Genomic DNA, 60,948 nt, shown 5'->3' on the forward strand with positions numbered 1-60,948 from the left:
CTAAACATGAACATTTTAGCATTTAGAATTTAGCATCATTGTTAACATACTAGCATTTCTGTGTCTATGTACTTTTTTATCCTTAAAAGGGAATCATTTATTTTCAGTGCTTATATCAGTTTATAAATGCAGAATAAATGTATCAGTATTACCAACACCAAGAAAGCTATAGATTTTCAGCAAAAACTGCTTGTTAATTAAGCCAGCTTTAATATTCTATTTAAATATTTAAGAAATATCAGCAAATCCCCTCAGTTTTATACCCAGAATGTAGTTTTATGTTGACCGATATATATTGTTCAGTAAGGGCACTGTGAAGAGCTGTTCCACGTGATCGGCCGGGGCCCCCTGTTTTTTTCTATTCATGGAACTGAATTCTGTGCTGAAAAAGAAAGTAACAACAGGCTTTATATGCAGAAAAGGTCTGTAAAGATGCCTCTGCTGCACAGTCCCAGTGGGGTATAAAGGATTAAATCCTACAGCCAGACACAGGCCTGTCAAAACAAAACAAAACCAGCTTTCAGAGCTTTAGACAGCCAATCAGGAGTCACTTCAGAGGATGATGTCAGTGAGCTTGAGGCGTGGTTTACCCTGCAGTGACTGTTGCCTTCGGTGTAACAGTTTGTCTGGAGGCAACTGTGTTTTCAGAATTGTAGCTTTGTATTTCTTTAAGATTGTGATTGCCGTAGTACACAAGAATTAAATTGTTTTTTGTGTTGATAGTCATACTTTGAGGCATGTTACAGGTTATGACTGTCCCACTGTCAGCAGTTGAATGTCATTGAGCTATATCTTCAGATATCCGACAGAAATAAGACAGCTGAGATAACAGAAAGACATGCTAAAGCCTGCATATTTTTCTTTCTTCTTTGTTTCTTCAGGTCACAGAACTGAATGAAGCGCTATCCAACGAGGAGAGGAACCTGCTCTCCGTGGCCTACAAGAACGTGGTTGGAGCGAGGCGTTCGTCCTGGCGTGTCATCTCCAGCATTGAGCAGAAGACGTCGGCCGACGGTAACGAGAAGAAGATCGAGATGGTGCGGGCCTACCGGGAAAAGATCGAGAAGGAGCTGGAGGCCGTCTGCCAGGACGTGCTCAACCTCCTCGACAACTTCCTGATCAAGAACTGCAACGAAACGCAGCACGAGAGCAAAGTCTTCTACCTGAAGATGAAGGGCGACTACTACCGCTACCTTGCCGAGGTGGCTACGGGGGAGAAGAGAGCCGCAGTAGTGGAGTCCTCTGAGAAGTCCTACAGCGAGGCCCACGAGATCAGCAAGGAGCACATGCAGCCCACCCATCCCATCCGCCTGGGCCTGGCTCTCAACTACTCCGTCTTCTACTACGAGATCCAGAACGCCCCAGAGCAGGCGTGCCACCTGGCCAAGACCGCCTTCGATGACGCCATCGCTGAGCTGGACACCCTGAACGAGGACTCCTACAAAGACTCCACTCTGATCATGCAGCTGCTACGAGACAACTTGACGCTGTGGACGAGCGACCAGCAGGACGACGAGGGAGGAGAGGGCAACAATTAAAGAGTCCGAAACCTCATTCTGCCAAAACAACACAACACGCGCGCTCACAAATGATGACAAAATAATAATACTAGTTAAAAAAGTTCTTAGAAATAAAAAAAAGGGGAGGGGGGGCGGGGTGGTGGAACATCGGCGACCAATTTAGCCGATGGTACTAACGTGGCTGCTGTTCTTTATTTTTCAACAAATTAAAAGTGAAAAAAAAATGGAGGAGAGAGGGAAGACAATTTTAGTTTGAAAAATAACCTACGATTTAAAAAAATAAATAAAAGAATGAAACCCCCTCCTTGGTAGCCTCTGCAGCATTTGCCAAAATACCACTTTAGAAGCAGGAGGTACGTCATTCATCACAGTGCGACTATTGGGTAATGATGCCTTCACACCGGCAGAGACTGGTCTTATCGCGCAAATGAAGCTGAGCGGTCTTATTGTATTTGGTGAGGGGAGGAGCATTCAGAGATTGAGTTCCGATGCTTGAGCAACCATAAAATTAGAGTGACCTTGAATGTCATGGCCTTGCTCAGCGAGAGAGAAAGACGAGGGAGAGAGGGAGTGAGTGAGAGAGCAGACAGAGAGGGAGACAGGTTACAGAGATGAAGGCGAACTTCATCGCCGAACTGCAAACGTACCGGCATCTTTAGTTACACCACACTATGATGGTTGGGTGAAAAGCAGGTTGTCTCTGTTATTGAAGATAACATAAAATGTTTTTGTTTGCTTTGTGTCAGGTATGTGTCCAGCTCGGTCAAACAGTCATACTGTAACTAAAAATACAAATTCATAAAGTAAACTTAGTGCAGCTTGTCCCTCTCATGTGCTGATGTGCTTTATTAAATAAATTAACTGTTTTTGGACACCTAATTCTTATTGTCAGTATTGTCGTTACTATAACAACTTCTATTGGCTCCTTGTTGGAAACTATTAGAGTCACAGAAATCCAGATAGCAGAATAAAAGGAATGGAAATATTTAGGAAAATGTGGTGACTGAACATGATCACAAGTTCACCCTTATTCTCCAGTTATGCTATCTTCATAACAATCAGTAGGATCTCTGAAACGGCACCTGGAACCTCAGACTTGATTAGTGAACTAAGCATAATTTGTGGACAGAGCACATGCAATGTTAAGTGGAAGCTCTAAACGCAGATTTGAGGTTTGTGGATTTACTTTGTCTTCAGTTTCTTCTTGGTCAAGAAATGCACTTGCCTATTATACTGTTTCTTCAGTGTAAGATGATAACTGCTCCAATATTCTCCATAATACAATATTGTGCATGCTGGTGATGTATTTATACAGTAGCTTCAATTTATTAACTTATACTGTAGATGTTATGTATTCATATGAACATGGAATTACTAGACCTTAATCGGATTATTTTCTATTTATTTCTTTTCATTGCGATTGTTAGCTAGACTTTATTTGAATCTGTGTTTTCTTTACTCCATTTGCTGAAGTACGCTATACCAAAACAGTGATTGTTAACAATAAATTGATCTGTTACGGACATCGCTATGGTCACATGCAATTCTTGGTCAAGGGTGAAGAAAAGTGGAGAAAACATATTGGCTTGTGATATTTGACATTGGTAATGAGTGTGTCAACAGTGGACACAAGGGAAGTTCTGCAGCATCCCATTGCTGTACAGTTTCAGCTGGTATCTCGTCTGAATCCATTGACTAATCAAACAATGTTCATTAAAATAGATCAAATGAAATAGTGACGCACTGTAACAATATCTTCTCTACATGTCAAACAACTAAAGTAAGTGACATACAGTCTCTTAGGACCTTGAGGGTGAGGTTTTCAGCAGCACAGTGCTTCTCTATGATGTGCAGTCCTGCATTCACATGTATACCCGGAGTGGAAGTACAGAAGTGTTATCCGCAAAATGTACTCCAAGTAGGCTGTACATCATGCAAATTGGCCCCATCTTGTGCAACAACTCAACACATATTTCTATGCAAAGATATACTGTAGTGGTGTGATGGCGTCTCGAGCAGATCATTGCACTCTCCCTCTGTGTGTTGTAACCTGAGTTCCTCTGTTTTTTCAGAACACGTTAGTGCACATGGTTGTGAAAAAACGTTGGTGTGTAATGTAAGGCCTGGGCTGAGGCAATCCCAGCCCACTCTTACTGCTCCTTTAATATATGCTATTAGTAGATTAATATTAGTGATGCAGTAACGTGCTGTAAGCAGGATTTTAATGGAGCTGGTTAAACACTGAAGGTAGAATGATTTCAGTGGACGCAAAAGTCACCACTAGAAGATCCAACATGAGCATTTTAGCATGTTATAGAGGGAGAGCACAACTTCACCTTCCAAACTGGATGGAGAAGGGAAAGACGTTTCAGGTTAAAACCCCTGAAACACTCGTAGAACAACTTTACACGTTGGCCTTCATCAGGGTCACCATGAAACACATTACAGACAACATTTAAATAGGGTAGGTATAAAACAATCATTTACACCCACATACATATCAGCCAATGGTACACCTACAGAGGTGGTTGGGTTTATTGTTTCGCGGCTTCTGGCCAATCATAGTCCCAGACTGGCAGTGTCTAATGAGAGACTTGGGCGACACCATATTGCTTCATAAACTGGGGAAGTGCCCTGTTTAAATGTTGTTTGTTATGTGTTTCTTGAGCTAAAATGTCTTACAAAAAAGTTGTTGTCATCTTCAGCTTTAAGCATCTTAGCTAAACTAATTTTTTTTAACTGTGCCTAGGTACAGATTTGCTAACCACAACCATCCCCCATAGTGACATGTACCTAAATATGATTGCATTGTTCATTTTTTTGTCCAATAGCCTTCCTGTGATAAAAAAGGAGTAAGAGTAAAATAACCTATTTCTAAAATTACACAAAAAAGTACAACTACACAAAAAACAACTTTGTGACAGTAAGAGTACATGACATTGCTAATGTCAGCATGCTTACACACTCACAATGATAATGCTGAACATGGTGATGTGCTGCAGGTAGAATGTTACCAAGTTCACCACTGACTTTTGTGTGTTTGAAAAGTCACATTTCATCCTGAGGGGGACATTAATGTCCGTATCAGATTGTAATCCAGCCAATAATCAAGACATTTCAGTTAAAACCACAAATGTCAAGCTCCTGGTGCTACATGGAAATTCAGGGGATCACCAAAGTCAGTGTCCTCTGGGGACCATAGATATCGCTTAAAAAGTGGCAATCCAACAAATCTTTATAGGATGTTATTTGAGAGATTGGTGTGCCTGGAACCATGTTGCGAGCATGGCTTATGAAGACAAGCAGTGGCAGTTACCTGTGGCACCATTAAGGAATATGCAACCTGGGCAGTTGAAGTCCAAATGCAGATCAGCTCTGAGAATGAATGGGATAGGGTCCTCATTATCTCACCATGGAGATGTTAATGTCAAACTGAAACAAATGGCTTTATCCGAGCAACGTAATAAATTAATGAGTCAGTCTATCAGACTTTTGCATAATTTATAAAACACTGACAGGACAAGCGCAGACCATCGAACTGGGCCGAGGGCAGGTGGAGCATTGTACTGTTCTACACATTTTCAGCCCCATTTTCACCTTAAGAATAGACATTTTCATGCAGGTAAGTCAACTGAAATAACAAAGCAAACTCATACATTTCATTAAACCAGGAGAGACTGTGCTGAACTGCTGGATATCGTCAATCAAGAGCTACAATTGGACTAATGAACATCTTCAATCACTGAGGGAGAACTAATTATGGAACAGCTGGTGAGAACTAATTGGCTGAAAAGAGATCAACCGCCCCCTTTCCCCACCCCCTTGCAAGGTTCTGTCATCAGCCAATCCTGAGCTGTTGCTGAGGAGAAAAAAGCTGAGGTGCCGAGATCTTCAGTCCACACATTCACTGCAGAGATCCAACCTTTATTTCATCTTTTAGGATGCAAAATGATACGTCAGTGGCTCAATTAGACACAGCATTAGAATTTGCATTTAAGATCATTGCAGTTTTGTTTTCATATGTGACCAAATGCTTTTACAGCTCTTAAATGTTCTCTGCGGTCGTTAAGAGAACTGCAGTCAGCATCCTGCACATTTGCATGCTCGTACTCCAAAGGTGCGAACGAGTATCGACCCTACACACTGAGACTGTACATGAATAACTGGCATCATGTTGAAAGAATGCTGTAAAATCAATTACAAATTATATATTTAGAAAAATGCTAGATGGCTGTTTGCAAATCACTTTATTAGCCAACAGAGCAACTGACGGATGGCCACTGATGGCAGATGCCACACTGACAAGCTGCAGCCAGCTGGCAGACCTTAGTTTACGGTGAGCTAACATTAGCGAGGAAGCGAGCTAAGGTTAACCAGCTAGCTGCAACTCAGCTGCATGGATCATTTGTTTCTTCGTAACATTAGCTGATCAAGTAACTTGCAAATGGCAAGTCAACCAGCCCAGCCCTGGATAAATGAATGGATGCTAACCACCAAAGGGAGTATTTTGCTTTGTCACCTAGCTAGCGATTCGTCTGCATTAGCAAGCACGCTCATATTAGCAGTGGGGTTTTTTACATTCCTACTTTGCCACAGTCTACCACTGAAGTTACATCATCTTATCTCTGTTGGACTGCAAGTGCAGAGTTTTGCTGATGATATCATATATTTTTCACAGGAGACAGTTCAAGATGTCATAGCAGGAAAAGTACAGGTGTAAATAATACATTTAATGGTGGCTGCTTGCATTTCTGGTACTTGCATGATGACTAACTCTGCATGAGAGACATAGTTCATGATCTTAGTGCTTTTGCTACTATGACAAGTCAAAATGTCTCTGTCTGCCTTTTCCCTGGAGTGAACAAATCATGCTGCCCTCATTATGTGTTGCCTGCAGAGTCTACTATATTAAACTGAATTTGTTCATTTACATATTTGTGGATTTTTCTCCTTAATGATCTGTCTACACTATATACTTCAAGATCCCTTGAGAACCTCTTTGCAAAAGCTGTCCCTCTTCAGCCTGTCAGCCTGAGTGCAGAGAGGATGTAGAGATCTGAGAGGAGTCCAATCAGCTAACAGCGCTCAGCACAAGGCACTTCCCTGGTTTAAGGACTGGCTGGGTAATGATTGCTGGGGATTGGCATGAATAATTTAGGATTGCATTAAACTGGAAGGAAATGGTGACTCATGGAAGAGGAAAAGTTGAAATGCTAAATGGTTTAGAGAGTGCTGCCTTCATATGCAGTGTCTGCCTGGCTTCCACGAATGGCAGCTTCCAGTGAGCTCACTGTGTAGCAGATCGTAGTACTGAATACATGCAGCACTGCATACAGCACAGTATAAATGTATATTTATTTAATATGAAGTTCAGCTAATAGACATCTGTTTCTGCAGATGTTTAAAACTCCCACTCACCATTTGAGTTTATTAAAAAGTAAAATAGAAGTGTCTTAGATCAAACTAATGATAGCTGATGAGCAGGCTATTAGTCACTGCAGGTCTGGGACCATGTGTGTGTGTGTGTGTGTGTGGGGGGGGGGGGGACTATTGGCACTGTGCAACTATACAACTTGCTGGAGCTGAGTGCTCTATAAATAGATCTCCCCTGCAGCTTTGGAGTCAAGAGTAGAGTTAGTGTGTGCATTAGTGGGCTGGCATGAAACATGAATGACTGGAGGTTGACAGGGAGGAAGAAAAAGAAGTGATGAACATCACCAGCCATTCAGAGCGTCACCAGTGGTGTTGCTGCATCTTCCATTTAATCCTGCAGTGACTGATGCTTAACTTGAGGGCATTGAGAAAAAAACACATGCAGCATTATCTTCATGCATGCAGCACATAGTCTAATACAGTAGTGCATTGATTCCAACAGGGCTCAGCTCATACATGGCTTGGTGATGTAATTTACAGTGGTTGCCCCTGGCCCAGTTCTTCTTCTTACATCCTGACCATGTGTGTGTTTCTACCTTTATGTATCTAACACATCCTAAATGTGTGAAACTCCACCATGCAGGACACATTCATTTACCCTTTTCTTAAGTGTCTCACCCTTGATAACACAAAGAACTTACCTTATGGCATGTTTTTTTCTGGTGAAATAACAAAGTCCAGGCACAATGTTTTGGAATGACCACGCTTCAGATCAGCAAAAGAAACCAAATCTGTTTCTTGAGGGTCTGATAAAATCACATGAATATCTAATGAAAGGGTGACATTAGAGCTGATTCTGTGCGTGTGCCATTTTGAGTTATGTAACTCTTCTCATCATGGCAGTGACAAAAACCAGAGGTCCTGTGGAGTGTCACTCATGCTTCAGTGTGAACTAGCAGATACTGCACCGGTCACCCTATTTTCCTAAAGCCAGTACAAACAAGTCTCTCGGTGGTCAGGAGGGACCAGTCAGTGGTCTGTTGGTCATTACAGTTTTTTGTTTTTTTTCTATAAATTTGCTAAAATCTAAAAATCTGTTTTTGCTTTCTCATTATGATGTAGCCTATTGTGTGTAGAGTGATGAGGAATAAGATGAATTTTATTCCTTGAATTGAATCTATAATGCAACAAAGTTTGGAAAAAGTGACAGGGTTCACATACCTTTTCACAGCACATTTTATATATGTATATGTTTATATGTATGTTTGTATATATTGCATTATATTGCATATATATTATATATATATCATATATATGTATATGTTTGTATGGTGTGTATATATGTATATATATACTATATATATATATATATATATATACATATATACACACACACACACACACACATATATATAGAAATATATACAGTATATATGTGTTTATATATATACGTATAAATACTGTGTATATATACACATATATGTGTGTGTGTGTATTTATATATATATATATATATATATATATATATATATATATATATACCATACATACACAGTAATAGCTGACATTAAACTATGGATGTCAGCATCATTGTGGCACTAAGGGAAAAGTTGTTGGGATCACCAAAGTCAGTAGGATTCACCCTCCATACATATCTGTACAAGATATCAATCCATCCAACAGTTGTTAAGATATTTAAGTCTGGACCAAAGTAGTAGACCAGCAGACCAACATATAAGAGAGCCACGCCACAAATTTTCCTAAAAAATTCAGTGGATGACTTATAAAATAATGAATGGTTGTACTCAGAGTATCATACACACACTGCACCAGGCTCTATAGCATAATCATTCCTCCTGTAACATCCGTGCCTGGTGCAATTGTTTTTAAATGACCTTGCTCAGTCAAGAGTAAAGAGCAAATCTCCATCAATTATGTATCTATATGGGCATGAATAATTCATCAGAGACAATCTGTATGATGGAATTTTGGGCGTTATGACACGTTCAGGTGCAGATACACAGTAGAAATGGCCCTATATCTTTGTACATATGACACCCATCTCGTATATCAACTGACTTATCAGTTTTTCTCAGCTTCATAAAGTACAGACCCGACCCAGTAATCCACATGGGTGGGTGGGGTGGGGGTGTAAGTGTCAGGGTGACCGTATTGTACATCCCTTGTGCTCTGAATGAGTTCTGTCTGCTGAATTTGATCTAATATCATGAAACAAATGCATATTAGGATATTAACTCCTTCCTAGTGTTCATTTCATACTTACTGGTTTGACTGGGGTGCTGTATTTAAAAGACACAGTATTTTAGACACTATTGTTACAATTTTTATGGATGATCATCAAATGAATTATTTAGCATACAACACCATTAAAAGGCTTAGCATTTCCACTTAGTTATTATCTTCCTATTTCCATACTCCGAGCAAATACACCTCACAGAAGCTGCTTCAGGACGCCACTGCCATGATGTCACGGCACCGGCGGACAAATAAACAGTTCAAAAAAGAAGACTCAATGTGTTGTTTGTTCTTTATTCTGTGTTTGCATGACTGAATACTTTGTAGATACAACCAGTCTTTTTCCAGTCCAGTCCCACAGTGTGTTCACTAACAGGCCACTCTGCACTGAGTGGTGCTCTCCTGGGACCTCGGTTATTTGATTTACAAGGCTACAACTACTACAGTCTGCTTTTACTGTTGTCTTGAGTGTGTCTGTAGAGGTTGCATGAAGCAGATTTACTCATTAGAAATGTGTGTGTGTGTAAGTGAGGCAGAGAGAGAAAGAAAGCTGTGAGTGGGGCTAAGCTGAGATTTCCTACATTCAAATGAAGAGTGTAATTACGGCAGAAAGAGCAGGCATATGGTACTACTGCAGACGTGTTTACACAGTGCACTCAGTTGGGGTTGGCTCATTACCAGAGGCGGAGGGGGGGGGGGGGGGGGGGAGAAGAGCCAGGGCAATCCCTCGCTTTCCTCTCTGGCGTGTGAACAAGCCTGCTTTAGGAAGAGCGATAAGCTGGTTCTTCACCTTTCTGTGAATCAGTTTGTTGACAAAAAATGTGTATTTGAATATGTGCCTTTCTACTTCTTCACCATGCCACCTTTGTTGTCCACGTTGACAGGAATGGTGGTCTCTGAGGACTCAATGGCCGGTCTGATCAGAGGAGCCTCTACAGTCAGAACCCCCTCAGGAGACAGGGAGGAGGCCACCTTCTCAACGTTAGCTGTAGAGGGGAGGCTGGAGGGAGCAATAGAACACAATTAGGTTATACGTCTAAGAAACACCTCCAGTAAATCTAGAGAGATCCCCCCAGAAAAAAGCATGAATGCCACTGCTTAAACCCGGACTGACAGAAACATTAATGCCTAAGTCACCCCAGGTAAAATTAGATCCAGGACCAGCTCAAGTCTCCTCAGTGCGTGTTGTGGCCCCTGGATGGCAGCAGAGTCCTATGAAGCTAAAGGCTGAGGCTGCTGCTACTGTTTTTCAGAGCATGAAATTCAGCTATCAGCAGCATCCAGCCCGACAGGCTGGACCCAACCAAGACTAAAGAGACCCTCAGCAGCAAAACCACAATCCCACAAGACCTAAATTCAGACTGAGAAATTCATTTCCTCCATAACCATTGCTGCAAAGCCACCTTCGAACAGCCAAAACAAGCCCGTTTGCATAATAAAGCTGTTAGTTTTGAAGGGCGTGGTTGACATATTCCTTTCATCCACCTGACTCCAAACGTGTAAAAAGTGTATTCTATCAAAATTATAAAACAATTTGTTTAAATTTTAAATTCTACAAGCTTATTCTTTGATAATGAATTTCAGAGCATTGAGCTACTTACGTATATTTCCTGGTGAAGCATCTGGACACAAAGCCGTGCTCGTCCTTCCTCTCCTCATGCTTGCCTGAGGACACAGACGACATACTTTTACCTAAATTTGGCATTAAACTGAAACACACATTCACTTTAAGGAGTTAAATAAATGGTCGTGGTGCACCAATTCTGCATCTTGTAGGCCTATGTATTTTGTAAATCTCAAGACTTTGACACAACACCAGTATTTGCTTTCTTATCTCGAGTTAGAGTTTGATACCACTCTCTACATGCATGCTACAGGATATGAAGCTAGCAGCCGTTAGCTTAGCACTACCAAGGGTAACAAAATCTGTCTACCAGCACCTTTGAAAGTCTGAGCATTGACACGATACATCTTGTTTAAAGTGTTAAAACCTTATTTATTCATTAGAGGTGCAGGTGGGCAGATTTTGTTAGCTCTGGACAGTAGCTGTTTTGACTGCTTTCCAGTCATTATGCTAAGATAAACTAGCTCCTGGCTCTAGCTTTATAAATGTTATTATTTTGTGTCTTATTGGAGTAATGCCAAGCAACCTCACAGTGACTCCAGGAAGTCAGGGCTGGCCAAGAAACAGTCAGCCACTTCCAGTCTTTGTGCTGTGTCAAGCTAACGGTTTCCTGGTGCTAGCTTCATCTTTGCTGCACAGTGGTAGCCTACTACTCTTCTCCTCTAACTCTTGCTAAGAAAGTGAGTGTATTTCCCGAAATATCATGACACATTTATTCATCAAGCACGTAACTGTGTCTATTAGAGATGCACACAAACAGTACAATGCCTGTGCTATGTTGTTTGTGAGGGCTTTGTGGTGGTATTTTTATCTTTTGCAGCTCGTCCCCATGTAGCGACAGCTGTCATAGAAGATCCTCACCGGTCTTCATCAGGTTCCATCACTGACACCAAGATGTCTAGCAGTCATGTTAAATCATTGCCCTTTATTCTGGTTCTAAATCCAGTAATGTGTTTGTTATGACAACGGGTTGATAATGGTACCCGTCCTCAGGGAACTATCCCCTTTTCAACAGGGCAACACTGACAGCGTGATAGTTGCTGTGCCAAGTCTGCACTTTTTCAATCAGGGTCATTAGTCCTAAGTATGCATGAGAGAGGGGGCTGTAGCATGAAGAGGTTGCTCTTTGACTGTGGTGTCAAAACTCTACACTCCTGTCGATGGTATCATCTTTAAACATATCCTTTGTATCTGGTGACATATGAGAAACATGAGGTGGCAAATTCCACTTGGACTAGACCCCGTGCTTTGTTTATCTGTTCCTGCCTGAGCCCTGTCACCCAGCAGTGAGGTATTAGGCGATAGTCCGGCCCAGGACCCCGGACCTGGACAAGATCCAGCAGTCCTTTTAAAGTAACAGACACACTGGGTGAGTCACGGCTAAATCGCCTACTCTAAGAGTGTGATTCTTTGTGAAATGAGGCTGAGACCGACTCAGAGAAAAGGGAGCTCAAGGCCTCAGAGGGCTAAGCTGTTATATGATGGTCCGTTCTACACACACTTCTTTAGGTTTGCACATTTTGCTTTGGTCCTTCATAAGTGTGGAAGCACAGTAAAAACATTTTACGGCAAGAAGTGGAAGCAGATATTTAATAAAACATCTTCTGCACTGGGTTCACTCTGAGCTGCTATAAAAGTTGACTCCCACATGTTGAATTGTGTGTTGTTTTGCATTTAGCAGGCGTGCAGCCAAAAGCCCCCGCCCTTCACTGTGCTAGAATTCAGTAAAATGCCTCAGTATATTATGTAACTATACAGCAATATACAGTATCCTCTTGTTTGACCTAGCAATAAGGTTTCCTGCCTTTTTATCTTGTGTCTTTTTTCTTTTTTTACAGTACTGTAGTAATTTCTCTTATACAGGGAAAAGACAAACCTACATACAACAAATGAGACATTCTGTCATCTACCAGCAAGTGCATCGGTCTTATAAGCACAGATGTTATTTTACTGTTGGTCAAATCAAAGACTGGCTCTTCCTGACAAGAAATTACCTTCAGCACCTCAGGTTTTCTATGAGGTTATGAAAACACCAGGCTCCTTGAATCTGCATGCACTAGTGGGGAACAGTACAGTACAAACAGGGGATCAGTGAAGGAGAAGTTAGTGCTCACCAGTGATCTCCACCACACCATCCTTGGTCTTCACCACCAGCTCTTCAGGAGAGAAGTGGTTGACATCCAGAGACACCTTCCAGCTGTCTTGGGTCTGCTTGATCTCTGATATGCCGCTGCTCAACTGGCGGGTCAGGGCACGAGCCTGCTGGGGCATCATGGGGGCTGAGTACATCATGGGGTTGTGAGGCATCATGGGGGCCATGGCGCCCATGTCCGAGGCCATCATGGAGGGCCGCATGTACCCCGGCCAGTGGGTGCTGGGGAATGTGGTGAAGTCCTCTGGCAGGGCCGGCATGCCGAAGGTCTGGTCGAAGATGCGGCTCTGGTGCCAGTCACGGAATGGGTCCCAGCTTGGGGTGCGGAGCATGGTGAAAGGAATATGTCTCTCGGCCATGGCTGCTGTGTTTTCGGAGGATTGTTGCTGTAATGAAGAGCTGGCTGCAGATGAAGAGCCCTTTGGCCTCTAATAATGTTTTCCCAACGTGCTGTCTGCCTCTCAGCTGAGAGCTTTTATACACACTGACACCACCCCTGTCAACAGAGCCTGACTCAAGCCCCCCGAGCTCACACCCCCAATGCCTTTATGGAAAGTACTAGAATATCTATTTGTGGCAGACGTAGCACTGGAATGGAATCCAACAGGGAGGCCCTCCCCAGTAACAGCTGCCCAGTGCACTGTTCAACCTGTCATGTGTAATCCTCCCTCCTCCCTCTTTGGGATTCAAAAGGGCCTGCTGAACATACAGACTACCAGACTCAGCTAAGACAAACATGCTATTTGTAACATGGCTCTGTATAGGCCATGATATACAGTACAGTACAGACAGTACCATGCTATTATCAGCCTCATATTGAATCAACAGAATCCATTTGTGACATGGATGAGAATGAATATGGCAGGCAGGCAGGCGGGCGCACACACACACACACACACACACACACACACACACACACACACACACACACTTTGGAAAAAGAAAAGTTGTGGTGTGATATTACTTTTTGCAAAGCTTTTATTTTCAATTTCTAGAGTCATCCTATTATGAAATTAAGGAGGATGCAATGCAGGGACTGAGGGGACAAACTATTAGGTCTACACACACATAATCCATAATATTCAGCTCACATTCAGCTTCACAATTGCCTGTTATCAAATGTCGCTGACATTTTTTGCAACCATTCGTGTTATTAATGTCATGAGAGGGAAATGAATAAGCTGTGGTTTCTCAAAGCTGCTGACAGCCTGTTATTGCTACTGAATGGCTTCACTGTATGTCACAGATGTGTCCCTACCAGTGTCGTACTGGCACTCTCATGAGATGTTCTGCTTTTGGAAACGGCTCCTGCATTGCACCCTGTCACCCTGCATTTATAGGATCCAGCTATGATGTTAGTCAGAGGGTTCAGTCATCCAGACTTGCAGTATACAACGGTAGAATGCATCTAATGAAGACGTGATAAGGCACTTAATAAAAGGCACTAAGTCTTTTTTTTGTGAAGCATTGATGCTTCACACACACATCTTCACAGTATCAAGATGAGTGTCAGCAATTCAGTATCTGATCAAATGTCTCCCTTTCTGTTCCTAAGCCTTGATAATGGGTAGAAAAAGGTTTTTGCAGAACATGATGTCACAGTGAAGTTGACTTTTGACCTTTTGGACATAAAATGTGATCACTTCATCATTTTTATCCTATTTGACATCCATGGGAAATGTTGTCTTGATTGGTGTAAGAGTTCTTGAGTTATGGCCAAAAACTCAGTTCATCCCTGTGTCACGGACCAGACAGATGAGGACCACAAGTGCGTCACGTTTTAAGAGTTTTATTGAGGGTTCCAGAGAGGGAAAGGGAGTGCGATGTCGTGAGCCTGTGTGTGTGTGTTCCCCAGAGACGTCTCGTGCAGGTGGTGGTGGAGCGTCCAAGCTGGCCTGCAGAGGAGCTGGAATTCCGGGGCAGAAGATCATACAGGTCCAGAGGAGAAGTCAGGTCGGGTTTTCCGGGGCAGACGATCAGGCAGGTTCAGGGGCGAAGACAGGTCGGGTTTACCAGGGCAGAAGATCAGGCAGGTTCAGGGGCGAAGACAGGTCGGGTTTACCAGGGCAGAAGATCAGGCAGGTTCAGGGGCGAAGACAGGTCGGGTTTACCAGGGAAGAAGAGCAGGCAGGTTCAGGGGCGAAGGCAGGTCGGGTTTTCCGGGGCAGAAGATCAGGTAGGTTTACAGGCAGGTCCGGGTTGTACAGGAGTCAGGGAGTAAAGCCAGTGAAGCACGATACAGAAGCAACTTCGCAGACGGTCTGACAAGGCCGAGCTGAAAAGCAGGACTCTTTATGCTGGAGGTGGTGAGTGGGAAATGCACTGCAGCTGGCAGGTAAACGGGAGCAGAGCAGAGACAGGTGAAGCTGATGAGTACAATTAGTGAGTTGCCAGGCAGAGAGAGAGAGCTCATGACAGAACCCCCCCCCCTAAGGGACGGCCCCAGAAGTCCCCAAGAAGCATCACCAAGCCGGGCGGGCGGAAGGGGGAGCCGGAGGAGGGTCAGAATTCCTCTGATTGGTCAGAATCCAGGTCAGGTGCCGGGTCCGGCCCAGCGTCAGGTAGGTAACATGTTGGGGGCCCCTTGGGCGGCCACGCCGGACAGAGGGTTGGTCAGGATGCTGACGATGGAACTCGGAGATAAGAGTCCGATCCACAATCCGTCTGGCAGGCACCCAGGTCCTCTCCTCTGGGCCGTAACCTGCCCAGTCCACCAGGTACTGAATTCCTCTGCCCCATCGCCTGGAGCGAAGCAGTCGCCGGACGGAGTAGACCAGACCTCCATCTACGAGACGCGGAGGAGGAGGAGGGGACAGCAGTTGCACTGATGATCCTCTGGATGGGGAATGGACCAAGGAACCGTGGAGCCAGCTTTCGTGACTCAACTCTGAGTGGCAGGTCCTTGGCCGACAACCACACCTTCTGGCCCACCTGGTAGGTCGGTGCCGGAGTCCTCCGACGGTTGGCCCCGATGGCGTAGCTGGTGGCAGATCTGAGGAGTGTGGCGCGGGCCTCAGACCAGGTACGGCGACATTGTCGAGCATAGGCCAGGGCTGATGGACAGGTGACCTCCCCCTCCTGGCTGGCGAAGAGAGGAGGTTGGTAGCCATATACACACTGGAAGGGTGACATGCCAGTTGCAGAGCAGGTGAGAGAGTTGTGTGCATACTCCACCCATGTCAGTTGTTTTGCCCAGGCCTGGGGGTTGGAAGATGCCACGCAACGGAGTGCCTTCTCTAGCTCCTGGTTTACTCACTCCGACTGGCCATTGGACTGGGGGTGAAATCCAGAGGATAAACTGACTGTGGCCCCCAGCAGATGGCAGAACTCCTTCCAGAAGGTGGAAGCGAACTGTGGGCCCCGGTCCGAGACGACATCCCCTGGCAACCCGTGTATCCGGACCTGGGCGGTCTCCTTGGCAGATGGCAGCTTCCGAAGGGGGACGAAGTGTGCCATCTTGCTAAAACGATCCACTATGGTGAGGATGACAGTCATGCCGTCAGATGGGGGTAGGCCAGTAACGAAGTCCAGAGAGACATGCGACCAAGGTCGTGAGGGCACAGGTAGTGGCTGGAGTAGGCCAGCTGGGGGCTGGTTGGAAGACTTGTTCTGGTTACAGGTGGGACAGGCACGAACAAACTCTCGAACGTCCTTCTTTAGAGACGGCCACCAGAACCGCTGGGTGAGTAGATGGCAGGTCCGAGTGGATCCAGGGTGGCAAGCAAGACGGGAGTTGTGTCCCCACTGTAGGACCTGGGATCTCAACTCTTCGGGGACAAAGAGACGGTCTGCAGGACATGAACTGGGTCCAGGGTGGTTGCGGAGAGCCTCCTGTACTTGCTGTTCAACCTCCCAGGTTAGGGCAGCAACAACACAGGGACCAGGCAGGATGGGCACGGGTTCCTCGGTGTGCATATCGTCTCTCTGAAACTGACGGGACAGGGAGTCAGGCTTGGTATTGCGTGACCCAGGACGGTAAGACAGTGTAAAGTCGAAGCGGGTGAAGAACAGAGCCCAGCGGGACCGTCTGGGGTTCAGCCGTTTGGTGGAGCGGATGTACTCAAGGTTCTTATGGTCGGTCCAGACCAGGAATGGAACTCCTCCAGAGCGAGCTTGACCGCCAGCAGCTCCCGGTTGCCGATGTCGTAATTTTGTTCAGATGGCGAAAGTCGACGAGAGAAGAATGCACAGGGGTGGAGTTTGCCATCCTTTGCCACTCGTTGAGAGAGCACAGCGCCAACGGCGACATCAGAGGCATCCACCTCTACAATGAACTGCCGATCTGGGTCAGGCATCTGAAGGATGGGGGCAGAAGTGAAGCGTGACTTTAGGATACTGAAGGCGCCGTCGGCTGCCGAGGTCCAGAAGAATGACACTTTGGGACTAGTCAGGGCGGTGAGAGGGGAGGCAACGGTGCTGTAGTTTCGGATGAACTTGCGGTAGAAATTGGCAAACCCGAGGAACTGCTGAAGCTTCTTCCTGTTTTCTGGTAAAGGCCATGAAGTCACAGCAGAGACCTTGGCTGGATCCATTTGGATGCTCCCCTCTGCCACAATGTATCCCAGGAAGGCCACAGACCGAGCATGGAATTCACACTTCTCTGCCTTGACATATAGGGAGTTCTCCAGGAGGCGATTGAGGACTAGCTGGACATGGCGGGTGTGTTCGGACAGGGTACGGGAGAAGATCAAGATGTCGTCCAGGTACACAAAGACGAACTTGTTCAGCATGTCCCGTAAGACATCATTGACCAGAGTCTGGAACACTGCTGGGGCGTTGGAGAGACCGAATGGCATCACCAGGTACTCGTAATGGCCAGTGGGGGTGTTAAATGCCGTCTTCCACTCATCTCCCTCCCTTATCCGCACGAGGTGGTAAGCATTCCTCAGGTCAAGCTTGGTGAAGACCGTGGCTCCCTGGAGCAACTCGAAGGCAGAGGTGAGCAGGGGAAGAGGATACCGGTTCTTGATGGTGATGTCGTTTAAGCCCCGGTAGTCGATGCAGGGACGGAGGGACCCATCTTTCTTCCCCACAAAGAAGAAGCCAGCACCAGCAGGGGAAGAAGACGGACGGATGATTCCGGCTGCCAGGGAGTTGTTGATGTAGTCCTCCATGGCTCTTCTTTCGGGGGCAGAAAGAGAGTAGAGGCCACCTTTGGGTGGAGCGGTTCCTGGACGGAGGTCTATGGCACAGTGGTAGGGCCGATGTGGGGGCAGAGAAGTGGCCTTGGCCTTGTTGAATACCTCCCGGAGTCCGTGATAGCATGTGGGGACGTTAGAGAGGTCAGGGACAGAATCGGTGGGTACCGTACAGGAGGGTAGCATAGCAGAGCGCAAACAGGTCCGGTGGCAGTCCTTTCCCCACTCAGTGATTGTCCCAGTCGTCCAGTCAAGGTGGGGGTTATGCTGGCGAAGCCATGGGTAACCCAGGATGAGGGGTTGGCCTGGGGAGCGGAGCAGGTGAAAACGGATAGTTTCATGGTGGTTACCTGAGAGCAACATTGAGATGGGGGCAGTGACACTGGTGACTGTGCCAAGGAGATGGCCATCCAGAGCTCGGGCTGGGACAGGACAGGGCAGATGTTGACTCTCCAGCCCCAACTGATGGGCCAGCTCGATGTCCATGAGCCTCGGCACCGGAGTCCACCAGGGCTGCTAAAGTATGGGTGGTTTCGGAGAGGACAAGTCGAACTCGAAACAGGGGCTTACGGCTGGTGGAGGGTTGGGTGATCATCGAGCTCAACCGGATCCCTCCTACATCCGATGAGCTCCGGCTTTTACTGGACAGGTGGCGACACGATGACAATTGGCCCCACAGTACAGGCAGAGGTTGGACGAGAGGCGACGCTGGCGCTCTGCAGGGGTGAGAGAGGCACGGCCAATCTCCATGGGTTCTGGCGGGTCGAGCTGGCTCTGGGGAGTGACTGAAGAGGGTGGCCGAGCAGCCGAATTACTCAGAGTGCGGACAGACGGCTGGGTGGAGCGTCCCTTCTCCCGTCGACATGTCTGGATCCGACGGTCGATACGAACGGCAAGGGCGATGGCCTCATCGAGTGTTGAGGGTTGGTCATGCGAGACGAGTTCATCCTTCACATAATCCGCCAGGCTGTGAAGGAAGGCATCCACTAGTGCGGCCCCGTTCCATGAGCTGCGCCTTGCCAGGGTTCGGAAATCAATGGAGTAGTCCGCCACAGACCGGTTCCCTTGGCGGATGGTCATCAGTTCCCTGGACGCCTCCGCTGTTGATGAGCCCAGGTCGAACACCATTAACATCTCCTCGACGAAGGCATCGAAGGAAGCACAAGCTGGGGTCTGCCGGTCAAACTCAGCGGTTCCCCACAGTCGAGCCCGGCCCGTCAGGTGTGTAATGACGTACCCCACTTTGGCCCCCTCTGTGGCGAAGGTCCTGGGCTGTAGCGAAAACTGGACCCGGCAGCTGGTTAAGAATGCCCGTACATGAGCCGGGGTGCCATCGAAACGTTCTGGGTTGCCGATCCTTGGCTCAGGCGCACAGGGAGCTGGAGCGTTGGGGTCTGGAACAATTGAATGCTGAAGAGGTGCTGGGGCAGAGAGGAGAGAAGGCGCAGACAGAGCAGGTGCACCTGCAGGTGTAGCTGGGGAGGGGTCATGAGCAGATGGAGAGGTCAGGTTTGTGAGCATTTGCAGGACCTGGGCTAGCTGTTGTTGCTGCTGTTGGATACGCTGCATCAACGATGAGATGTCTCCAGCCATCCGTTGCATCGCTCCCTCTGCATGTTCGAGGCGCTGCATGGCAGTCGGTGGTTCAGAGTCGGTGGGTTCCATGCTGGGTGTGTCGTGCGCTGGGTCCATGCTGGTCAGACCGTACTGTCACGGACCAGACAGATGAGGACCACAAGTGCGTCACGTTTTAAGAGTTTTATTGAGGGTTCCAGAGAGGGAAAGGGAGTGCGATGTCGTGAGCCTGTGTGTGTGTGTTCCCCAGAGACGTCTCGTGCAGGTGGTGGTGGAGCGTCCAAGCTGGCCTGCAGAGGAGCTGGAATTCCGGGGCAGAAGATCATATAGGTCCAGAGGAGAAGGCAGGTCGGGTTTTCCGGGGCAGACGATCAGGCAGGTTCAGGGGCGAAGACAGGTCGGGTTTACCAGGGCAGAAGATCAGGCAGGTTCAGGGGCGAAGACAGGTCGGGTTTACCAGGGAAGAAGAGCAGGCAGGTTCAGGGGCGAAGGCAGGTCGGGTTTTCCGGGGCAGAAGATCAGGCAGGTTTACAGGCAGGTCCGGGTTGTACAGGAGTCAGGGAGTAAAGCCAGTGAAGCACGATACAGAAGCAACTTCGCAGACGGTCTGACAAGGCCGAGCTGAAAAGCAGGACTCTTTATGCTGGAGGTGGTGAGTGGGAAATGCACTGCAGCTGGCAGGTAAACGGGAGCAGAGCAGAGACAGGTGAAGCTGATGAGTACAATTAGTGAGTTGCCAGGCAGAGAGAGAGAGCTCATGACACCCTGAGTCCCAGAGGACATTTGTGCCAATTTTAAAGACATGCTCAAGGTGTTGCTTGGATTCATTCGTTCACAGAATGAGATGGACACGATGTCCCAGCGACCTTGACCTTTGACTTCCAAAATAAAATCAGTTCACTCTCAAGTCAAAGAGGACGTTTGTGCAAAGACATTGTGTGAAGACATTCCCTCAAAGGGGTCCTGGATTATCACTTTCATAAGACTGGAGAGGCCAGATGGATGGACAACTCAAACACATGCCCCGTTAGCACATTTTAGCTTTTATCAGTTTCACTGCTCCAGTTTTCTGTTACATATCTGATACAATGTGATCTGATCTATGTGGGGACCCCAAGTCTGCAACCCAATGGAGAGAGCAGTGCCCCAACATGTGCTACATCTGCTGGTAGTCTTTTTGTTTTTTATTTGATTCGATTTGAAAACCCTCATGTTTCTCTGTTCACGACTTTAAGTAGTAGGCTAATAGTACTTATTTTGCCATGCGGTTATTATTTATTTTAGTGTACATTTGAAAGAAATACTAGGGCAAATTACCTAAAAAATACAACCTGGTTGTTACATAAAGGGCGGCTGATATTAGCATTTATGTAGCTCTATGAAACCATGTGGAGATCAGAATCTAATATAACACAACTCCTGAGTGATTTGCCTAATCTCATTGTGCCTTTAGAACATATACATGGATAGAAATGTAGCTAATGGTATGGTTGTTGGTAATGCTTTGCAGTTGCAGCACTGTTAGCCCCTCACTGTGAGCGAGGAGTTAAATTAACGGTAAAAGTAGAGGCCTATTTGCATTTATATAGAACTATGCTGTGGCAGAAAAGGAAATTACACTTCTCACCTCTAGGGACCTTAAAGGAAGAGAGGTATCTCATGCATGGGGACTCTTTTGTCCTCCTCTGACTCCTCTGCTTCCCTTCTGTTGTTGGCCAGGAAGTCTAAACGTTGTGTAACAGTATTAATCTTCCTAATACTTTCCCTTTATATCACAGCAATTAGACATACAGATCTATGGACAGCACAGTGTCTGTAGTAAGCAACCGTGGCACTGTCTGCTGCACTCATGTTAGTCGGTCACATTTTACAGTATATCACAGCAGAAGTGAATGCAGTTGATATCTGCACAGACCCTATAGATCCCTTCACCCCCTCAGTCCTGACTCCTAGTTTGACTGGAGGTTGCAATAGTTGGGCAGAGCTGGAGAACATTCTAGCCCATTTTTGTGAGGTTTCAAGCTGTAAATCATGAGTTTCAAGTACTGGCAACAGTGCCATCTGTGGACAAATATACGCACGTCTGCATTATCATTATATCACTGCACCTGGAGTTGGAAAGAAAAAGGACGACACAAGGGTATAATTATTTCCCCATTTGTTTCTGTTTATTGTCAGATATTATAACTTGTACACTACAAAGAATAACTTGTAGAACCAAAGGGGCAATGCTATACTTGGAATAAATCAACAGGTTTGCAGAGTATCATAGTTGGGTTAAGTCTGGTTACACTGGGAATGCAACACTGTGTGAGGGACATGAGGCGGGACGAATGATAAGGAAGACTTAGGGTGATCCCTGATTGTATCGCCAGTTAATTTACCCTATTACTGAAGCTGCAGACAGAGGAGGCATTACAGAGCCTGCTGGTGTCTCTGCTGTGCCAGGTTACATCCCAAACATCCTCCTGAAGCTGGTAACCAGGGGACATTGGACAGAAACATGTTGCTCCCCATTATATGCGGGATTAGAATATGTGGTGGCAGGAAACATACACTAGAGAATAATAGTTGCCTCTTCCCACAGTGGGATGTTTGGTTGTGTTTGAGGCTGATCCTTAGCTCCTCAATGAAGCAGAGCCACAATGGCTTGCATTAAAATGAACCATTACAATAGGCCGGGGGTATCATGATGTAAGTCGTGGGAGTAACCGTGGGCAAAGACTCCATTCCACTGGCTACAATCAGAGCATTTTAAACACACAGCAATGATTATCCACCCTGCTCACTAAGCTGATAGCGACAGCAAGCCTCCGCCACAATAACAGACCGATTCTGTGGAAAACATGGACATATACAGTACATATTCAAATGGGAATACATTTGCAGCAATCTCATCTTCAAAGCATGATCCAACCGCTTTACATCTTGTGGCAAAAAAATAAACAATAAATAACCCAATAGATAAATACATAAATAAATAAATACAGTAGAATCATAAATAGCTGTGGTCAACACAAATGTGTGCATGGAGACTTTTTGCAGACAGTTTTCCTGTACAGTACCACACAGCAACCTAGATGCAGGCTACAGTAGTGTACACAAAAATAATTACCTCGCTGGTCATTGCAGAGGAGGTATACACACACACACGCACACATGCGCACACACACTCACACTCTCACATAAAGTCTGGATTAGAAGAATCAACATAATAATTTGAACAGGGAAGAATAAAAGTAGATAATAAATAAATAAATACCCCCTCCCCTCCCCTCCCTCCCCATTCACCTCTGTATGCAGGTGTCTGACATACTGTATAGGCCAGTGTGGAGTAAAGATGCACCCTGGCACCTTTCGTGTCGGCCAGGTACTCTCCTTCCAGCAGCGAGTCTCTCCTGATGCATCATGCTAATCAAACCTCCTTAAACTACATGGAATATACAGTGCATAGTTTACAAAGCCAGAACTTAAGAGAGTTTACATCTATAAAGACAAACCTATACAATACAATTTTTATCATAAAAGAGTCCCTTTGCCTTTTTGCTCCCTATTTCATCCGCTGACTTCTCTTTTGTTCTAACCTCTGTTGATCGCTGTGCTTCGATGAAATGGAAGTCTTTGGTGGGATGAGGACATGTTGACGAGGGAAAACAAAGTCGGATTTTCTGAAATGTACAGTAAGCCGTTGTTGTGTCCTCTTTTTGTCTTCTAACTCAACTCCTATTGTTAGGATATATATATATTTATATAGTTTATATACTTTTTAATGAATTCATTTTTGGTTGTGTTGTGGAAGAAGAGAAAGAAAAGTGCTAACATACAGAGAGATTTGTTCTTTGGGCTCTACCAAATTCATTTTTGACATGTTTTGACATTTAATACCTTGTTTATGTGAAGACGTGAACAGTGGCAGCCAATTTCATAGTGATGTGCTATATCAAAATGCATTTCTCCTCTTCGATCCAGGTTCTGTCTTAGAGAGAGATGATGGTCTAGGGTCGAGGAGTTTGTGCCCTGAACTGGACAGCAGTGCGGGGCGGGCACTGTGGAGGGCTTGTTAAAGATACATCATGACTGAAGCAGAGCACAGTAAATTTAACAGCACTTCTCCTCTGTTTGTTTCTGTTTCCCTTCTGTGCTGTGAGTTGCGCTCAGAAGCCGGGGCTGTCGTAGCTGCTGCGGCTGTAGTAACTGTGGTGGCTGCGGGAGCGGCTCTTGCTGCGACTCCAGCTCCGGCTCTGGCTGCGGCTCCGACTCCAGCTCCGGCTCCTGCTGTGGCTCCGATTGTGGCTCCGGCTGTGGCTTCTGCTGCGGCTGTAACTGCTGCTGTGGCTGCGGCTACGGCTGCGGCTGGACCGCGACGGGCTGCTGTCGTAGCTGGACGACGAAGGACTGGGCCGGTAGTACGGGATCGGCCGCTTCCTAGCACTGGGGAGAGGAAAGGGTGGAGGATGGAGTGTTAACGGTTACGCGAGACAAGTTGGACGAGTTAGTGTAGTAGTCAGGCTTTTGTCTGACACTGATGTTAAACGTGATGTATAAAGACAAGATTAAGTTTGGTTTTAGTGGTAGACTTATGATCAGTACAGGATCTGAAAGAGAGCAGTTATATGGGTTAAGAAAAAAGTCCAAGCTGTTCAAACACACACGCGCACACACACAGCAGAGAAATGCGTGTCGTTAGTTTGAGCTTAAGCTTAGATTGTGTTGCATGTTAATAGGCACCCTGGAAGTGCCTCCTGTAAGGTAATAAGCTGTTAGTTCCCAAAAGAACCCATCTTCTCAGTGGAGGCCAACACCCAGAGAAATCGACAGTGCAGGGAGAGATAAACGCTATCAAGGTATCCCTGCTGCTACAAGGTGTGTTTCACCTTGTCATTTCAGCGGCATGCAGATAACTCAGCCTCAGCTATTGTCTCCTATATCTGTCAAGGGAATCCACAACCTGTGCAACCGGATGATATCCACCTAAAGAGACCTTGATAGCACTTAAATCTCTGTATCCCTCAGTTACAACATTAGTGCATAACCCCAAAGGGGTGCAGCTTTAGAGTTGGTGTGAGTTTCCGAGATGAAAGAGCAGAAAGAGGACAGAGAAAAAACAGGAGGAGGTCAGGTTTACTCAGGGGAGCACTGATGGTTTGCTGTTCAGCCGAGCTTCGGGAGTCAGACTAGTCGGATCCCGCTGCACAGCAACTGTTACCAGGGTAACTAGCCTGTAGCAGCATAGTTCAGCAGCATCCCGTTGTCTGGGCGGCAGGACCTTTAGGACGGGATTGATAGATGACGCATTTCACCATGTCTGTGTTAGGGTAGAAGGGGCACAACACAGCCTTTTTTTTTACACCACAGAAACACTTTTCACAGGGATGTGGGAGCTTTCCCTTTATGTTCTAACAAATGACTGCAAACTACATGTCAAGTGCAACAAACCCAAAGAAGTTTCTATGCGAAAAGATCAAATGATAAATGAGACTTTATCAAAGGATTTCTGTTAAAAGAATTGAAGACTCCAGTCTGAGATATATTAACTGTAATTCACACATATTTTCATTAGTAGAGGATACAAATCTGCTTTCAGTTAGGAGGAGTCTCGCAAATCAACCAATTCATTGATTCATCTTTAATGGGACAATAAATGATACCAGACAAACAAATCAGTGCATCAAAACAATAAAGAGATCGAATAAGCTAAATAAATCCAAACAGATTTCTCTTAGCCTTTACGATCATACTTCATTTCTGCATCGATTTTATGTCCTTGTTGCGCACACACAGTTGCCAGTTTATTAGGTACAGCTGAAAAAAAAGCAGTCTAATAAATGAGTCCCACATGAATGCCCACCTCCATGAAGGTTCCAATATTCCAGTTTTGTTGAAACTATTTTAGAGGTATTGATTCAACTGTATGGCCATTTTGGAGGATGTTGTTTGTGGTGCTGTTGAATTGTATTGCATCATGCAGAGGGGTGGCTCTGTTATTTTAGCCTACCCTTATTGATATAAATGGATAAAAACACCTGCAAGTAAAACACAATACAGTTGAAGAGCAGCACAAACTACCTCCTGGAGGCTGCAGGCACTATTCAGGGCTGAAAAAGCACTTTCTCTGCATGTTTTCAGGGTAAAAAACCCTCGGGGGCATTTTTGTGTGTGTATTTTCTCTCTTCACAAAGGATGTAATGGATCCAGATGTGCTTCTTAAAATTGCGAGTCTCATTCGTGAGTTAGAGTGGGAACAAATACCCTAATTTTATTTCTTTTGCTTGTCATTGTTGTACTTTGCAGCTGTAGCAGAGCCGTGTTTGTTCCAGCATGACTGCAGTGCAGTAATGGGAAATGTTTTAACTGCAGAGTTTAACGTACCTCCGGCAAAAGTGTGCCACGTTAAAGTGCTGTTAATTCCAGACGTGTGAAAGCTGAAAATTTGATTCATCACAAACAAACCATCTCATAGGAGCCGTATTACTGCTGGAAGAGAGCCCACACATGAAATACACTGTGTATAGTTGTAAATACACGTATGATCTGATGAAAATCTTAAATAACATCCTCTGATGCTTGACAACTGTGTTACCTGGTGATCCTGCGAGCCTCCATGAAGCTGGGTGAATCTCTTCTCCTTTTGCGAATGGGCGAGTAGCTGCGTGAGCGGCGGCGAGCTCGGCTGTCGGTGTCGGAGCGGTTTGGGCTGTCCTTCTCTCTGCACGACACACAGAACACCATCAGAACGGCAACCACAGAGCTCAGCACATCACAGTCAGACTAGGGGCTGAAAGAACAGTGAGACAGAGAACGAGCTTTCACCTGGAGTTGTTCTGTCTGTTGTGTGGGGACTTGGCCTTGCTTTGGCCTCTGTCTCTGGATGCGGAGCGTGAGGACGAGCGCCCACTGCTCCAGGAGCTGCTGCGCTGCCGGAGGTTGGGATTGTTTCGAGACTCCTCTTTCTTTCTGCCAGACGTGTGTGTGTGACGTCCTGGGGATCCCGAGGGGCTCCGGTGGTGTGCCTGACCCCGGCTGGAGCGGTGGTGACGCTTGGAAGAGTGTCCACCTTTTGTCCTGAGGTAATGGGAAATATAATACAGCAAACGTGAAATAATCCAAGGGCAAAGCTGCAGTGGAAAGATGTAGTGCATGAAGTCCTACAGTGAGAGACAAATGGAAGTCTTTGTGCTTACTTCCTCTGGTGACGAGAGTTCCTCCCTCTGTGAGCGTGGGTGTGCTGGGAGTGGGTCGAGTCGCTGCTGTGAGCGGGGGAGTGGGAGGTCTTATTCTGGCCTCTCTGGCTCCCTCTCCTCCCTGACGTCTGGGTCACGGAGCTCCCTACAGCTGTGTTCCTACCATCCACACTCCCAGCCTCTCCTGCTGCGCACATCTGCCCAGTTTGGCTCCTGCTGGGGGCGCTGTGGAGCCTGTGCTCTCTCAGCAGAGTGGACTGGATGCTGGCAGAGCTTGAGGTCAGCAGACGGAGCTTCTGTAGAAAAAATGATGACCAACAAAGGAAAAAAAAAGAAAAAAAGAAAAAGACAAAAGAAGCATTAGAGTGTTTTCAGGTTGGTGATTGAGTGCTACGGTGTACTTGCCAAAAGAAGGTAAACATCTAAAAGAAAAAGATCTAGGTTTTCTCCATATGGCTTATAGATAGTCCTCTATGGTGCAGCGCATGCAATACTTGGCATGCAAAACCATAATGAGTTGAAGAAATCATAATCGCAAAAACAAACAAAAAAACTAGGAGGAAGAGGAAGAGAGGGGAAAAAAACTGTGAACCAAATAAGTTTAAGAGCAAAGGCAGAAAGTACAGAGCTACAGATTTTGTAGAGTAGAAAAAGAGGACTTCTTCAGTTTGTTTTAGTAATGGTTTAAAAAAATGAAACAAAACAGAAAGAGAAGACAACTTGACGGAACATCACAGAAATGGAAGGAACAAAATAAAGATCACAATTATTGAATCAATCGAATCAGAAAACAAATCGTCTGCTACTCAATTTTCTCTTTCTGGATTTTTTTTTCCTGTAGACAATTGCTGAGATGTGAACAGCGACCCATTTTCTTTGTTTTTTTTAATGGTTACTCTTGTTTAACTCCCTTCTGGTTAACATCCACTTACCAATAAAGTGGTATTCCCTCCTTTAGTAGGTAAGGTATGAAGAAAAGGGAAAAGTGGGGCAACATAAGTGCATCATTAGATTCACAAAATGCAAGAGAAAAAGACACAAAACCCTTCCCTGCCAGTGACTCATGAGACAATGCATGGAAATCAATGGAAAAGAACTCAAAAGCAAAGAGGAAACCCAGAGTGTGCAGGGAATCCCTCACACAGAGAGTAAATCCTCTGGGCACAGTCACCTTCCTAAACATCAGAGAGGCTGGAGAGAGTTAAAGGTATTTGCGTTACCAATGTTCTCTCCATGTAGTATCTACCAAAGGGCAGGTGTTATTTCACGGCCTGACAGGTTACTACCTTAGCTTCTACTGGGTTCAATCAGTGTTTGTGCTCATTTGCTCCGTGATACGGGGCACTGACAGTTACCATAATAGCAAACTTTTCTGCTCATGTAGTTCCAGGGAGTTGCTTCACAACAACAGTGCATGTTAGGTTAGGTGTTAGGTTCTGAGATTGTCTTGGGTTCAACCATATTTTATGGTAAGCCATATTTTATGGTTATCTTTTGGGGTAATTGACTAAAGTAAGAACCCCAGAAAAGCATTTGGTCAGTGAAAGGTTAGTAAAATGGCATCAATCTGACAAAAACATTAAGATGTGATGGAATCCTTTCGGAAACGCTATTTTGACAGTCATGAATTAACTCAATTACCGTGAAACTAGCGGCCTTCGAAATGACCCCTGTGTTAAAGTTTTAGGTGCGGCAATGTTGTGTTTTTTTTTTCTTATTGTCAATAAATCCGACGAAAAGACCAAAATCAACAATGAATTGATTGCTTTATTTATATCTTTTTCCTCTGAGTCATAGAGCTCTAATGTTGTCCAAAAGTGATAACAGACACATCAGCGCGCACTGACGCGTGTCCCTGTGTATCTACTGAACATATGGAGGTTCAAACATTAATCCTCAAGGGGGCATTATGGGGATAATGAGAGCGTTTCCATGACCACAGTAGTACAGAAACATCTCCACATCGTCTGTGGAGAAATGAATAGGTGGCGTAGTGTCAGAAATAAGCTAGTGCAAACAGACATGTACATATAGAGCCCCATCAAACTGAAGTGAACCCCAACAGGAGGGATCAGCTTTCTCTTGTTGTTTCATGCTACAGCGCTCCAGACTTGCAGCTTTCTGTACGTAATGGCTCAAAGAGTCTGCATTAGCGAACTTACATGAACTATAATTTTGACCTTATCCTCCCTTCTTTTAAATAGGACTTCTTCCGAAAGCACTGACAGACTAACACATTGTTGGTTTAGGTCTTTTCAGGGGATTTGTACATAGGAAGGAAAACATGTAATGAGTAATGCAAGCCTGTCCTATTAACTGCATATGGTACAGGCTGAGATAACATATATTCCAAACCTCTATTTTAAGTACTTAAGAAAAAGAGGACTTTGATAAGTGAATCAATGGAAGTTGGGGACTGAAACCTGTGATCCACAGTTATACACGGCTCATTGTAAGCAGGTCATATAAAGAGGGTAAAGGCGTTTTGTATGAAACCAAATACAGCTGGCTCTTGCGCATGCATTACAATGTGCTGCCTGAATTGCTTCCTAATCTAGGATACGACTAAAGCACTGACCGGTCCCTGCAGGAATAGGAGCCGTTCTCCGCTAGAGAGAAGACGACTAACCGGTATAATAAGAAAACAAACAACCACTGGTGCTTATGACAGTTGTAAGAAAACAGTCGTGGAAATCAACATGGTGGAAATCATAAGACGAATGTACTAATTCACCAACAAACAGAGAGATGCTGGACAAACAGGAATGCATTCTACCAAAACAGAAAGAAAAGAAAACTGGAGGAAGAAATGGACCTGGAAGATAGAGCGGGACACTGGACTTCAGAATGAAGTTAAGGAGGAAAGAGAAAAACCAGAGCTCTACGTAATCCAATCTTTTTAAGAGTCAAATCATAATTGATAAGTAAAATCAATTTGGTTAAAGACCATTGGCAAATAACAGAAAGAGAGAGAGAAAGAGAGAGAGAGAAACATTGACGTCACTCAGGCTAGGGTGCTTGTCACATTCTCATCTGCATAAAGATCACGTGCGTAGGCAAAGCATTACCTACCTTCCATTTCAATCAGTGACACGTATGCAATATCAACAAAAAAAAGGAAAGAAAGAAAAAAGAAAAAAGGAGAAAGGAATGTTCTCCGCAGCGAAATGGGAAAAAGACAATGACCTCTTTTAGTATCAAAGCTACATATTGTGTCCAGAGACTAAGGAGAAACAAACAAACCAAAAAAGTACAAAGAAAATAGAGGGGAGAAAAATAAAAGAAAATAAATCCAGATGGAATTCAAACAAAACTAAAAATAGAAACAAAGGATGAGTCTATAAACTATATGATTTGCTTTGTCTTTTTCACTTGTACAAATGCAGCCATATTTGTATCAAAAGGAGGGGGGGGGGGTAGAGGTAAGCGGATAGAGTTCATAGTCATATTAGTGGACATCCATGTAGAGTAGAGGAGCTAGGAGGGAGCGAGGGGGAAGAGGAGAGGGAGGACATGCAGAGCTGGCAGATGTGAAAGATATGTGGGAAGAAAAATGGCAGGACAACAAGAGTAAGACGTGAGTCACACATGACACAGATGAACAGGTAGGAGAGGAGGAGGGGAGGAGGAGGAGGAGGAGGAGGTAAAAGAGTGTTGGAGGGGCAGTCACTGCTAAGATGGACAACTAGATAGTCAGCACATTTGAAAGGGACCCCAGCCACATTTTGGCCTGGGTCTTCTTCAGTAGCAGCATTTCTCTACTCTGTACTCTTTTGGATGTCAGCCCGACTTTCTTCCAGGCCATCTTTTGGACTTATTTATCACTATAAACACAGGTGCGGTGAGAGAGAGAGCGAGCTTAAGGAGCTTTGTCAAATCTGCTGTTTAAACTGTTGGCATCAACAGGGAGCTTACATTCAAAATGGCTTGGGTCCCTTTAAAATAACAATCATGTTAACACATGTGTGAGTTGTCCTAGTTATTTTCACGAGTCCAAGTACTTGTGTTTGAAGTGTTTGAAGACATCCATTAATAATGAGCAAGAGGACGACTAGCCCAGTTTGGGACTGTCCCCTTCACTGTGTAGCAGACAGTCCTGGACGCTTCCCAAGGAGAAGCTTGGGGAGGCGGCTGTGCACGGCTCTTTATCAGAGGCAGGGAAGTTAAGCACATGTACACGGCTATCGGTCCGACGACAATTTAGTCTATGGAGGCAACAACCGTGTATTTTGGGTGTTCCGGTGTAGCCAGCGCATATCTGAATAACTGATAATGGATATCCAGGCCAAGATTCTCTTCTGTGTACCAGTTATTGTTTACTGTCGGATTAATAACTTGAGACATGAGAATTGAATTTCAGCTAATCTCTATACAGATGTCTGCATATGAATGCAGAAAAATGAATAAAAAGAAAATTAAAAAACTAAACTGTCATCAGATGGTAGCTGATGGGTTCTGAGATTGCATATAGGTCAATGCATTCTGCCTCGTTTGCTTTCCACACAAACTGTTGACCTGCATGCAACCAAAGCCCGCTCAAACATGATTGGTCAATACTACTCGGCCTATAAACGGAAACCAAAGCGCTTCCAATAATCAAAAAATCTCATCCTGTTTTGTGTCAGATTCTGCACTTATATGCAGAAAAGATATAGATCAATTCTGGTGCTCGGAGCCATAATGTGGCCATAGGGCAGTACTCAGGAGACTCCAGCTGTCCATAATGACCTGCGTGCGAGGGTCACGTGACTGATGGAGGTGGTCGTGCTAGCACTACCCTCGCTAATCCCAGGTAATCTGTTAGCATGTTTATTGCTGTGGGTCTGACACTGTTGTTTTTTTAATTTGATTAAAGTTGTAGATATAAAGTCATACTGTGAAGGATGCTTGGGTTGCTACAAGTCTTATTGTTTGTTTCTCTAATAATAATTATAAAGAGAGTTTTACTCATTGTTACCACAGACAGTTGAGTTAGGTGCTTTTTCATTGATAACCTAACAGAGCTAGTTAGTAACAAAGTCTAATGGAAACTAGCCTGCTAGCCTTCGGGAACTGCGGTTGTTGAGGTTGTTTTCCCCCTATTGGCCACAAGGAGCAGAAATGTGCAAAGGTAAGATTTATGCTTTAATGAAATTATCCTCAGTATTTCAAGAGAGGAGTCTTCAAAGAAAAGCATTAATTTGTTGGTTTGGAAAATAAAGAGCGGTGCACAGCTGTGTCCCTACACTTCTCTGTGGGAAGCAACTGGGAGTGTCCCCCGCGCAGTGAATGAGACAGTTCCAAACGGGGCTAGAGGACGACTACAGGCACACAAACTGAGATGATAGATAGACAACAAGAGCTTCTGTACAGAACATTTGCTGAACCACACAACTGCTGCAGTAAAATCAAACTTCAGTTAGATCCAGGATCTGTCACACATAACCACCCTTCTGTGCAAAGACTTCTGTTTGGGGATTATCATGAAACAAATAGTTTAGCTTTTGGTGGAGATTAACGAGGATGGCAACATCACCTCATGCTATAAAGATGCTGCTTAAAAATGTGAGCCAAATAAAGCTCTGCTTTCACAAAACCCCAACTGAATGTCTCAAAATACATGACCAAACAGACCTCGCTTGCCATTTTCCCCTGGCCTAAGCAGAGTAGAAACAAAACACCAGGGACAGAAGAGACACTGCCACCTAGGGGCAACATGCACATCGAGATGGTAACGTAAAAGCAGTAGAGAGGAGCATGTGTTTGACTCCTGGTGGTGTGGCAGGAGCTGTTGGACGCCTGGAGGAGAAGAGGATCTATCACTGAGCAGAGCATGTGCTTGAGTAGAAAGACAACTGTATTGACAAGAAGAAACTATTACACATACCCAGTTAACCTACTTGGTCCAGTTCCAAAGCAATTGAGTGCTTTTTATATAAACGAGACAGAAAGATTTGGGCATTTATTCATGGGTAAAAACCACTTAAATAGATAAGGAAAAAATGAAACAGTAATGAATGAAATAAGCAGAGGGAGAGAGAGAGAGAGAGAGAGACCAGATAAGACCTCATAGACACATGCAAGCCAGAGTAGAAAATAGTAGACATCGGTTCTCTGAAGTGTTTGCCCATTTAGATGCTTATTCAACAGAGAAAGATTTAAGCAACCCCTTCCATCTAAGTGTCTTTAGTCTTACTCCAACATAATGGCTGTCATCCTACTGTAGCTCTGATCATCCATTTACAGTATGGAATAGCAGGGCTGTTTCTATAACAGCAGGAAGTGATTTAAAACTCAGACTCAGAGCAACCAGCAAGGAGCAGTTCTAAATTGAACAGGTAGAAAAAAAACCCTATATACATATGATTTATAACTCTTTAGGCTTTAGGAGTCTATTGCGGACAGTGTGTGGTGCTGTTTATGTCAGAGCAGAGTTGCAACTCCCTTAGTACTCAGAGGCTCCACCCTGTGTCATGATTTGGATTATTTGCACAATGTAGTTTAAGGAAGCAGCTTGGAAAATGATTAAAAAACTATCAAACAAAGAAATAAAGTGCTTTGCATTTAGTAGTGGCGGGTCTATGCTGCTCTATGTATGTTTTGGTTTTACCTGGCAAAAGGTTTGTTTCCAAAGAATGTGGTTGAGGCATCATTTTTAATCTTATCCCTACCTTAATCTGTAGTATCTGTAGTAGTGTTTAAAAGGTTCTTTAAAATAACGGTTGGTGTCATTCACCCGCCATTGCAGAGATGAGTGTGAGCTGCTGGTTCGCTGGGTTCCACAAGCTCTCTTAGCCTTAAGCTCTTAGCAGGGTGTGTGTGCTTAACTGTCCATGCACCATACAGAAGCAGGGTTTTGGATTCACTCCCGCTTGAGAGTCGTTCAGAAAGTGCAATTAATGTGCATGTCATTTTGACTTTAATGTGGCATGGGAAATCCATGTCTCAATGAATAACAACTAATTCTGTTATTAAAGACAGAAAACAATGTAATTGTCCTTGTCCTTTTTTCCTTTTAATCATGACACAGTAAGCGCATGAAGTGGATATATGAATATGTAAGAATTTGTATTGTATTTCATTTTATTTCTTTGTTTGATTTGTTTCTATTTAGACATTTTATATCTTCCATTCAGCTGATACCTGGAATGGAGCGCTGCACCTTCCTTGCTATTCATTTTTTGCTTGGATCAAGTCTTCACATTAATAATTGGATTTTTAAGTTCAAGGAGAAATCGCAGATTGTTATCACTTTAAAGCACCATCCGACGTCTATTCGTGACTCCTGTAACGTTGGCTAATTATGACTTTATCTACAGTAAAACTTAGATATTCTCATTCTGGATAGACTCATTTCTCTTTGATATTTATTCACAGGCCTGGACCTTTGGGGGGAGCAGATGTCTGAAGTAGTCATACCTTTCCCTGGCTCAACTTTTTTTCGTGTGTTGTGCCTTAGCAAGCACCCACTCGGAAGAAACAACATATCATGCTCATTCATTTGGAAACATTGTGTGCCTGTGCGGCTCACATTTCCATGCGATGTGTAGCAAGCCAGTGTTGTGCTTTGACTCAGAGGATGTGTGCTGAACAGAAACACTAGAACCTTTCTTCTCTTTGCTCCCTCCCTCTGTTACCGGCAAACAACAAGAACAAGCTAAAAAAAACAAGATGGCAGAGGAGTCAAAGAGAGCCAGAAACAAAGCAGCAGGAGCGGCAAGTTTACACAGCACAGGAGTGTCTTTGACACGTCAGAAATAATAATATTAATAATGACCTACATCCTAGAAATAACAGAATGAAAAAAATCTTTTAATATCAAACAAGATGAGAATTCATGTCAACCAACACAAAAGGAGCAAGATAAAAGTCATTTGTAGAGACTGTGGTAGATACCGTTGGAGTGGGAGGGGAGGGTGGGGGTGTGGGAGCAAAATAGAGGAGATTACATACATCGTGCCCTTTCTCGCCCTCGCTGTGGTTGAGTCGGCCGGCCTTGCCGTTGCGGCTCCGCTGGGTGTGGTCCCCGTTGTGCCACGCGGCGGGAGTGTTGGTGCCCGGGGACATCGAGGTGCCAGAAGCCTTTTGTCCGTCCGTCTTGTGCTTGGAGTTCAGCCTGGAGGAGCAGAGCCAAGCAGCAACACACCAGATAAATGGAAAGCAATATTATTTTTCATATATTGTCACTTCTGTTAGATCTGAAAGTGAATCTTCGGAAGTGAGGTTAATATTAATACGTTTGTTTTCTTTAGTGTATATTCATCAGGAAAAGAGAAGTGTTGTGTTCTTTTCCCTACAGTAGCCCAGAACGAACAAACCTAACACTGGCTCTGGAAAGGCCATTTGTGTTTTCACGTCGGCGACTGTAGTTCTCCTACACACTTTGCACACAGGAGAAGTTTTAGTAATCCTACACACAGAGCCTTTAAAGTTATAATTTTGAAGATTTTCATTTAACTAAATGCCTGCTAAGTCACTATCTATCACCAATGAGCCTATTGCTCACTGAAAGCCCTTGCAGCATAACAAACTGTGTCTGTGGTGACATTCCCCAGAAAAATCACAAGAGACAAGGTTTCTTCGAGATTGTAACTTTTAGTGACAGATACCAGTAAAAGTCTTCATGGTAACTTCTTTACGGAATTAATAATAAAAGATATTAATCAAATTCTGTTTGACTTCAAATAGGGAGCACCAGAGGTCGCTTCAGAGTAGATCCTATAGAGGACAGAAGTACAGAGACAGAGGTGAGCATTCACCTTCTGAAACATGTTGGAATGATTGTACAAAGTATCATTGGTCATGATGAAGAACATGTTCTTTTTTGCATTCATCACAGGTGAAAAGAATCGCCTTGGTCCACACCTTCGGATCCGCAACTCCACGGTGTGTAACTAGTTGACTAAAGCTACACGGTGGTGTAGTGGTTAGCACTGTCGCCTCACAGCAAGAAGGTCACAGGTTCGCCTTTCTGTGCGGAGTTTGCATGTTCTCCCTGTGTCTGCGTGGGTTTTCTCCGGGTACTCCGGTTTCCTCCCACAGTCCAAAGACATGCATGTGTTAGGTTAATGGATGAGTCTAAAATTGCCCGTAGGTGTGAATGGTTGTCTGTCTCTGTACGTCTCTATGTGTCCAGTGATAGACTGGCGTCCTGTCCAGGGTGTACCCCGCCTTACGCCCGATGTCAGCTGGGATTGGCTCCAGCACCCCCGCGACCCCGACCCCGGGATAAGCGGTTGAAGATGAATGAATGAATGAATGCACTGATTTTGTTTGCAAACACTGTAAAGTGCATCGTGTCTGCACAATTGTTTCAATTTTGTCCAATTTCCTATTATTTCGTTCCTATTTATGTATTATAAAATAACATATTGTTATTCATTTCACTCAGATCAACTATTTTTGATTAAAATCACAAAGGTTTTCAAATACCATATTGTTTATTTTCAAAAGACTAAACAGTAATGCGGGATTTAGGGAAGATCCTTGTCTCTGACTGGCTGTTGCTGTTATTAGCATACATATAACTAATCATGTGATCACCTGAGAGCTGCTCTTATTAGGGAAGGACACCACTTTCACATATCAAACTCTGTGTACAGGTCTTAGAGAGGAATACTGCACATGTGAAAAATAAAATCACTGCCTTCTGGTTGTGTGCCTCCAACCAGTCAAGTTGCAGTTTACATCCATCATTGTGTGAAATTCTTGAGTTATGGCCAAAATTGCATTTAGTGACCTTAACCTCCAAATAATGGACATTTGTGCCAAATTTGAAGAAAATCCCTCCAGGGGTTCCTGAGACAGTTGACAGTTAACAGACAAAATAAGACCAGATGTTAAGTGGGATCAGAAAAAAACGCACTACAGCCAAGAAAAGGATGATATCACAGCCGCTTAATGTGAGTTATTATATATAAGAGCCGTATTTGTATCCTAATATATCCCAAGAGGTGGTAGAGACAGTCTCCAGGGCAACTGCTCGTCAGGCAGTAGAGCAGCACCAGTGTGTGACAAAGCTAAGCGTTAGTTTTCATACGTGTGTGTGTGTGTGTGTATGTGTGTGCTGAGGTTTCTACCTGGCTGGAGATTTGGAGGTGCTCCTAGTGGAGGACAGGGAGGCGCTACGGGAGCTACAACAGCTGCCTTGACGCTGTGAACTCCTACTGGGGGTCTCACCGGGGGACCTGATGGATGACAACCAATCGACGAACACACACACACACACACACACACACCACACACACGCATACATATACATACATAAAGCCATGTGTATGTATACATACATCACAGGTACACACATGCCACAGCGAGCTCAGTAGTCAATCTCATGATATGTAAAACAGTCCATGCACTGCCAAACACTCTCAATATATATTCTAATCAAGACAGGGTGCAATGTATGACATGGAGATCGTGTTGAACTGACACGTAATGCTTAGAAGATGCACTCTGTGCTTTACAGTCATTAAGATTCTCTGAGAGTCTGAGCCTGAGATAATGGCTGTAAAATACCAATATAAATTTACGAGACTTAACGTGATTCAAAGTGGACCTTTTGTTGAGGGCTGAGAGTATTGTTCTGTTTGTTTCACTGTGTGCAGAAGTGTGCTTATTCTTAAACAATGCATATGTACATCAGATTTGACTGATAATGAATATGAAACTTGGATACACTGGAAAAAGCAAACAGAGGCTTTTCAGCTCAACATTAGCATGTTCTTGGCATAAGAGTGATTGTATGTACAGCTCACCTCTTTTTCTGTTTGTTCTTGTCTTTGTGTTTGTTCTTTGGGCTGCCCGATCTGAAACAAATGCCATATGTGATATAATGAAGGTGTGTACTGAGCACGGGAAACACACATTCACACCCTTTGTAAAAAGTAAACTCAGTGTACCACTCACCCATATGCATTGTCTTTTCAACAATCAGTAGGCAGAAATGACAATAACACACACCTTACACATGTTATGCACGTTATCATATGAAGCTTTCGGTCTGGTTCAATACACACCTGTATCTCCTCTTTTTCTTGGAACCAGATGCAGATCTATAAAGATAAAAACATCATAATGATGAACTGAATAAATGAGATATGCTGCAACTGCAGTGTGCACCAGGATCTAGAACTGTAACTATTGATTATTTTTTACAGTCATAGAGGAGGAAAGAAAGCAGAAAATAATAATTTAAGAAGCTCCAATCAGATCAATTTGACTTAATTTAAAAAAATAGGCAAACTGATTAATCTATTATCAGAATATTCTGCAATTCATTTTGTAGTTCACTACTAAACTAATGTATATCTTTTACACAGACTTACTAAACTCACTTTGAGGTATTATTTCTGACAAATGCTGAAGGCAATAATATATATATATATTTTATATTCTATTATTATATGAGATATATTTTGTTGTACTGTACCTTGTGCAATGACAGCTCTCTCTCTCTCTCTCTCTCTCTCTCTACTCACTAGTCTATGCACAGAAAAAATCTACTTTAAAGTGGTTTGTTCTTTTCCTGTTACTTAGATAACAACTAGAAAATAGAAAGTTCTATGGCATTAATTCTCATCTACATATTTGTTTACATATAATAAATATGCCTCAACATATAAGTGACATCGGAATATTACCACACACACACGCACGCACGCACGCACGCACGCACGCACGCACGCACGCACGCACGCACGCACGCACGCACGCACGCACGCACGCACGCACGCACACACACACACACACACACACACACACACACACACACACACACACACACACACACACACACACACACACACACACACACACACACACACACACACACACACACACACACACACACACACACACACACACACACACACAGGCTTAGAATATGAACATGTTCAAGCTGTGAACAGCAGGAGAATCATGTATTTTCATGTGCCAACCCCTAAATGGTATATTTCAGTGTGTATTCCTGCACTTTTAATGATGTGCATGTAACCAGAGTGAATCACGTATAAATCCATACATGCAGAGGTGTTGGCGTCCTGCAGGTTGTGGAAGCCACATTTATTTATTTATTTATGTATTGCTGGCTTCAGAAGATGCTGCTCCCTGCGATACAGCAGGAATAATAAACAGAGATTCAGTTCCCCCTTGACCATGTATTGAATATACACCAATGATGGGAAGGCCGGCCATTCCTCCGTCCTCGGTGCTCAACTGACACATAACCTCCATATCACTTTCACCCTCATTGCAGTTTCCATGGTGATTAGTCGGGTCTGTGAGAATTGCTGCTATTTTCAAGAAAAGCACTAAAGTACATCCCCCTGCTGTTATACACACCTACAGCATGCAGTGGAGTGGGAGGCAGTGGCGGCACAGGGTGCGTTGATTCCCTGAAAGGGGAGTAATAAAGCTGTCACCGTAATGTATGTGGCTGATACGTGACTCAGAGCTCTGGCCCCAGTAGCAGCCTGTGTGTCCCCACTGGAGGGAATCAACTGAGGACGACTGCGTATGAGGCGTTTTTCTGGAGAGCTCATTCTTCTTCTCTTCTCTCACACACTGATCACAGCTAAATCCCCCAGCCTACCTTCTACTACAAGGACTTAGCAGTACAATATACGTGAGAACCATATGCGTCCTATTATTTTAAAGTGAGTTGTATTACAAACAAGCAGCCGTATGAATTTTAAGTTCCTCCTAATGTGCACCTTAAAAAGGAGGATGGCTACTCTCCGGGGAGGAACCCTGCATTCTGCCCCCCCCACTTCATCTACGGTATACATTATTCATATATCAACAGCACCTGCAATGCAGAGCGGCTTTGGTGTGAGGCTTGGGGGATGGGGGTGGGGTGTTGGTGGGGGTGGGGGGGGTAGGGGAGAGGGCGAGGGGGACTCGGATGTGCGTGGATGGATGAGAGGTGGGAAACAAGAGCGGGGTGGTGCAGTGATGCTGAGCAATTTGGTGAGAGGCTCATTTTTCTTGTGTCGTGTGCCCCCATACAGACCGGGTTATTAGAGCAACACATCGAGCCCCGCTCCCCCAAGTCAAGCGCGGGACGAGAGAAATGGGAGGAGGAGGCCACTCTACAATTTCTTATTGTCGTTAGGATATCCCAGGGCATCCCACGAGTATTTGTTGATGAGCTGTTGCTCTTCTTCCTTCTTTCTTATTATCCTCTCTTCACTTCCGTACTTTGACTGAAAGTCTTCTCTTTCTTGATTTATGTCTTTTCTCCTTTCCTGTCTTTTTTCATTCTTAGTGTTCCTTATTTTCTTCCTATCCTTTTCACTTCATTTTTATTCCTATCTTTTAGTCTTTCCTCTCTGGCCCTTATCTTTTCATTTTTCTGCTGGTCTTTCCTCCTTTCTTCTTTCTCTTCCCTTTTCTTCATGTCTTTCAGTCTTTTTTCCTTCCCTTTCATTTTTTTTGTCTTTCTTCATTTACTTTTTTTACTGCATTTTTCTTCCTTCTTTCATTTTCAAATCCTTCCTTTGAATTCTTTTTCAGTCTTTACTTTTTCCTTTTATTTATATATATTATGCATCCATAACTGAGGAGGCAGCTGTTGACAAAGCATCACTTCCTGTGCTGTGATGACATGTCAGTGATGACACTCACACACAGTATGTACAAACTCACCTGTCTCGCTTGTGTTTCTTCCCACTCTTTTTCTTCTTCTCCCTGTGTGTGGGTGAGGAGCTGCCAAACCTTTTGGTGGAGAGAAGGGGAGAATGTGCATGCTATGAAATCAGCCTCAAATTGATGCCAACTTCTGGCTTTTCACTCATCATGTTTTCACACTACGGTACACCTCAGGGGGATCATTGTCAGTAAAGGTGACATCCTATAGCAGCACAGCTCTCTTTGTCCGCAGCCCTATTCATCCATCTGCCTCTCTGTTCTTTAGGTTTCTTTACTTAAGCATCAATGGACCATTTCTAATGAATCCCTACACCCACCCCCCTATCTCCACATTTGCAGTATCGGATGGCTCATTAGCAATATTCACACCAAAATAATTGGAATTCTATTTCACAAAACCACAGTGTAATTATTCTGTCAACGAGGCAGGAAAGAAGGAAAAGGAGGAAAATCGAACCACTTCATCGGTGGAAGCTGTTTCCACTCACCGACTCCTTCGGCGGCCAGATTTCTTCTTCTTCCTTTTCTTTGGACGAGGGGATGGAGAGCTGCTCGATTTCCTCTTCACTCTGCCACAGAAGGAGAGAACGAGAGGGGGAGAGATATTGAAAGCGAGATCCGCAGTGAGAAAGGCAGAAATAATTTACAAGTGATTGTTACAATCGTTTTCAGTTATTATAGTTATTTGCTCCTGTGAAAAGTCGATAAGTGTCTATTTTCCTAATCTCCTCAATTCATTTTGCCATAACATGCAATATTTCTCAAAATGGAAACAGGAAACCGCTTTGAGGAAATCTCACTTCGTCTTTTCTGTGAAGTGACACGTTCAGAAAGCACAATCACAATGATCATTGTCATTATGGTGTTTAAACATAATAAAATAAGGTGTTTCTCTTCAGGTGCATGCTGGGTGGAGGGAGTGTTGAATTTGAAGAGCATTTTTATCTTGAGATCAATTTCATGCTTAAAGCTATTATCATAGGCAACACCCAGAGGCCATGTGAAGGAGATAATGGGAGGCAGATTGAATTCACCACTTGAGGGGTGAGAGCTGGTCAACACATCCCCATTATACAGAATGTGCGTTTACTCAGGTGCTTTACCGGTTGTCACTGTGGTAATCATGGTCATAGTCTCCATAGTCATAGCCAACCAATCCAGGGTTCTCTTCATACTGCTCAGGCTGGAAGTGCAGGTGGTTGACCCTGAAAGCACAAGAGTCAAGGATCATTAATGTGGACAGTGTATGTGTGTGTGAGTAAGATGAGTCACTGTGGGAAAAGACGTTTCCAGACAATTCTCATCCGAGACTTCACAGTGAAAGTGTAACAAGACAGAGAGTCCACAGCCATTCTAGCAACTCTGAGGTTAATGAAAGCACGGCAGTGTTTTGATCTAAATGCTTATATCAGAATGCTTACATGCTTACAATGACAGTTCAATGTTCAGTGTGTTAGCATGAACTATCAACCCTAAAGGATCTCAAACTGTTTTGCTTTTCAGTACTGGAATTTTTTGTTACTTACTGGCCAACATATACACCAATACTAACATTTCTGCAATGAGCTGATATTGGCCTATATATCTGCCATATTAATTGATTGGTCTAGCTCTAGTCTGTCTTACCGGATTAACATTGTGGGTATAAAGCCTAACATCCAGCGTGTGAGATGTAAGGCATTGTCCGAGGTCACCATTGCACCGTTCGGAGCTTGGCGCTGCCCAAGAAATTTGTGATTGGTTTAAAGAAATGCAAACAAGCCAGAATGTTTTTTTTCCCTGTCCCAGAATGTTAACTCGTCCAGCCAGACCACAGGTGCGGCAATAAAAAATATTTGATTTTGACCAGATGATGCTGCTCCATGAAAGGTCAAGGGATCACAAATTTTGGCAATCCATCCCGTAGATGTTGAGCCCTTTCACTGACAACCACAAATGTGAACCTGCTGGTGCGCTAGAAAAAGTCAGGGGATCCCCAAAGTGGGTGGGGTGCATCCTCTAGGGACCATGAATGTTTGTTTCATGGATATCCATCCAATAGTTAGTGAAATATTTCAGTTTGGATCAGAGTGGTGGAACAACCTTGCCGTCCCTAGAGCAACGGCTGCATGCTAATTAATGTATCTAGCCACCTGGCACCTAACTTGGGTGTAAAGGGTTCAAACAAGAAGTCAAGTACTTGAAAATGTGATGGTCATGCTAAACTTTTTTGTGACTGGGGTTTTACACGGACATTTGTAATCTTCTCTCACCCCAGCAGTGAGAATATCAGCAACTCTGTCACTCTAACAGCTCAGCCTTTGGGACTCGTATCTTCCCACTCGCTCCTCACACACACTGTGTTTTATATACAGACAGATGGCAGCAGCCTCCTCCCTAATCCTCCCTGCCACACTACCTCCTTCTCTCTTATGTGGCCTCCTCTGATCCACCAGATCTGACCTTGCAGGCTCAAGGTGGGCTTAAGAAATAGATAAAGAATACACTGATTATTTCTCCCCTCATGCGGTCCTATCTCTCCAACCTTGTCATGTCCCAGTATTTTTACAAGCCCAGCAAGGCATGCTCTGGGCTTTCTATTTTTTTTTTTACACTGAGACATATAGTACAGTAGCATATAGAAGCATATGAAGAGGTTATTTGGATTCGATTGATTATGACAGAGACATAGCTAGGATGACTAACCATGCAGCATCATTTAGTAAGAAAGATGAAAACAGGCAGGAGTAATGACATGCAGAGAAGCGACACACAGAAGGAAGTTGACAAAGCAAAGGATTGTACATCTCTAGTAAGAAGATCAAACACACATGGGACACACTATCAGAGCAAATTCTACATCAGATCAAGAAGGAGGGGGATGTGTGTGGAAAAAAGACAAAGTGGTGTTATAGAGTATCTGGAAGGAGAGTGTGTGGAGCTTTAAACAGGGCACAGGCCTGATGGTTAGTTAGGAAGAGATGAGGCAACAAAGCCCTTAATTGGCTGAGCACCACTGGGCTCAGCAGGGATGCCAAGTACCAGCAGAATAACCTCCCTCCACAACGACAGCGCTTTCCGAACAAATAGGTCTGTCGGAGCTTTGCACACACTCTGCAGCACTCGCTCTGATGAGTAAACCTGCTTTACAAAATTCATGGAAATTTGAACTTGAGCAGCAAACACAATAGTCCCTTGAAACAGAATCAAGTGTAGGCAGTGTGGGCGAGAGACAGTTCACACGAGAGTAGGAATATTAAATTGAATTTGAATTCTCAAATGATGCTAGAATTAAACATAAAAACTAATATTAAATATCAGATATAAAGGACAGTGCTTTTTGAAGTGAAGCTGCACATACAAGATTCATCCATCACAAAAAATGAAGACCCTAGCAAACTAAATGTTAAACGCTTACATTTTTCTTATTAGAACACCATTCATTTGGGAAGCATGATCTGCTTACTGTCACGATAATGTGTTATTCTTCAGATTGATTTAAATAAGTAAAATGCCAGATTTGCCGTATTTGTTTTTGTCTAAGGCTAGGGCTGGGCAATATGGCAAAAATCTTCTTTCCCGATAAAAGTCATTTCATATCTCCATAAAGATGTATATTATGATACAACATGTTTTCTGGTAATAAAATTAATAAATAATCTATATGAAACTACCTAATGGCTATTTTTGTATACTTTTGTGTGAATTAAATTCTTGACAAATGAAAAGTACTGAGTATTTTCTCATTATATTAAGATCTTTAGTGCTAAATGAAAATAAAGTGCTAGAATCAGAAGGTAAAGAGTCATCTAATGGCATGAAAATAGCTGTAATGCAGTTTAACCACTGGCAATAGACATTGATACATTGCAATATAAATTATATAATAAAACATATATGATCAATATATACTGTCATATCACCCAGCCCTACCTAAGACTAGTGTCCCTGTAGGGCTGGGACACTAGTCTTAGGTAAGAGCAATTAACCACCATTGAAATGATCTAGTGACATGCTTAGTCATTAGAGATAAATCAAATTCCCCATCCTGTCTTTAATCTCTTAAGTGATGCCAGGCTCCATGATGAAGGGGACATCTGTCCAGCCTGGTCCTGATCAACATAGCGTCCCTGTTAGGCAGATGAGTTAGTGTCCCTGTGCTTAATGGTGCCCTGGTAAGGAAAGATGTTCCCTAATTCAGCCACTGTCCCTGAGACCTGGCAGTGATGGACTACGGCCAAGGACCTCCTCAGGGCTGCAGCACAAAGTAGTGCAGCCCATTCATATCCCCTCTCAGACAGCCACTCTGCCATGGAAGGCCTGGATATATTTCCATTGCTGCAGAGTTATAGTTTGTTAGTCTGGAAGGAGGTAGGTGGAGTTGGGATTGATTACTCCTCAGTATGAGGGTAGGGGCAAACCTAGTAGCTAGTAGCTGCATGGTGGTCATATTAAGATGGAGGATTGACTGGGCTGGGAGGTTTAAGCTGAACTGATCAATTCTGTGATGATGGGAAAAACCTTGATGTTCTGGATGCACCAAGATTAAATATCACACGCACAACAGTTGAACAGTAGATCCATTTGTATTGAAATGAAACATATTTCTGTTAGCTAATGAGGAAATGTCAGTCTCAGGCATTTCGGCAGATACTGGATCGCTATTTGAAGCCCAGGGCCAGCTTCCCCATTGATCTGGCTGGGTTTGGACAGTCTCGCTGTGTAAGCCTGAACGGCTCTGAAAGGCTTTAAAGGCTGCATTCCTTCTCTCGCCCTGTTTTCACATCCATTCTGGAGGAAATCAATGTGGGACATCGGTAAACAGAGTTATGAGCTAGCTGGCCCGTGCTTACTGCTGGCTGTTTACTGCTAGTGTGTAAGAGTATAAAGCTACAGCTGAGGGGCCTATCCTGTCAATAGTAATAGTCCCTGTGGAAAAGACGGCATCTGAACAAAAACCTGCCAGCTGAGCAAAGTAAAACACACTGAAGGCAGCAGTACTTTTGAGGTAGTGATGGCGCTTCCTTTCATTTAGCTATTATCTACCAGTCTATTTTCTATATTTACTGTATATATCTACATGTATTTCTCTATGTCTCCATTATGATGAGATTAACTGATACTGGTCACAGAATACTGATACTGGCATACAGGAGGACACACACAGAGGTGTGTGTGTTTTCTCTTTCAAAGTGGTTTCTTACACATTTTTAACAGCATTCAAAGACTTCACACTGAAATTATGATCTGAAAGATAAATTATGATTATTATATATTAACCGGACTTGTTCATGCATGTCACATATATTCTTAACATCTTTGAAATTTCAAATGATTGAATTCCAGTGCAGGTAAAATGCCAACGGCTCTGTGAGGCTGTGATTATGTTTACTCTGTTCACCACATTATTTTAACATATTCACGTGCTAACATTTGCTAATCAGCACTATACAGAAAGTACATCTGAGATTGATGGCAATGTCACTAGTTGTGCAGGTATTGGATCATAAACCAAAGTAAAAATTAAATTAAATTTTGGAAGATCACCAAAGTTATTACAATTCATCCTGAAGAGAACCTGAGTGGGTGTGGGGCAGCAGTGACTCTGGGGATTTGGCTTGGGAACCAGAGGATCGCAGATTCATGTCCTCGTACAGATTAACTACATTTCAGTCTGGACCAAAGTGGTCGACCAAACCACCGACAGACTGACCGCCCCAGAGCCATGCCACTGGCACTGTTAATAAGAAACTAACCAGGACCCAAAGAGAGCAGTGACACAATCTCGCCATCAATATGAGATCACTAGCATGTCTGTGCTGTGGCTTTGGTCCTTGTGACCCAATGTTAACTGATCTGAGGGTCCCAGACCACATTACCTTTTAATGTGGGGGATTGTTGATTGCCTATTGCTGTTGGCAGTGAGTATCAGGGGGCCGATAGCCCAATTTTACCCCGAGGCCAACCCATGGGTTGATTAAGGCACTTCACAGAGGACGTGGATTACTTGTGTGTGTGTGTGTGTGTGTGTGTTTGTGTGTGTGTGTGTGAGAGTGAGAGAGAGAGAGAGTGTGAGTGAGAGAGCGCCTGGGGGAGAGTGTTGAGTACGAGGGGGAGTGAGGGGATAACAACCCTGCAAATTACAGCCTTCTTCAATTTTCCACATCAAGGCCTTTCTGGAGAGGGAAAGTTGCAGAATTTGAGTCAAGCTCTGAAATCCCAAATTGACCTGACGCAGAAGTGCCCTTGAGAGTGAACTAATGCGAAAAGTAAAACAAACAAAGATTTCTGCATCCTCATAGTTGACTTTCTCTGGGCCACAAATGATTAGAATATGTTTATTCCATTTGTCCTGCTGTGCATATCTCCCTCCATCGGCCTTCCTCCTCTTTTCAGCCTGGTCTGGTTTAATGTGAGACACCGACTGAGGTACAGAGGAGGGAGAGTCATTAGTCTAGTCTGTGAGACAGGAAGCATCAGCGTCATTACCAGTCATTAGTTCACAGACAGCGGGTCACGTCGCCACCGCGGCACTGGCTCTCTCAATGATTCACACGTACAGAATGATGGAGGGGCTCAGGAGGGCTGCCACGTCTGCCTCCTGCTGTTGTTGTTTCTCATGATTAAAGCGGTGGCCGGTGTGTGAGTGTCATGCGATCTGGACGGAAAAATGCACACGGAACCATTTATTTTGATTCCTTTATTCCCATCTATGCTAGTCTCAGAGGAGACACTCTCCCTGCCGCCTCATGCTCGAAGCTAGAGCGAGGCTTAGTGCTAAACAAACAGACAATTATCATGCCAATCTCTGCCTCATCGACTTCCAGCAGAGTTTACAATAGACTTTAAACAGTTCCTGATTATCTCCAAAGCATCAGGGTTTAACCATTCACTGTGTGTTCAGAGAGAGAGGACTTTTCAGTCAAAAGCCAAAGATTCAAATGAAAATTTATTGCACTTTTGCAATTAGGGCCCATATTTTTTGGATCCGACTGCCTGAAGATATGATAAGACTGGCAGGCCATTTCTCATAAACTCTTTTCAAAATCAATTTCTGCTTGCATTTGATATTTATAGCCGTCAATTAGATTCATTTACTATAATTAATTTATCATCGAGGATAAAAAAAACTCTTTGGGTTTCCTAATAAATGAGCTGAAGAAAAAGAAAACAAACGAGAGACAAAAGCAGGCAAGGTGATTAGCCATGGATGCACACAAGAGTTTAAATGAATACGCTGTTTAGAATGAAAGTGCTCCAGATTCACTCTTGTTCCTTTGCATCAATATATTCCAAATCATTGTTTTCTGTACAGTGTGAACAGAAACTGCTAGTAGCTAAAGCAGCAGGACTTTACACAATGTAGATGTGACAGAATGTAAACAGATGGACATGTAGATAGGTCTTATGTTCAGACATTCTCCTGATTTAACCTTAAAAACTTTTCATCCGGTTGTGCCGAGCAGCATGAAGCCTGACTGATGTTGTGGGTTATTTTTACCATGATCCTCATGAAGCCTTGAACTTTCATTTACTGAGCTTTATTTTCTTCTTGGCCTCTTCCTCCTCCCATTGCATGCACAACCTTTGTTTTTTCTAAAGAAAATTGTGAAATATAGCCCAGTGTAGGGATCGACCTTTATGGATTTTTTGGGGCAGATGCCGATAACGATTTTCTTTTCATCAGCCTTGGATCTGATATTTGGAGCTGATACTACTTTTGCTCCCTTAATTTGCTTCATAAAAACGACACAATGATGATAACAAATGTTACCAGTCTAAATAAAAAAAAAGGAATATTTATTAAACTGAAAAAAGGCGTCTCCAGCGCTGCCTTTGGACGCCTGTCTGTAAATAATGCTGGAAAAAACTATGGGCGAACGCAGCAGCTAGCATCGGCTGATGTGTCGGTCTATCACTAGCCCAGTGTATGTACTGTATTGTATCCTCCTGTTCTATTTCTAAGATTGATTTCAACTCAGGCAATAAAGAGTTGTAACTTTTATTTGGACTATATATCTTATATTTTATATTTTTAATGTATACATTTTTACATTATTATACGGGATGCACAACATGGATTTTGTTTTTCAGCTGAAACTGATAACTAATGACTGCTTTTCATGGCTAATTCTAATGAGATAACCGGTAATTTCACATTGTTGTATTTTAAAAAGAAGTTTATTCCCTGTAGTGAATATACATGTGAGGGTGACAAAGGCTCAGACGTAGTGAGCACAAATAGATGATTTTAAATTCCATAGCTCTGTCCTTACCAAATCTAACTGACATCACCATTATTAACTTAAACAAAGAACAGCTCTGACTCTCCACAATGGTCATTTATTTCTTCCAGTTAAGTAAAAACTTCACTAACACACTGTACTTGGCTTTTATAGAGCATTTTGCTTAGCAATCCAAACCGTGCTTAGACATAATCTATTAAATCAGACATTCAGTGTTATTCAATAAATATTTATTGGCGGATCGTGGTCTAACTTTGTTATTTCATCACAAACTGTATGAACGTGTAGATGCTGCTGCTGTAATTTCATTATCAGAATACTACATCATAATATATATTTTATTATTATCATTAGACTGATACTTTAACTGTAATGATATACATTGTGCATCCCTAATTATTATTTGATGCCTATACTTTTGTACTTAATTGAAATATTGGAGAACTTCTTCCACCACTGCTGAAAACAGATAGTTTTGTCATGTAAAAAGATGCAGAAACAGTCAGTAGCTTTGCATTACACCCCTATGCACTTATCACACACATCACACACACACACACACACACACACACACACACACACACACACACACACACACACACACACACACACACACACACACACACACACACACACACACACACACACACACACACACACACACACACACACACACACACACACACACACACACACACACACACACACACACACACACACACACACACACACACATATGGTGTATACACAGTAACTTACACTGGTTGTGTATGTGAACCCTCTCTGGTGATAACGCCCTCCTTGTCCATCAGCATCTGTCTGAATGTGCTCACTTTCTGTCGAATCTCTTCTTCTGTGTACCTGAGGAAGGACATAAAGACACAACAGTTAGTACTGTAGGCACACACAAGCACACAGATTCATCAGCACTCTGCAGTTGTGACTACTTGGCTGAGTGGTGAGCACAAGGATAAAAGTTAACTATAAGCACACAGCAAACATAAGCAGCAGCTGTTAATAAGAGCACTGAATGCAGCAGGGGCACCAGGGAAGCTAATTGTCATCCGTCATAACTGCTGCATGCCTGTATCAGAGCCACGTCACCCCCAGCTATCACAAGTCCAACAAATGGCAAAGAGCGCCCTCTGACCGTTTCCTAATCAACAATGACACTCAGCCGAATGCTGTATATTCTGATGACTTACTGTCAACCTCTCCCAGCCCCGGCGGGTTCCTTGTTCAGACCCGGACTGCATGTCATGTTTAATTCTGTAAGTAAAGCGCTGAGTTCAGAGTAACTGTGGGGCCGCTTTCAACAAGCTGACAGACAGAATACTGCAGGCTGCTGCTGCGGGAAAGCAATTACTGTCTGTAGATTTGTATTTATATTTTTGTATTTATTATTTCATTTCAGATATATTGTGTCTGTCAGTGGGTGCAACAGAAAGACATCAAAACGATCACTTAGATTTTAATTTCACTGTGACATTATTTGGTGCAGTAGATAATGAATGAATCAAACTTGAAATATTTCATGCGTACAGCCTTAGGCTACATCCTCCCAGTTTGTGAATAACACAAATAATGTCCTCTGACCACAAGCCTGCCGCTGTGAGACTGTATCCGCTGCCAGCTCTGTGAGGGGGACAGAAATAATTCATCCAGCCCGTCTGAACAAGTGCGACAGCCCCAGTGAAGTAGCTTCTGTCCTGTGTTATTCCACAGACAGGGGAGTTATGCATGTCTGTAAACTTGACAGATCGTGGCCTCTTTAATGCACTGTACACCGAGCAGATCTCTTGGTGTATTCACACCATCTCCACATTGTGCTCTGGCTGTGGTAATGGGGTGTAATGAGCTACAGAGGCAGATAAACATGAAGGGAGAAGAAGACGTAGGAGGGAGGGCGAGAGAATGAATACAGCCGTGAAAGTGTAGCCAGGAGAACGACTTCACAGAGTTAGACTGACTGGAAGTCTCCAACATTAATATTATACTGTAGTGTTCATATTAAGTACACCACCAAGAAGCATTTATGAAGGGTGCCTGGCATGAAGCAGCATGTTCACATAGAGATTCACTAATTATCCACTTTAGACATTTTAAATTGGTTATACAAAAAAACAACAAAGTCTTAGAACTCATCATCTCTTCGAGTCTTAACATACTGATATGACGATATAACGTCTTTGGTAGCATCTTTTATCAAGGCCGCATGCACTAACATGCATTTTTTACTGCATCGAGACTTTCTCCATTCACTGTGGAGGCCTGCAACAAAAGCATCTGTTTAAGGGCAACACTCAGTGAGTAACAAACCACCATTTTGAGGGTTAAGTATTCCTTTAACAGTGCCAATTTTCCAAAATGTAAACAAATAAAAGCTAATAAACATGGCAAGACGTGTCTGCACGGCAAAATTATACTTCCTGTTTTTTTTTTAAAACCCTGCTCTAGCATTAAGATTTGTCCATTGAGTTGGAACTAAGGTACCTGACTCCCACTATGAAAAACAGAAGTATGTGGGGGCTTGCAGTTTATTTTCTTGTTTAATAGGTGATAACATCTGGCATGTGAGCTCCACTTGCAATAAGTGAGAGTACAGGGGAGCTATCCATCACTCAGTGCTGAAACACAGATTCTTACTTGGCAGAACAGATTCTCTCTCTCTCTCTTCTGAGCGGGGGGCTCATGGCAGCACCAATTTTACAAACTGGATTTTAAATCAGCCAGTGGCTCATTTCAGCGTGGAAATGGCATTAGTCTGAAGAGTGTTTGTTGTTCTCAGATTAAATATAGCAGCCAAATACCATGTATTCTGAGTTTAGTGCTATCAGCGCATTGGTGGTGCGGAGAATGAGATTAGGAGAAGTGCGATGGAGGGCTGAAATAGCTGGAAGATGGCCCAAAAGCCAGCCGCTGTGACAGCACCATAAGGTCCCGCTGTACGACAATCTCTCAGCCCAGTAGCTGTCAACTCAGCACAATGGAGGCCACGAACACACACTTTATATTCATGGCTTGCCATGCACATCGCAGGAGCCATAGTCACACGTTAGCCGCTTCACAATAACTCTAGAGCAGTCCCCTCATGCTTGCAGCTGTCTATTGTGTATCAAGAAAGGATGTACAATAAGTGAAAGGGTGAGAAGGCTCAGAAAGGACGCTGCCTGAATGCACTCTGCTCAAACAGATGCATTGCCCGTACGGCTTTCTCCTTCACATCGTGCTGAATGCTGATGATGGTGAAGATGTTAGCGCCAGCAGATACCTCTGTTGACACTCCGGCTAAAGCAAGAAAAGAGGGGTCGGAGCTTGGGAAGCTAAAGCCCCTGTTGACATATGACCTTCAGAATTTCCTCCTCTCTGTCCTCTCTCTCCTCCTCCATCAAATTGCTCGATTCTGAAGTTCTGCACAGCTTTGCAGCGTGAAGCACAGCAAAATCGTTTTTTTCTTTTTTGATGGGTCTAGCTCACTGACCAAAGCCAGATATTGTCTTCCCAGCAGTGGCGCTGCTTTAACAATGAGTCTGAGGTTTAGAGGTTTGAGCCAGGAGAATCCCCCACAGCTCCTGAAAGCCTGCAGGAACCTGGTGAACGTTGTGCGGCTTCACCTGCACAGATAAAAACCTAAAAAGAAGTCTGAGGAAAGAAGACTAAAAACTCTTTATTACATGATCACCAAACTTTTGAATCATATTTAAGAATAAAATATTGAGGTCCAAATCAATCTGTGTAAATGGCCATCGGTGTTCATTTCATTAACGATAATTATGACAAAATATGTCCAACAACAACTCAGTCCTTCTCAGTCCTCAGTGCTCAAATGTGCAGTTATAATGCATAAAGTTTGCGGTATGCAGGTCGGATTCGGGAGGTTTGGCTCTCATAAGGGGTCAGATGTGTGCGACTGAACCATGCGTCAATAATGAGCAAAGTCAAGAGGACTCAGAGTAATTGCAAAGCTGCATTCTTAATCATTCAACCAGTGAAAAATCTTTTGATTTTGGCTGGACTAGATTAACTGAAATGCTTAATATAATGTGAAATGACATTTAACACAGGAATAAGACAAAATCAAAAAATAGCTGACAAGATTAAGAGAGAAAACATTTTTAATAAAAGTAATGATTTAAAGTTGAAAATGTAATGACTAATACTGGACTAAGACAGTTTGAGTTGTCGTATACTAGAAGTATGAAGGATAAAAATGACTAAAAATGACAGTAGAAAAGCATTTTTGTCTAAAGACTAAGACTTATTAAAATTGATGGCCACATATTGGATATTTGTCAGCAGTTATTGGGATGAGCACACTGAAACAACACATCTCTCCTCTGCACATTTAATTAGCACCTCTTACAGCTGTAAAGGTAGCTGCTTCCTCCCACACACACCATCTGTTCTGCCCCAACGCAGAGCAGAAGCTGATTGGAGCGGTCATTCTCAGCAAGGCTGGGTAACACCGAATTCAAACTGAAATGAATGTAAATCTGAGCATGGCACCTGTGTATGTTCATGTGTGTGTATGAGGTAGGACTGTTCGGAGGCCAGAGTTAGCCAAGTGGGGCCAAATGAAAGCCATTTAGCCCAGACCCGCTGCCGACAGCAGCAAAGTCCCAGTGATTTTGGCAGAGAGAGACAGGGCACATCGATCAGAGCGAGGGGCTCCCCGCCACCCCGGCCATGAAAAATCACCACGATTAAAGAAATTGATTGGAGTAATTAGACAGCTCCGAGCACCCACAGATTCCCCCTATTAACTCACGATCCTGGAAAATGAATAGTTGTGGACCAGAGACCATCCTTACGCTGACACTCATCGATTTGAAGAGGACGGGCCTGCATGTTTGCTGTGCGTTTGTGTGTGTGAGCCCGCTCTGACTGCCAGTGATGTCTGAAGAGCCTTTTTCCACCACAATTTGTCCCCAGGCACTGCTGTGCACCTATGAAACTCTGCAGTCATCAATCCTGCTGCAAAGAGTACAGAGGCAATGTGATGCCAATGTAGTTAGTGAGATTGAATGATGCTGGGAACATGGGAAGGCAAACCCGAACACCCCCACATTTCTATTTCAGAGGTTGAGTTAAAACGACGTACCGAGCAACAGCGAAATAGTTTAACTCTCAAGTGGAGAGGATTTTCAATTGATGCTCTCCACAGTCATATAGTTTCTGGTTAGATAACAGGTACTAGATAGACCAGACAGACAGAGCAGCAAAGCAAGAGTGCACCTTTTCTTTCACTATATAAAGCTGCCCTTTTCACCTCCCCCACGGTGTAAGCAGATCAATGGCTGGAGCAGCACAATCTGCCACTGCCACTTTCTGATTGCTCATCTTCTCTAATACCGCCTGTAACAACACAATTTGAAGCCCTTTTTTGTCCAGGAGCTGCTATATTGGCTCTTCATTGTCCCCTGAAGAGACAGTGTATAAAATGGGTCATTCTCCCCAAGATGATTTCCCTCCAATTTTCAGTCGTATAGGACACAGGCTTATCGTCTTATGACACAGGCTTTGGCTTGCAGGAAAACCTCCATCAGTGCAGAGATAGTTATTTGCTCTGGCCTTGGAGGCTCTGAGAGCAGCTCTCTTAATAAGATCCAAGCTACTCACATCTCTAGCAATTCGAGAAGTGTCACTGCAGATGTTATTAAAGCAATATTACAGCAGTAGCGCCTAAATGCTGCAATTTAGCTCCTGACTACTACAGAAAACCTCTTTGCTGTCTGTCTCTTTACTGTAGACGGTTCTGTCTTTGTATTAAGCTGCACAAACACAAATTGCAGTTATGCATCTTTGTTTTTTGTCGCATCTTTTTTCCTTGTGCCAGGCTACACCACTCTACTCAGCTTTAAAACAACAGATAGAAAACACACATCAAATTGTTTGGCCTTAAGCAGAAGAAGTAATATCTGCTATCTTGTATTGTGACGGGAATTACAATTATCATGTTTTGGGTTGGTTTTTAACATGGTAGGGGACAAAACACATTCTTTATCTCCTTGTGATGCAGAAGTTTTTCTTTATCTTTACTTGCAATGTACAGCCCTGTACATCTTGTGAAGATACTTCCCTTTATCCTATACAAGTGGGTTTGAAATGTATAATTATGACTATAATTATGACTCTGTGTAACCCAAAACACAGGACAAGTCGCACTTGTGCTCTGATACGTTGCTGTAAACGGCATGCCAGCTGGGCTGTTTGTGCTATCTGTATTTAAACTCTACAGAACCTGACCTTCAGGGCACTCTTCCTGGCGGGAGCCGTTTGTGCAGGCGTCTTGAATTTCCTTGCAAGGAAATGATTAGGAAATAAACTCCAGGTAGAAAGCCGATCTTATTGTTTCTTCATCTTTCTTGATTGACCCACATTGACTGAATTCCACAACAGTATTTAAAAAGCTCTCACTATTGGTGGAACACATGCATGCATAAGAAGAAGACCAAGCATACACACGCCTCTCTGGTGTGTGTGTCCGTGTGTGCCTGCATTGCTTAGGTGTATATATGGGTGTATGTGTTTAATGTGAAGGGTGAGTGAAGCCCTGTGAAGAGTGCTCATTAGAGAGTTGGAAAAGGCCTCAGACACCGCAGGAGTTCAAATTGTGCACAATTATTTGGCTGCAATTAGTGTGGAAAAACACCCCTGAAATAGAATCTGCACCCTTGCATGCAGAGCAGACATTGAGCTTTAAATCATGCAATGAACTGTGTTATCATAAGGGAGCAAAACCTGCTTAAAGGTAGACACTCAGCACTGGTTGAGACATTCAGTACATGCAGTGTTTTCGGATGGAAAGACGACAGGATGTTGTTCATGGTGCTTCAGTTACGTACTGTACCATCTCCTCCAAGAGCTACTCTAACAGATAACCTATAGCACATCTAATATGCATTAAAGGGCAATGTTCCCTGCAGCGGCAGTGCACTCAGTGCACAAATGACGGGGGGATGCTGCCGGGCCTTGGATTGCCAAATGAACAGACACTTTTAATTGCTGAGCCAGTCTAATTGGCTCCCAGGGTGAGGCCATCACTCATGACAGACTATTTATCCTGGTCTTCTCTCTGGAAAAGAGCATTGCTGGATAGGGTTGGGCTTTGTGTAAAGGAAGGGGAGTGTCAGTGTTAGAGAAGGAGGCAGACATCCAACCTGCCCCGCAGCCTAATCCTTCACCGAGACCTCAGTCAGGACGGGGACTCAGGGGTGACGCAGAGTCTGAGCCTGCTGGCTTATATCCACAACAAATGAAAACAAACCCCAGCCACCATTTTAATTGTATCTAATGCCTGGCATTGCTCACCCTCTCTATCCCTGTGTTTCATCCCCCGCTCTATCCCTTAATCCTGCACACATGCACTCATACTCTCTCATTTAAAGAGGAACATTAGAAATTGGAAAGGCAAAGGGAGCTGTGCCGAGCCAAGCTGGCAAATGAGATTCTCCGTTTATTATAGCTTAACAAGATGACTCGAGTCCGTCCAGAGCTTTAACACTCAGCTGAGTGGTCACTGTCCTTCAAGTGCAACTGTCTGCCAGGCGAGCTCGTGCAGCCTGACGTGGTAGTGGAGCTGGTCAGCGCGGTTGTCTGGTCTCCTTGTATTCTGTCATCATTAGCCGAGCTGCTGCCTGCCACTGTTCCATTAGACATCAGAATTATTTTTTTTTTACATCGCTCTCAAACCAGGAGCAACTACCCAGGCAGGGGATGACTTGACAGATGGCTGAAGTGCCCCCCCCCCCCTTTTTTTTTTTTATAAAGTCCAGCAGTTCTCTTGCAGTTACAGCAATCTGTCGTAGCTCCACCATTACCCCGCAGTCTTAACGAGGCCCTGCTGCCTGACAGGCCCAGTCACGCTCAGGGAAGGAGGGGCGGCTAGAAAAATTAGTGGAAGAAAAGTCTAATCCATCTCTACCATCTCAAGCCCCCCACAGGAGCATTGATTTAATTCATCTCAATGCATTATAACATGGCACAAGCAGCAGTGGGAAAGACAAAACAGCACGTACCGACATCCAGGTTTATGCCTGTCACCTCTTGTATCTAGCCTTGACCGAAAGAAAACCCCCAATAATTATCTTGCCCTTCATTCAATTAAATCCCCCTCCATTAATATATCATGGATTAGGTGGCTTTATGTTAATGACAAATGTCTGTGAATAAAATGCCACATGGTATCAGTGGGAAAGTGAATTTCTCCATACTGACACAGGATCACAGAGCTCGTCATTAATTATAGTCTCAGCTAGCCGGGAGTTTGCCTGGGAGCCGTGGTTATTCAAGCAGCAGTGTATGTGTGTGTACGTGTGTGTACGTGTGTGTGTGTGTGTGTGCGCGTGCGTGTGTGTGTGTGTGTGTGTGTGTGTGTGTGTGTGTTTGTGTGCAGTTCAGCCTGAGGGAAGCCTTATGATGGTGAATTAGGACCAACTGCAGTCCCGACAATTTTCATGGCCCTTAGCGTTCATTGAGCTCTTGCTAACTTTGTGCTGCAGGACACACATGCTAATGAAACAGGCTACGCTGGAGTGGCCCGTGTTTCGCGATGATTGTCTCTATGGCAACCTCGGTAATAACCACTGCTTGAGGATAAGGCAATTAATATAAAGTTCAAGTGTCGGCTGCAAATATGCAACAACACCAAGGATGAGTAACGTTGAATCTGTGGCATAAGATAACAAGGTTATGAATCAAAATAGGCCGCTGACACATGAAACTCCATGTTTGTGTGTTGCTTTCATCTGTGAGGTAAAATGTGTGTCATTGCTGCAATGTATGATGAAGCTACATGGTGCAATATTGGTTTTAGGGATTGCCAGGATTTGTTCCTCCCACCTGCTAAGAGCATGCCATTGTACTAATTTACGAAGCTACACACCCATGAATAAATTATATTTGAAAGCTTTAATCCAGAGAATAAAAAGCCCTGTCAAATAAGTATGGGGTCCACTGTCATTTATATTTGCTTCTATGAGATTCACTGTGAATAAGAACATGACTTACATTGGGAGATTGTTTACGACGCAAAGATTTGTACATTAGAGAAATGTAGCAGTGCTCTGTTTATTTAAATGTGCAATCAAATATTTTGTAACTAAAATCAATGAATAATGGTGTTAAATAATAATCATGCAGTCCTATTTTTTTACCATGGGAAGTTCGTGCATTTTTAAAAAAGTTGTTTCTAAAGGACCCAATCCTCAGCACACAGTGGTTCTTGTGACAACTAACTCCTACATTTAGCCTGGGGACAATGCAGAATCCCAGCACACATATAGTTTTTATTTTAACCACCAGTGAGACTCTTCACCACCTCTATGCTTCTCCACAGGCCCCAACAGCAAGCAGGGCCCACTAGAACAGTGACAAGGACAGGGTCCTTCACTGGCTTGCTGATTTTGAACATTGCCAATAATGTTAAATGGGGCAGCTGGCCAAGCAGGAAGCACCCTGGTCTCTGCCAAAATGGTCCCTGTAGAGTCCTTCAGCTAATATGGAACTGTTCCTTATTCCAGGAAACAGTCAGCTCCAGGATCGGAGCATCCCTCTCTGATTAGTTTAATTCGTGGCAGATTTATTCCACACCTTTCTCTCCACCACAAAATTATCGTCACGCAAGAATGCTTTTAAAGGAAATAAAAACGATGACATTATTGGTCATAATAGATGCCAGATACCACAACTCTTGATTATCCCATCTCATTTCCATAGCATGCTGCTAAAAATGGCACGTTCAACAAACACAGCTGCTATATGCCATCTCCTTGCAAAAACACATCTGTTTATGTCTACTACTCACCCCGCAGAGGGTTGTTTTTTCTTCTTCTTCTTCTTCTAATATTACGATGAAAATGACTTTTGTCAGGTAACAGATTTAGAATGTATTGGATTTGGAGCAGCGTGTGAACTACGCTCCCCTAAAGGTACATAACTGTCAACGTCAAGCACTCTACTACACAGGGAAAGCATTCAAGGCTTGCACTCCGACTAGTTCCTTAATAACCCGATTATAAAGAACAGATTGTCAACTGCTGTTTCACTGAAAACGGTAATGTCACTTGACATCAGAACAAGTGCTTACTCGCTTGGTGAGTTTTTGTGCTTAACACATATTGGGCTTGTTCATGCAAGAACATTTTTGCATTATGTCTTTTGATTGAAATCACTTAACTGGGCGCACACTCACATACATACACACACACACACGAGTCTTAATCAGTTGCTAGTTATAATCTTGCTTAATGAATGCCAACTCTGCATGAGTAGCTGTCCATTCATGAGATTGGATCATCAGCATAATCGTTGGCTCCAAATTGCTATAGGAGACTAGCCACTCTGCTCCGTTTGTGGGCGAGTTTCCTTCACAAAAATGTCACTAAAGATTCAAAAGAAATACTTTACACTTCAAGTCTCACTGTCAGAAATCAGCAGACTAAAACCTAACAGACGTAACAGTGTCATATTAGGGAACTTGAAACAATTTGTGTCTTTACAGCTGCCAACACTGTGTCATCTGTGCCATACTGTGACAGAAACAATGGAGAAAAGGTTTGGATCCTTGTTAGATGCTACAAAAAGCAGAGTTAGTAGGGGTGTTACAGGAGTATCCCCTGGACACAGACCTGCTTAAAGACCGTTTTTGAAAACAGGGGTTTGAGGGTGTATCTGAACATGTGTGTGTGTTGTATATTCTGGCATTTGTATATTTTGTAAATGATTATTTGCATTTGTTTTATTATTAGACATTATTTTTTATGTAAAGCACATTGTGCTTATGTATATATATATAAATAATGTGAACGGTTAATATGCTAAAAATAAGGTTCGTCAATACAAGCGACCCCTTTCACACTGTCATTTGATACATTGTCAATAAAAAGTAGAGCTTTGACGTACTGTAGAAGTGCTTCTTGCGTGAGACTCATGGTATTATTGTCAATGGTTGCTCATGTTGTGTACTTACCCCTGCTCCTCCATCATCTCCTGGAGCTCCATACATTTGAGCTCTACCCTCCTCTTCCTCTCATGGTCCAGAATCTCTCTGTGGGGCTTTTTCACCAGGACGGGCTCTGCTTTGGGCTCCTCCACCTCCTCTGTAGCTGGTGGCCCCTCCTCAGTTTTAGTTTGTAGGACAGCAGTCGGCGTCAGCACTTCTGATCCTGCTGCCGTTCCTGCTCCTGCTCCTGCTCCGGGGGCCACGGGCTGGGCCATCCCATTTGCACCATCCTTAGGAGATGGAACCCTCGCCGCATCATACATGACTACTGAACTCTGTGGAGACACAGATGATGGAGAGAAACTGTCAGATTTTGGCAGTCTTAGACAGTCTCATTTCATGTTAGTGATTTAACATCCAATCTTTCCATGTAGCCTCACTGGGAGGATTTTGGCTGTTTACTTTATTACTGAATTCTATGCACTGTTAATGGAGCTGAGAGTGACACATACATTTGGTAAAATACAAAATTAAGATATTCTTGGCTTTGGAGACTGTGTAGAGCTCCTCGAAGAACCCTTTAACGCTGCCGAACCCCTGTTGGTCAACCACAGAGGTGCCAACTGATCATTTCACATACAAACCCACATCTTGTCTGTACAACAACATATTTAGATGGACAGTAAGCCGAAAACACTAAACAGTAAGCTGAGATGTTAATACCTCTGGACAGGCTACAGCATTGCTGCCTGAACTAAGCAGTACCCCAAACACACACACATCAACATGCTGTACACATGCGCACACACACACACACACACACACACACACACACACACACACACACACACACACACACACACACACACACACACACACACACACACACACACACACACACACACACACACACACACACACACACACACACACACACACACACACTTACACTTGCAGTACATTTAGACACACATTGCCAGCGACAGCGCTGGCAGCAACTTCTGCTCCATGAGTCAACAGCCCAGTAGGGCCTAGAAGCAGGTCAGGGGGAAGAGAGTGAGAGTTAAATTCCACTTTAAAACCCTCTTGTCTCCTGGACCAAATGAAACTGTAAACCAAGGTCATATACCATGCATGCAGTATGAACGGCAAAGGAAGATAAGGGTGGAAGACACTAAGCGGCTTAAGGACATGAAGAGTGGGAGAAGTAACGAAACAGCAGACAGAGAAGAATATGGAAAGTATGGATTTGTCTTTAATATAACTTGACTTGATGTTCCTGTATCAAGGCTGAATGCATTCTTTGTTTTTGACTCACTCAACCATTTCCGTT

The 60,948-nt window shown here is 43.8% G+C and overlaps 3 protein-coding genes across 3 annotated transcripts in view; 1 reads left to right on the forward strand and 2 right to left on the reverse strand.

The window, feature by feature from the left end:
• Nucleotides 1-1,606, forward strand: part of ywhag1 (3-monooxygenase/tryptophan 5-monooxygenase activation protein, gamma polypeptide 1) — a 13,529-nt gene extending 11,923 nt beyond the window's left edge. Inside the window, exon 2 of the mRNA XM_083926681.1 lies at nt 882-1,606. Coding sequence (XP_083782807.1) covers nt 882-1,538 — 657 coding nt within the window. The 3' untranslated portion in view covers nt 1,539-1,606. The remainder of the gene's footprint in view (nt 1-881) is intronic.
• A 7,825-nt stretch (nt 1,607-9,431) lies between these two features.
• Nucleotides 9,432-13,422, reverse strand: hspb1 (heat shock protein, alpha-crystallin-related, 1). Its single transcript, XM_083926506.1, has 3 exons — nt 12,888-13,422; nt 10,751-10,814; nt 9,432-10,149 (listed from the first exon to the last, which is right to left on the reverse strand). The coding sequence occupies exons 1-3, from the start codon at nt 13,282-13,284 to the stop codon at nt 9,993-9,995; spliced, it is 618 nt and encodes a 205-aa protein (XP_083782632.1). The 5' UTR covers nt 13,285-13,422; the 3' UTR covers nt 9,432-9,992.
• Nucleotides 13,423-23,471: 10,049 nt separating this feature from the next.
• On the reverse strand, nt 23,472-59,938 carry srrm3 (serine/arginine repetitive matrix 3; the record flags this gene model as incomplete). The annotated part of the gene is made up of 13 exons (XM_083926641.1): nt 23,472-24,069; nt 26,219-26,344; nt 26,449-26,700; nt 26,820-27,115; nt 34,752-34,914; nt 36,878-36,985; nt 37,556-37,606; nt 37,817-37,852; nt 40,446-40,514; nt 40,937-41,017; nt 41,552-41,653; nt 49,433-49,534; nt 59,643-59,938. 13 exons carry the CDS (start codon nt 59,936-59,938, stop codon nt 23,793-23,795), a joined length of 1,959 nt encoding a protein of 652 aa, XP_083782767.1. The 3' UTR covers nt 23,472-23,792.
• Nucleotides 59,939-60,948: the final 1,010 nt, after the last annotated feature.

The sequence above is a fragment of the Echiichthys vipera genome, assembly GCF_963691815.1.
Source record: "Echiichthys vipera genome assembly, chromosome: 14".
NCBI classification, from domain to species: domain Eukaryota; kingdom Metazoa; phylum Chordata; class Actinopteri; order Perciformes; family Trachinidae; genus Echiichthys; species Echiichthys vipera.

What these genes read in the sequence shown, in the direction of transcription:
- hspb1 (XM_083926506.1), bottom strand. Translation starts at nt 13,284, where the DNA reads ATGGCCGAGAGACATATTCCTTTCACCATGCTCCGCACCCCAAGCTGG. An exon ending in TGGTGTGGTGGAGATCACTG is followed by an intron (nt 10,815 to 12,887) that starts GTGAGCACTAAC and finishes CTGTGTCCTCAG; the next exon opens with GCAAGCATGAGGAGAGGAAG. An exon ending in TGCTTCACCAGGAAATATAC is followed by an intron (nt 10,150 to 10,750) that starts GTAAGTAGCTCA and finishes TGCTCCCTCCAG; the next exon opens with CCTCCCCTCTACAGCTAACG.